The sequence below is a fragment of the Ranitomeya variabilis genome, chromosome 8, assembly GCF_051348905.1.
Source record: "Ranitomeya variabilis isolate aRanVar5 chromosome 8, aRanVar5.hap1, whole genome shotgun sequence".
Lineage (NCBI taxonomy): Eukaryota > Metazoa > Chordata > Amphibia > Anura > Dendrobatidae > Ranitomeya > Ranitomeya variabilis.
Window position 1 is genome coordinate 222,188,535 of NC_135239.1, and position 72,089 is coordinate 222,260,623.

Consider the following 72,089-nt stretch of genomic DNA (forward strand, 5'->3'; position numbering starts at 1 on the left):
GATGAAGCAATGAGGTATGTGGATCACTATGTGGCAGATGAGGCACTGAGGTGTACGGATCATTATGTGGCAGATGAGGCACTGAGGTGTATGGATCATTATGTGGCAGATGAGGCACTGAGGTGTATGGATCACTATGTGGCAGATGAGGGTTAGGGTTAGGGTTAGGGATAGGGTTAGGGGTTAGGGTTAGGGTTAGGGCAGGGGTTAGGGGTTAGGGTTAGGGATTAGGGTTAGGGTTAGGGTCACTATGTGTCAGATGAGGCACTGAGGTGTACGGATCACTATGTGGCAGATGAGGCACTGAGGTGTATGGATCACTATGTGGCAGATGAGGCACTGAGGTGTACGGATCATTATGTGGCAGATGAGGCACTGAGGTGTATGGATCATTATGTGGCAGATGAGGCACTGAGGTGTATGGATCACTATGTGGCAGCTGAGGCACTGAGGTGTACGGATCATTATGTGGCAGATGAGGCACTGAGGTGTATGGATCATTATGTGGCAGATGAGGCACTGAGGTGTATGGATCACTATGTGGCAGATGAGGCACTGAGGTGTATGGATCATTATGTGGCAGATGAGGCACTGAGGTGTATGGATCACTATGTGGCAGATGAGGGTTAGGGTTAGGGTTAGGGATAGGGTTAGGGGTTAGGGTTAGGGTTAGGGCAGGGGTTAGGGGTTAGGGGTTAGGGTTAGGGTTAGGGTCACTATGTGTCAGATGAGGCACTGAGGTGTACGGATCATTATGTGGCAGATGAGGCACTGAGGTGTATGAATCATTATGTGGCAGATGAGGCACTGAGGTGTATGGATCACTATGTGGCAGATGAGGGTTAGGGTTACGGTTAGGGTTAGGGTTAGGGTTAGGGTTAGGGGTTAGGGTTAGGGTTAGGGTATAGGGTTAGGTGTATGGATCACTATGTGGCAGATGAGGCACTGAGGTGTATGGATCACTATGTGGCAGATGAGGCACTGAGGTGTATGGATCACTATGTGGCAGATGAGGCACTGAGGTGTATGGATCACTATGAGGCAGATGAGGCACTGAGGTGTATGGATCACTATGTGGCAGATGAGGGTTAGGGTTCGGGTTAGGGATAGGGTTAGGGGTTAGGGTTAGGGCAGGGGTTAGGGGTTAGGGTTAGGGGTTAGGGTTAGGGTTAGGGTCACTATGTGTCAGATGAGGCACTGAGGTGTACGGATCACTATGTTGCAGATGAGGCACTGAGGTGTATGGATCACTATGTGGCAGATGAGGCACTGAGGTGTATGGATCATTATGTGGCAGATGAGGCACTGAGGTGTATGGATCACTATGTGGCAGCTGAGGCACTGAGGTGTACGGATCATTATGTGGCAGATGAGGCACTGAGGTGTATGGATCATTATGTGGCAGATGAGGCACTGAGGTGTATGGATCACTATGTGGCAGCTGAGGCACTGAGGTGTACGGATCATTATGTGGCAGATGAGGCACTGAGGTGTATGGATCATTATGTGGCAGATGAGGCACTGAGGTGTATGGATCACTATGTGGCAGATGAGGCACTGAGGTGTATGGATCATTATGTGGCAGATGAGGCACTGAGGTGTATGGATCACTATGTGGCAGATGAGTGTTAGGGTTAGGGTTAGGGATAGGGTTAGGGGTTAGGGTTAGGGTTAGGGCAGGGGTTAGGGGTTAGGGGTTAGGGTTAGGGTTAGGGTCACTATGTGTCAGATGAGGCACTGAGGTGTACGGATCATTATGTGGCAGATGAGGCACTGAGGTGTATGAATCATTATGTGGCAGATGAGGCACTGAGGTGTATGGATCACTATGTGGCAGATGAGGGTTAGGGTTACGGTTAGGGTTAGGGTTAGGGTTAGGGGTTAGGGTTAGGGTTAGGGTATAGGGTTAGGTGTATGGATCACTATGTGGCAGATGAGGCACTGAGGTGTATGGATCACTATGTGGCAGATGAGGCACTGAGGTGTATGGATCACTATGTGGCAGATGAGGCACTGAGGTGTATGGATCACTATGTGGCAGATGAGGCACTGAGGTGTATGGATCACTATGTGGCAGATGAGGGTTAGGGTTCGGGTTAGGGATAGGGTTAGGGGTTAGGGTTAGGGCAGGGGTTAGGGGTTAGGGTTAGGGGTTAGGGTTAGGGTTAGGGTCACTATGTGTCAGATGAGGCACTGAGGTGTACGGATCACTATGTGGCAGATGAGGCACTGAGGTGTATGGATCACTATGTGGCAGATGAGGCACTGAGGTGTATGGATCATTATGTGGCAGATGAGGCACTGAGGTGTATGGATCATTATGTGGCAGATGAGGCACTGAGGTGTATGGATCACTATGTGGCAGCTGAGGCACTGAGGTGTACGGATCATTATGTGACAGATGAGGCACTGAGGTGTATGGATCATTATGTGGCAGATGAGGCACTGAGGTGTATGGATCACTATGTGGCAGATGAGGCACTGAGGTGTATGGATCACTATGTGGCAGATGAGGGTTAGGGTTAGGCTTAGGGATAGGGTTAGGGGTTAGGGTTAGGGTTAGGGCAGGGGTTAGGGGTTAGGGGTTAGGGTTAGGGTCATTATGTGGCAGATGAGGGTTAGGGTTAGGGTTAGGGATAGGGTTAGGGGTTAGGGTTAGGGTTAGGGCAGGGGTTAGGGGTTAGGGTTAGGGGTTAGGGTTAGAGTTAGGGTCACTATGTGTCAGATGAGGCACTGAGGTGTACGGATCACTATGTGGCAGATGAGGCACTGAGGTGTATGGATCACTATGTGGCAGATGAGGGTTAGGGTTACGGTTAGGGTTAGGGTTAGGGGTTAGGGTTAGGGTTAATGTATAGGGTTAGGTGTATGGATCACTATTTGGCAGATGAGGCACTGAGGTGTATGGATCACTATGTGGCAGATGAGGCACTGAGGTGTATGGGTCACTATGTGGCAGATGAGGCACTGAGGTGTATGGATCACTATGTGGCAGATGAGGCACTGAGGTGTATGGATCACTATGTGGCAGATGAGGCACTGAGGTGTATGGATCACTGTGGCAGATGAGGCACTGAGGTGTAGGGATCATTATGTGGCAGATGAGGCACTGAGGTGTATGGATCATTATGTGGCAGATGAGGCACTGAGGTGTATGGATCACTATGTGGCAGATGAGGGTTAGGGTTAGGGTTAGGGGTTAGGGTTAGTGTCATTATGTGTCAGATGAGGCACTGAGGTGTACGGATCACTATGTGGCAGATAAGGCACTGAGGTGTATGGATCACTATGTGGCAGATGAGGCACTGAGGTGTATGGATCACTGTGGCAGATGAGGCACTGAGGTGTACGGATCACTACGTGGCAGATGAGGCACTGAGGTGTATGGATCACTATGTGGCAGATAAGGGTTAGGGTTAGGGTGAGGGGTTAGGGTTAGGGTTAGGGTCACTATGTGTCCCTATGAGGTTAGGTGTATGGATCACTATGTGGCAGATGAGGCACTGAGGTGTATGGATCACTATGTGGCAGATGAGGCACTGAGGTGTACGGATCATTATGTGGCAGATGAGGCACTGAGGTGTATGGATCACTATGTGGCAGCTGAGGCACTGAGGTGTACGGATCATTATGTGGCAGATGAGGCACTGAGGTGTATGGATCATTATGTGGCAGATGAGGCACTGAGGTGTATGGATCACTATGTGGCAGATGAGGGTTAGGGGTTAGGCTTAGGGTTAGGGTTAGGGGTTAGGCTTAGGGTTAGGGTTAGGGTATAGGGTTAGGTGTATGGATCACTATGTGGCAGATGAGGCACTGAGGTGTATGGATCACTGTGGCAGATGAGGCACTGAGGTGTACGGATCACTACGTGGCAGATGAGGCACTGAGGTGTATGGATCACTATGTGGCAGATAAGGGTTAGGGTTAGGGTGAGGGGTTAGGGTTAGGGTCACTATGTGTCAAATGAGGCACTGAGGTGTACGGATCACTATGTGGCAGATGAAGCAATGAGGTATGTGGATCACTATGTGGCAGATGAGGCACTGAGGTGTACGGATCATTATGTGGCAGATGAGGCACTGAGGTGTATGGATCATTATGTGGCAGATGAGGCACTGAGGTGTATGGATCACTATGTGGCAGATGAGGGTTAGGGTTAGGGTTAGGGATAGGGTTAGGGGTTAGGGTTAGGGTTAGGGCAGGGGTTAGGGGTTAGGGTTAGGGATTAGGGTTAGGGTTAGGGTCACTATGTGTCAGATGAGGCACTGAGGTGTACGGATCACTATGTGGCAGATGAGGCACTGAGGTGTATGGATCACTATGTGGCAGATGAGGCACTGAGGTGTACGGATCATTATGTGGCAGATGAGGCACTGAGGTGTATGGATCATTATGTGGCAGATGAGGCACTGAGGTGTATGGATCACTATGTGGCAGCTGAGGCACTGAGGTGTACGGATCATTATGTGGCAGATGAGGCACTGAGGTGTATGGATCATTATGTGGCAGATGAGGCACTGAGGTGTATGGATCACTATGTGGCAGATGAGGCACTGAGGTGTATGGATCATTATGTGGCAGATGAGGCACTGAGGTGTATGGATCACTATGTGGCAGATGAGGGTTAGGGTTAGGGTTAGGGATAGGGTTAGGGGTTAGGGTTAGGGTTAGGGCAGGGGTTAGGGGTTAGGGGTTAGGGTTAGGGTTAGGGTCACTATGTGTCAGATGAGGCACTGAGGTGTACGGATCATTATGTGGCAGATGAGGCACTGAGGTGTATGAATCATTATGTGGCAGATGAGGCACTGAGGTGTATGGATCACTATGTGGCAGATGAGGGTTAGGGTTACGGTTAGGGTTAGGGTTAGGGTTAGGGTTAGGGGTTAGGGTTAGGGTTAGGGTATAGGGTTAGGTGTATGGATCACTATGTGGCAGATGAGGCACTGAGGTGTATGGATCACTATGTGGCAGATGAGGCACTGAGGTGTATGGATCACTATGTGGCAGATGAGGCACTGAGGTGTATGGATCACTATGAGGCAGATGAGGCACTGAGGTGTATGGATCACTATGTGGCAGATGAGGGTTAGGGTTCGGGTTAGGGATAGGGTTAGGGGTTAGGGTTAGGGCAGGGGTTAGGGGTTAGGGTTAGGGGTTAGGGTTAGGGTTAGGGTCACTATGTGTCAGATGAGGCACTGAGGTGTACGGATCACTATGTGGCAGATGAGGCACTGAGGTGTATGGATCACTATGTGGCAGATGAGGCACTGAGGTGTATGGATCATTATGTGGCAGATGAGGCACTGAGGTGTATGGATCATTATGTGGCAGATGAGGCACTGAGGTGTATGGATCACTATGTGGCAGCTGAGGCACTGAGGTGTACGGATCATTATGTGGCAGATGAGGCACTGAGGTGTATGGATCATTATGTGGCAGATGAGGCACTGAGGTGTATGGATCACTATGTGGCAGCTGAGGCACTGAGGTGTACGGATCATTATGTGGCAGATGAGGCACTGAGGTGTATGGATCATTATGTGGCAGATGAGGCACTGAGGTGTATGGATCACTATGTGGCAGATGAGGCACTGAGGTGTATGGATCATTATGTGGCAGATGAGGCACTGAGGTGTATGGATCACTATGTGGCAGATGAGTGTTAGGGTTAGGGTTAGGGATAGGGTTAGGGGTTAGGGTTAGGGTTAGGGCAGGGGTTAGGGGTTAGGGGTTAGGGTTAGGGTTAGGGTCACTATGTGTCAGATGAGGCACTGAGGTGTACGGATCATTATGTGGCAGATGAGGCACTGAGGTGTATGAATCATTATGTGGCAGATGAGGCACTGAGGTGTATGGATCACTATGTGGCAGATGAGGGTTAGGGTTACGGTTAGGGTTAGGGTTAGGGTTAGGGGTTAGGGTTAGGGTTAGGGTATAGGGTTAGGTGTATGGATCACTATGTGGCAGATGAGGCACTGAGGTGTATGGATCACTATGTGGCAGATGAGGCACTGAGGTGTATGGATCACTATGTGGCAGATGAGGCACTGAGGTGTATGGATCACTATGTGGCAGATGAGGCACTGAGGTGTATGGATCACTATGTGGCAGATGAGGGTTAGGGTTCGGGTTAGGGATAGGGTTAGGGGTTAGGGTTAGGGCAGGGGTTAGGGGTTAGGGTTAGGGGTTAGGGTTAGGGTTAGGGTCACTATGTGTCAGATGAGGCACTGAGGTGTACGGATCACTATGTGGCAGATGAGGCACTGAGGTGTATGGATCACTATGTGGCAGATGAGGCACTGAGGTGTATGGATCATTATGTGGCAGATGAGGCACTGAGGTGTATGGATCATTATGTGGCAGATGAGGCACTGAGGTGTATGGATCACTATGTGGCAGCTGAGGCACTGAGGTGTACGGATCATTATGTGACAGATGAGGCACTGAGGTGTATGGATCATTATGTGGCAGATGAGGCACTGAGGTGTATGGATCACTATGTGGCAGATGAGGCACTGAGGTGTATGGATCACTATGTGGCAGATGAGGGTTAGGGTTAGGCTTAGGGATAGGGTTAGGGGTTAGGGTTAGGGTTAGGGCAGGGGTTAGGGGTTAGGGGTTAGGGTTAGGGTCATTATGTGGCAGATGAGGGTTAGGGTTAGGGTTAGGGATAGGGTTAGGGGTTAGGGTTAGGGTTAGGGCAGGGGTTAGGGGTTAGGGTTAGGGGTTAGGGTTAGAGTTAGGGTCACTATGTGTCAGATGAGGCACTGAGGTGTACGGATCACTATGTGGCAGATGAGGCACTGAGGTGTATGGATCACTATGTGGCAGATGAGGCACTGAGGTGTATGGATCACTATGTGGCAGATGAGGGTTAGGGTTACGGTTAGGGTTAGGGTTAGGGGTTAGGGTTAGGGTTAATGTATAGGGTTAGGTGTATGGATCACTATTTGGCAGATGAGGCACTGAGGTGTATGGATCACTATGTGGCAGATGAGGCACTGAGGTGTATGGGTCACTATGTGGCAGATGAGGCACTGAGGTGTATGGATCACTATGTGGCAGATGAGGCACTGAGGTGTATGGATCACTATGTGGCAGATGAGGCACTGAGGTGTATGGATCACTGTGGCAGATGAGGCACTGAGGTGTAGGGATCATTATGTGGCAGATGAGGCACTGAGGTGTATGGATCATTATGTGGCAGATGAGGCACTGAGGTGTATGGATCACTATGTGGCAGATGAGGGTTAGGGTTAGGGTTAGGGGTTAGGGTTAGTGTCATTATGTGTCAGATGAGGCACTGAGGTGTACGGATCACTATGTGGCAGATAAGGCACTGAGGTGTATGGATCACTATGTGGCAGATGAGGCACTGAGGTGTATGGATCACTGTGGCAGATGAGGCACTGAGGTGTACGGATCACTACGTGGCAGATGAGGCACTGAGGTGTATGGATCACTATGTGGCAGATAAGGGTTAGGGTTAGGGTGAGGGGTTAGGGTTAGGGTTAGGGTCACTATGTGTCCCTATGAGGTTAGGTGTATGGATCACTATGTGGCAGATGAGGCACTGAGGTGTATGGATCACTATGTGGCAGATGAGGCACTGAGGTGTACGGATCATTATGTGGCAGATGAGGCACTGAGGTGTATGGATCACTATGTGGCAGCTGAGGCACTGAGGTGTACGGATCATTATGTGGCAGATGAGGCACTGAGGTGTATGGATCATTATGTGGCAGATGAGGCACTGAGGTGTATGGATCACTATGTGGCAGATGAGGGTTAGGGGTTAGGCTTAGGGTTAGGGTTAGGGGTTAGGCTTAGGGTTAGGGTTAGGGTATAGGGTTAGGTGTATGGATCACTATGTGGCAGATGAGGCACTGAGGTGTATGGATCACTATGTGTCAGATGAGGCACTGAGGTGTACGGATCACTATGTGGCAGATGAGGCACTGAGGTGTATGGATCACTATGTGGCAGATGAGGCACTGAGGTGTATGGATCATTATGTGGCAGATGAGGCACTGAGGTGTATGGATCACTATGTGGCAGATGAGGGTTAGGGGTTAGGCTTAGGGTTAGGGGTTAGGCTTAGGGTTAGGTATAGGGTTAGGTGTATGGATCACTATGTGGCAGATGAGTTACTGAGGTGTATGGATCACTATGTGGCAGATGAGGCACTGAGGTGTACGGATCATTATGTGGCAGATGAGGCACTGAGGTGTATGGATCATTATGTGGCAGATGAGGCACTGAGGTGTATGGATCACTATGTGGCAGCTGAGGCACTGAGGTGTACGGATCATTATGTGGCAGATGAGGCACTGAGGTGTATGGATCATTATGTGGCAGATGAGGCACTGAGGTGTATGGATCACTATGTGGCAGATGAGGCACTGAGGTGTATGGATCATTATGTGGCAGATGAGGCACTGAGGTGTATGGATCACTATGTGGCAGATGAGGGTTAGGGTTAGGGTTAGGGATAGGGTTAGGGGTTAGGGTTAGGGTTAGGGCAGGGGTTAGGGGTTAGGGGTTAGGGTTAGGGTTAGGGTTAGGGTCACTATGTGTCAGATGAGGCACTGAGGTGTACGGATCATTATGTGGCAGATGAGGCACTGAGGTGTATGGATCATTATGTGGCAGATGAGGCACTGAGGTGTATGGATCACTATGTGGCAGATAAGGGTTAGGGTTACGGTTAGGGTTAGGGTTAGGGTTAGGGTATAGGGTTAGGTGTATGGATCACTATGTGGCAGATGAGGCACTGAGGTGTATGGATCACTATGTGGCAGATGAGGCACTGAGGTGTATGGATCACTATGTGGCAGATGAGGCACTGAGGTGTATGGATCACTATGTGGCAGATGAGGCACTGAGGTGTATGGATCACTATGTGGCAGATGAGGGTTAGGGTTAGGGATAGGGTTAGGGGTTAGGGTTAGGGTTAGGGCAGGGGTTAGGGGTTAGGGTTAGGGGTTAGGGTTAGGGTCACTATGTGTCAGATGAGGCACTGAGGTGTACGGATCACTATGTGGCAGATGAGGCACTGAGGTGTATGGATCACTATGTGGCAGATGAGGCACTGAGGTGTACGGATCATTATGTGGCAGATGAGGCACTGAGGTGTATGGATCATTATGTGGCAGATGAGGCACTGAGGTGTATGGATCACTATGTGGCAGCTGAGGCACTGAGGTGTACGGATCATTATGTGGCAGATGAGGCACTGAGGTGTATGGATCATTATGTGGCAGATGAGGCACTGAGGTGTATGGATCACTATGTGGCAGATGAGGCACTGAGGTGTATGGATCACTATGTGGCAGATGAGGGTTAGGGTTAGGCTTAGGGATAGGGTTAGGGGTTAGGGTTAGGGTTAGGGCAGGGGTTAGGGGTTAGGGTTAGGAGTTAGGGTTAGGGTTAGGGTCACTATGTGTCAGATGAGGCACTGAGGTGTACGGATCACTATGTGGCAGATGAGGCACTGAGGTTTATGGATCACTATGTGGCAGATGAGGCACTGAGGTGTACGGATCATTATGTGGCAGATGAGGCACTGAGGTGTATGGATCATTATGTGGCAGATGAGGCACTGAGGTGTATGGATCACTATGTGGCAGCTGAGGCACTGAGGTGTACGGATCATTATGTTGCAGATGAGGCACTGAGGTGTATGGATCATTATGTGGCAGATGAGGCACTGAGGTGTATGGATCACTATGTGGCAGATGAGGCACTGAGGTGTATGGATCATTATGTGGCAGATGAGGCACTGAGGTGTATGGATCACTATGTGGCAGATGAGGGTTAGGGTTAGGGATAGGGTTAGGGGTTAGGGTTAGGGTTAGGGTTAGGGCAGGGGTTAGGGGTTAGGGTTAGGGTTAGGGTCACTATGTGTCAGATGAGGCACTGAGATGTACGGATCACTATGTGGCAGATGAGGCACTGAGGTGCATGGATCACTATGTGGCAGATGAGGCACTGAGGTGTACGGATCATTATGTGGCAGATGAGGCACTGAGGTGTATGGATCATTATGTGGCAGATGAGGCACTGAGGTGTATGGATCACTATGTGGCAGATGAGGGTTAGGGTTACGGTTAGGGTTAGGGTTAGGGTTAGGGGTTAGGGTTAGGGTATAGGGTTAGGTGTATGGATCACTATGTGGCAGATGAGGCACTGAGGTGTATGGAGCACTATGTGGCAGATGAGGCATTGAGGTGTATGGATCACTATGTGGCAGATGAGGCACTGAGGTGTATGAATCACTATGTGGCAGATGAGGCACTGAGGTGTATGGATCACTATGTGGCAGATGAGGCACTGAGGTGTATGGATCACTGTGGCAAATGAGGCACTGAGGTGTACGGATCACTACGTGGCAGATGAGGCACTGAGGTGTATGGATCACTATGTGGCAGATGAGGCACTGAGGTGTATGGATCACTATGTGGCAGATGAGGCACTGAGGTGTATGGATCACTATGTGGCAGATGAGGCACTGAGGTGTATGGATCACTATGTGGCAGATGAGGCACTGAGGTGTATGGATCACTGTGGCAGATGAGGCACTGAGGTATGTGGATCACTATGTGGTAGATGAGGCACTAAGGTGTACGGATCATTATGTGGCAGATGAGGCACTGAGGTGTATGGATCATTATGTGGCAGATGAGGCACTGAGGTGTATGGATCACTATGTGGCAGATGAGGGTTAGGGGTTAGGCTTAGGGTTAGGGTTAGGGGTTAGGCTTAGGGTTAGGGCTAGGGTATAGGGTTAGGGTTAGGGTTAGGGTTAGGGTTAGGGTTAGGGTTAGGGTTAGGGTCACTATGTGTCAGATGAGGCACTGAGGTGTATGGATCACTATGTGGCAGATGAAGCAATGAGGTATGTGGATCACTATGTGGTAGATGAGGCACTAAGGTGTACGGATCATTATGTGGCAGATGAGGCACTGAGGTGTATGGATCATTATGTGGCAGATGAGGCACTGAGGTGTATGGATCACTATGTGGCAGATGAGGGTTAGGGGTTAGGCTTAGGGTTAGGGTTAGGGGTTAGGCTTAGGGTTAGGGCTAGGGTATAGGGTTAGTTTTATGGATCACTATGTGGCAGATGAGGCACTGAGGTGTATGGATCACTATGTGGCAGATGAGGCACTGAGGTGTACGGATCATTATGTGGCAGATGAGGCACTTAGGTGTATGGATCATTATGTGGCAGATGAGGCACTGAGGTGTATGGATCACTATGTGGCAGCTGAGGCACTGAGGTTTACGGATCATTATGTGGCAGATGAGGCACTGAGGTGTATGGATCATTATGTGGCAGATGAGGCACTGAGGTGAATGGATCATTATGTGGCAGATGAGGCACTGAGGTGTATGGATCACTATGTGGCAGATGAGGGTTAGGGTTAGGGGTTAGGGTTAGGGTTAGGGCAGGGGTTAGGGGTTAGGGTTAGGGGTTAGGGTTAGGGTCACTATGTGTCAGATGATGCACTGAGGTGTACGGATCACTATGTGGCAGATGAGGCACTGAGGTGTATGGATCACTATGTGGCAGATGAGGCACTGAGGTGTACGGATCATTATGTGGCAGATGAGGCACTGAGGTGTATGGATCATTATGTGGCAGATGAGGCACTGAGGTGTATGGATCACTATGTGGCAGCTGAGGCACTGAGGTGTACGGATCATTATGTGGCAGATGAGGCACTGAGGTGTATGGATCATTATGTGGCAGATGAGGCACTGAGGTGTATGGATCACTATGTGGCAGATGAGGCACTGAGGTGAATGGATCATTATGTGGCAGATGAGGCACTGAGGTGTATGGATCACTATGTGGCAGATGAGGGTTAGGATTAGTGTTAGGGATAGGGTTAGGGGTTAGGGTTAGGGTTAGGGCAGGGGTTAGGGGTTAGGGTTAGGGTTAGGGTTAGGGTCACTATGTGTCAGATGAGGCACTGAGGTGTACGGATCACTATGTGGCAGATGAGGCACTGAGGTGTATGGATCACTATGTGGCAGATGAGGCACTGAGGTGTACGGATCATTATGTGGCAGATGAGGCACTGAGGTGTATGGATCATTATGTGGCAGATGAGGCACTGAGGTGTATGGATCACTATGTGGCAGCTGAGGCACTGAGGTGTACGGATCATTATGTGGCAGATGAGGCACTGAGGTGTATGGATCATTATGTTGCAGATGAGTCACTGAGGTGTATGGATCACTATGTGGCAGCTGAGGCACTGAGGTGTACGGATCATTATGTGGCAGATGAGGCACTGAGGTGTATGGATCATTATGTGGCAGATGAGGCACTGAGGTGTATGGATCACTATGTGGCAGATGAGGCACTGAGGTGAATGGATCATTATGTGGCAGATGAGGCACTGAGGTGTATGGATCACTATGTGGCAGATGAGGCACTGAGGTGTATGGATCACTATGTGGCAGATGAGGCACTGAGGTGTATGGATCACTATGTGGCAGATGAGGCACTGAGGTGTATGGATCACTATGAGGCAGATGAGGCACTGAGGTGTATGGATCACTATGTGGCAGATGAGGGTTAGGGTTCGGGTTAGGGATAGGGTTAGGGGTTAGGGTTAGGGCAGGGGTTAGGGGTTAGGGTTAGGGGTTAGGGTTAGGGTTAGGGTCACTATGTGTCAGATGAGGCACTGAGGTGTACGGATCACTATGTGGCAGATGAGGCACTGAGGTGTATGGATCACTATGTGGCAGATGAGGCACTGAGGTGTATGGATCATTATGTGGCAGATGAGGCACTGAGGTGTATGGATCATTATGTGGCAGATGAGGCACTGAGGTGTATGGATCACTATGTGGCAGCTGAGGCACTGAGGTGTACGGATCATTATGTGGCAGATGAGGCACTGAGGTGTATGGATCATTATGTGGCAGATGAGGCACTGAGGTGTATGGATCACTATGTGGCAGCTGAGGCACTGAGGTGTACGGATCATTATGTGGCAGATGAGGCACTGAGGTGTATGGATCATTATGTGGCAGATGAGGCACTGAGGTGTATGGATCACTATGTGGCAGATGAGGCACTGAGGTGTATGGATCATTATGTGGCAGATGAGGCACTGAGGTGTATGGATCACTATGTGGCAGATGAGTGTTAGGGTTAGGGTTAGGGATAGGGTTAGGGGTTAGGGTTAGGGTTAGGGCAGGGGTTAGGGGTTAGGGGTTAGGGTTAGGGTTAGGGTCACTATGTGTCAGATGAGGCACTGAGGTGTACGGATCATTATGTGGCAGATGAGGCACTGAGGTGTATGAATCATTATGTGGCAGATGAGGCACTGAGGTGTATGGATCACTATGTGGCAGATGAGGGTTAGGGTTACGGTTAGGGTTAGGGTTAGGGTTAGGGGTTAGGGTTAGGGTTAGGGTATAGGGTTAGGTGTATGGATCACTATGTGGCAGATGAGGCACTGAGGTGTATGGATCACTATGTGGCAGATGAGGCACTGAGGTGTATGGATCACTATGTGGCAGATGAGGCACTGAGGTGTATGGATCACTATGTGGCAGATGAGGCACTGAGGTGTATGGATCACTATGTGGCAGATGAGGGTTAGGGTTCGGGTTAGGGATAGGGTTAGGGGTTAGGGTTAGGGCAGGGGTTAGGGGTTAGGGTTAGGGGTTAGGGTTAGGGTTAGGGTCACTATGTGTCAGATGAGGCACTGAGGTGTACGGATCACTATGTGGCAGATGAGGCACTGAGGTGTATGGATCACTATGTGGCAGATGAGGCACTGAGGTGTATGGATCACTATGTGGCAGATGAGTGTTAGGGTTAGGGTTAGGGATAGGGTTAGGGGTTAGGGTTAGGGTTAGGGCAGGGGTTAGGGGTTAGGGGTTAGGGTTAGGGTTAGGGTCACTATGTGTCAGATGAGGCACTGAGGTGTACGGATCATTATGTGGCAGATGAGGCACTGAGGTGTATGAATCATTATGTGGCAGATGAGGCACTGAGGTGTATGGATCACTATGTGGCAGCTGAGGCACTGAGGTGTACGGATCATTATGTGGCAGATGAGGCACTGAGGTGTATGGATCATTATGTGGCAGATGAGGCACTGAGGTGTATGGATCACTATGTGGCAGATGAGGCACTGAGGTGAATGGATCATTATGTGGCAGATGAGGCACTGAGGTGTATGGATCACTATGTGGCAGATGAGGCACTGAGGTGTATGGATCACTATGTGGCAGATGAGGCACTGAGGTGTATGGATCACTATGTGGCAGATGAGGCACTGAGGTGTATGGATCACTATGAGGCAGATGAGGCACTGAGGTGTATGGATCACTATGTGGCAGATGAGGGTTAGGGTTCGGGTTAGGGATAGGGTTAGGGGTTAGGGTTAGGGCAGGGGTTAGGGGTTAGGGTTAGGGGTTAGGGTTAGGGTTAGGGTCACTATGTGTCAGATGAGGCACTGAGGTGTACGGATCACTATGTGGCAGATGAGGCACTGAGGTGTATGGATCACTATGTGGCAGATGAGGCACTGAGGTGTATGGATCATTATGTGGCAGATGAGGCACTGAGGTGTATGGATCATTATGTGGCAGATGAGGCACTGAGGTGTATGGATCACTATGTGGCAGCTGAGGCACTGAGGTGTACGGATCATTATGTGGCAGATGAGGCACTGAGGTGTATGGATCATTATGTGGCAGATGAGGCACTGAGGTGTATGGATCACTATGTGGCAGCTGAGGCACTGAGGTGTACGGATCATTATGTGGCAGATGAGGCACTGAGGTGTATGGATCATTATGTGGCAGATGAGGCACTGAGGTGTATGGATCACTATGTGGCAGATGAGGCACTGAGGTGTATGGATCATTATGTGGCAGATGAGGCACTGAGGTGTATGGATCACTATGTGGCAGATGAGTGTTAGGGTTAGGGTTAGGGATAGGGTTAGGTGTTAGGGTTAGGGTTAGGGCAGGGGTTAGGGGTTAGGGGTTAGGGTTAGGGTTAGGGTCACTATGTGTCAGATGAGGCACTGAGGTGTACGGATCATTATGTGGCAGATGAGGCACTGAGGTGTATGAATCATTATGTGGCAGATGAGGCACTGAGGTGTATGGATCACTATGTGGCAGATGAGGGTTAGGGTTACGGTTAGGGTTAGGGTTAGGGTTAGGGGTTAGGGTTAGGGTTAGGGTATAGGGTTAGGTGTATGGATCACTATGTGGCAGATGAGGCACTGAGGTGTATGGATCACTATGTGGCAGATGAGGCACTGAGGTGTATGGATCACTATGTGGCAGATGAGGCACTGAGGTGTATGGATCACTATGTGGCAGATGAGGCACTGAGGTGTATGGATCACTATGTGGCAGATGAGGGTTAGGGTTCGGGTTAGGGATAGGGTTAGGGGTTAGGGTTAGGGCAGGGGTTAGGGGTTAGGGTTAGGGGTTAGGGTTAGGGTTAGGGTCACTATGTGTCAGATGAGGCACTGAGGTGTACGGATCACTATGTGGCAGATGAGGCACTGAGGTGTATGGATCACTATGTGGCAGATGAGGCACTGAGGTGTATGGATCATTATGTGGCAGATGAGGCACTGAGGTGTATGGATCATTATGTGGCAGATGAGGCACTGAGGTGTATGGATCACTATGTGGCAGCTGAGGCACTGAGGTGTACGGATCATTATGTGACAGATGAGGCACTGAGGTGTATGGATCATTATGTGGCAGATGAGGCACTGAGGTGTATGGATCACTATGTGGCAGATGAGGCACTGAGGTGTATGGATCACTATGTGGCAGATGAGGGTTAGGGTTAGGCTTAGGGATAGGGTTAGGGGTTAGGGTTAGGGTTAGGGCAGGGGTTAGGGGTTAGGGGTTAGGGTTAGGGTCATTATGTGGCAGATGAGGGTTATGGTTAGGGTTAGGGATAGGGTTAGGGGTTAGGGTTAGGGTTAGGGCAGGGGTTAGGGGTTAGGGTTAGGGGTTAGGGTTAGAGTTAGGGTCACTATGTGTCAGATGAGGCACTGAGGTGTACGGATCACTATGTGGCAGATGAGGCACTGAGGTGTATGGATCACTATGTGGCAGATGAGGCACTGAGGTGTATGGATCACTATGTGGCAGATGAGGGTTAGGGTTACGGTTAGGGTTAGGGTTAGGGGTTAGGGTTAGGGTTAATGTATAGGGTTAGGTGTATGGATCACTATTTGGCAGATGAGGCACTGAGGTGTATGGATCACTATGTGGCAGATGAGGCACTGAGGTGTATGGGTCACTATGTGGCAGATGAGGCACTGAGGTGTATGGATCACTATGTGGCAGATGAGGCACTGAGGTGTATGGATCACTATGTGGCAGATGAGGCACTGAGGTGTATGGATCACTGTGGCAGATGAGGCACTGAGGTGTAGGGATCATTATGTGGCAGATGAGGCACTGAGGTGTATGGATCATTATGTGGCAGATGAGGCACTGAGGTGTATGGATCACTATGTGGCAGATGAGGGTTAGGGTTAGGGTTAGGGGTTAGGGTTAGTGTCATTATGTGTCAGATGAGGCACTGAGGTGTACGGATCACTATGTGGCAGATAAGGCACTGAGGTGTATGGATCACTATGTGGCAGATGAGGCACTGAGGTGTATGGATCACTGTGGCAGATGAGGCACTGAGGTGTACGGATCACTACGTGGCAGATGAGGCACTGAGGTGTATGGATCACTATGTGGCAGATAAGGGTTAGGGTTAGGGTGAGGGGTTAGGGTTAGGGTTAGGGTCACTATGTGTCCCTATGAGGTTAGGTGTATGGATCACTATGTGGCAGATGAGGCACTGAGGTGTATGGATCACTATGTGGCAGATGAGGCACTGAGGTGTACGGATCATTATGTGGCAGATGAGGCACTGAGGTGTATGGATCACTATGTGGCAGCTGAGGCACTGAGGTGTACGGATCATTATGTGGCAGATGAGGCACTGAGGTGTATGGATCATTATGTGGCAGATGAGGCACTGAGGTGTATGGATCACTATGTGGCAGATGAGGGTTAGGGGTTAGGCTTAGGGTTAGGGTTAGGGGTTAGGCTTAGGGTTAGGGTTAGGGTATAGGGTTAGGTGTATGGATCACTATGTGGCAGATGAGGCACTGAGGTGTATGGATCACTATGTGTCAGATGAGGCACTGAGGTGTACGGATCACTATGTGGCAGATGAGGCACTGAGGTGTATGGATCACTATGTGGCAGATGAGGCACTGAGGTGTATGGATCATTATGTGGCAGATGAGGCACTGAGGTGTATGGATCACTATGTGGCAGATGAGGGTTAGGGGTTAGGCTTAGGGTTAGGGTTAGGGGTTAGGCTTAGGGTTAGGTATAGGGTTAGGTGTATGGATCACTATGTGGCAGATGAGTTACTGAGGTGTATGGATCACTATGTGGCAGATGAGGCACTGAGGTGTACGGATCATTATGTGGCAGATGAGGCACTGAGGTGTATGGATCATTATGTGGCAGATGAGGCACTGAGGTGTATGGATCACTATGTGGCAGCTGAGGCACTGAGGTGTACGGATCATTATGTGGCAGATGAGGCACTGAGGTGTATGGATCATTATGTGGCAGATGAGGCACTGAGGTGTATGGATCACTATGTGGCAGATGAGGCACTGAGGTGTATGGATCATTATGTGGCAGATGAGGCACTGAGGTGTATGGATCACTATGTGGCAGATGAGGGTTAGGGTTAGGGTTAGGGATAGGGTTAGGGGTTAGGGTTAGGGTTAGGGCAGGGGTTAGGGGTTAGGGGTTAGGGTTAGGGTTAGGGTTAGGGTCACTATGTGTCAGATGAGGCACTGAGGTGTACGGATCATTATGTGGCAGATGAGGCACTGAGGTGTATGGATCATTATGTGGCAGATGAGGCACTGAGGTGTATGGATCACTATGTGGCAGATAAGGGTTAGGGTTACGGTTAGGGTTAGGGTTAGGGTTAGGGTATAGGGTTAGGTGTATGGATCACTATGTGGCAGATGAGGCACTGAGGTGTATGGATCACTATGTGGCAGATGAGGCACTGAGGTGTATGGATCACTATGTGGCAGATGAGGCACTGAGGTGTATGGATCACTATGTGGCAGATGAGGCACTGAGGTGTATGGATCACTATGTGGCAGATGAGGGTTAGGGTTAGGGATAGGGTTAGGGGTTAGGGTTAGGGTTAGGGCAGGGGTTAGGGGTTAGGGTTAGGGGTTAGGGTTAGGGTCACTATGTGTCAGATGAGGCACTGAGGTGTACGGATCACTATGTGGCAGATGAGGCACTGAGGTGTATGGATCACTATGTGGCAGATGAGGCACTGAGGTGTACGGATCATTATGTGGCAGATGAGGCACTGAGGTGTATGGATCATTATGTGGCAGATGAGGCACTGAGGTGTATGGATCACTATGTGGCAGCTGAGGCACTGAGGTGTACGGATCATTATGTGGCAGATGAGGCACTGAGGTGTATGGATCATTATGTGGCAGATGAGGCACTGAGGTGTATGGATCACTATGTGGCAGATGAGGCACTGAGGTGTATGGATCACTATGTGGCAGATGAGGGTTAGGGTTAGGCTTAGGGATAGGGTTAGGGGTTAGGGTTAGGGTTAGGGCAGGGGTTAGGGGTTAGGGTTAGGGGTTAGGGTTAGGGTTAGGGTCACGATGTGTCAGATGAGGCACTGAGGTGTACGGATCACTATGTGGCAGATGAGGCACTGAGGTTTATGGATCACTATGTGGCAGATGAGGCACTGAGGTGTACGGATCATTATGTGGCAGATGAGGCACTGAGGTGTATGGATCATTATGTGGCAGATGAGGCACTGAGGTGTATGGATCACTATGTGGCAGCTGAGGCACTGAGGTGTACGGATCATTATGTTGCAGATGAGGCACTGAGGTGTATGGATCATTATGTGGCAGATGAGGCACTGAGGTGTATGGATCACTATGTGGCAGATGAGGCACTGAGGTGTATGGATCATTATGTGGCAGATGAGGCACTGAGGTGTATGGATCACTATGTGGCAGATGAGGGTTAGGGTTAGGGATAGGGTTAGGGGTTAGGGTTAGGGTTAGGGTTAGGGCAGGGGTTAGGGGTTAGGGTTAGGGTTAGGGTCACTATGTGTCAGATGAGGCACTGAGATGTACGGATCACTATGTGGCAGATGAGGCACTGAGGTGCATGGATCACTATGTGGCAGATGAGGCACTGAGGTGTACGGATCATTATGTGGCAGATGAGGCACTGAGGTGTATGGATCATTATGTGGCAGATGAGGCACTGAGGTGTATGGATCACTATGTGGCAGATGAGGGTTAGGGTTACGGTTAGGGTTAGGGTTAGGGTTAGGGGTTAGGGTTAGGGTATAGGGTTAGGTGTATGGATCACTATGTGGCAGATGAGGCACTGAGGTGTATGGAGCACTATGTGGCAGATGAGGCATTGAGGTGTATGGATCACTATGTGGCAGATGAGGCACTGAGGTGTATGAATCACTATGTGGCAGATGAGGCACTGAGGTGTATGGATCACTATGTGGCTGATGAGGCACTGAGGTGTATGGATCACTGTGGCAAATGAGGCACTGAGGTGTACGGATCACTACGTGGCAGATGAGGCACTGAGGTGTATGGATCACTATGTGGCAGATGAGGCACTGAGGTGTATGGATCACTATGTGGCAGATGAGGCACTGAGGTGTATGGATCACTATGTGGCAGATGAGGCACTGAGGTGTATGGATCACTATGTGGCAGATGAGGCACTGAGGTGTATGGATCACTGTGGCAGATGAGGCACTGAGGTATGTGGATCACTATGTGGTAGATGAGGCACTAAGGTGTACGGATCATTATGTGGCAGATGAGGCACTGAGGTGTATGGATCACTATGTGGCAGATGAGGCACTGAGGTGTACGGATCATTATGTGGCAGATGAGGCACTGAGGTGTATGGATCACTATGTGGCAGCTGAGGCACTGAAGTGTACGGATCATTATGTGGCAGATGAGGCACTGAGGTGTATGGATCATTATGTGGCAGATGAGGCACTGAGGTGTATGGATCACTATGTGGCAGATGAGGGTTAGGGGTTAGGCTTAGGGTTAGGGTTAGGGGTTAGGCTTAGGGTTAGGGTTAGGGTATAGGGTTAGGTGTATGGATCACTATGTGGCAGATGAGGCACTGAGGTGTATGGATCACTATGTGTCAGATGGGGCACTCAGGTGTACGGATCACTATGTGGCAGATGAGGCACTGAGGTGTATGGATCATTATGTGGCAGATGAGGCACTGAGGTGTATGGATCATTATGTGGCAGATGAGGCACTGAGGTGTATGGATCACTATGTGGCAGATGAGGGTTAGGGGTTAGGCTTAGGGTTAGGGTTAGGGGATAGGCTTAGGGTTAGGGTTAGGGTATAGGGTTAGGTGTATGGATCACTATGTGGCAGATGAGTTACTGAGGTGTATGGATCACTATGTGGCAGATGAGGCACTGAGGTGTACGGATCATTATGTGGCAGATGAGGCACTGAGGTGTATGGATCATTATGTGGCAGATGAGGCACTGAGGTGTATGGATCACTATGTGGCAGCTGAGGCACTGAGGTGTACGGATCATTATGTGGCAGATGAGGCACTGAGGTGTATGGATCATTATGTTGCAGATGAGGCACTGAGGTGTATGGATCACTACGTGGCAGATGAGGCACTGAGGTGCATGGATCATTATGTGGCAGATGAGGCACTGAGGTGTATGGATCACTATGTGGCAGATGAGGGTTAGGGTTAGGGTTAGGGATAGGGTTAGTGGTTAGGGTTAGGGTTAGGGTAGGGGTTAGGGGTTAGGGTTAGGGGTTAGGGTTAGGGTTAGGGTTAGGGTCACTATGTGTCAGATGAGGCACTGAGGTGTACGGATCACTATGTGGCAGATGAAGCAATGAGGTATGTGGATCACTATGTGGCAGATGAGGCACTGAGGTGTACGGATCATTATGTGGCAGATGAGGCACTGAGGTGTATGGATCATTATGTGGCAGATGAGGCACTGAGGTGTATGGATCACTATGTGGCAGATGAGGGTTAGGGGTTAGGCTTAGGGTTAGGGTTAGGGGTTAGTCTTAGGGTTAGGGTTAGGGTATAGGGTTAGGTGTATGGATCACTATGTGGCAAATGAGGCACTGAGGTGTATGGATCACTATGTGGCAGATGAGGCACTGAGGTGTATGGATCACTGTGGCAGATGAGGCACTGAGGTGTACGGATCATTATGTGGCAGATGAGGCACTGAGGTGTATGGATCATTATGTGGCAGATGAGGCACTGAGGTGTATGGATCACTATGTGGCAGATGAGGGTTAGGGTTACGGTTAGGGTTAGGGTTAGGGGTTAGGGTTAGGGTTAGGGTATAGGGTTAGGTGTATGGATCACTATGTGGCAGATGAGGCACTGAGGTGTATGGATCACTATGTGGCAGATGAGGCACTGAGGTGTACGGATCATTATGTGGCAGATGAGGCACTGAGGTGTATGGATCATTATGTGGCAGATGAGGCACTGAGGTGTATGGATCACTATGTGGCAGATGAGGGTTAGGGTTACGGTTAGGGTTAGGGTTAGGGTTAAGGGTTAGGGTATAGGGTTAGGTGTATGGATCACTATGTGGCAGATGAGGCACTGAGGTGTATGGATCACTATGTGGCAGATGAGGCACTGAGGTGTATGGATCACTATGTGGCAGATGAGGCACTGAGGTGTATGGATCACTATGTGGCAGATGAGGCACTGAGGTGTATGGATCACTGTGGCAGATGAGGCACTGAGGTGTACGGATCACTACGTGGCAGATGAGGCACTGAGGTGTATGGATCACTATGTGGCAGATAAGGGTTAGGGTTAGGGTGAGGGGTTAGGGTTAGGGTCACTATGTGTCAGATGAGGCACTGAGGTGTACGGATCACTATGTGGCAGATGAAGCAATGAGGTATGTGGATCACTATGTGGCAGATGAGGCACTAAGGTGTACGGATCATTATGTGGCAGATGAGGCACTGAGGTGTATGGATCATTATGTTGCAGATGAGGCACTGAGGTGTATGGATCACTATGTGGCAGATGAGGGTTAGGGGTTAGGCTTAGGGTTAGGGTTAGGGGTTAGGCTTAGGGTTAGGGTTAGGGTATAGGGTTAGGTTTATGGATCACTATGTGGCAGATGAGGCACTGAGGTGTATGGATCACTATGTGGCAGATGAGGCACTGAGGTGTACGGATCATTATGTGGCAGATGAGGCACTGAGGTGTATGGATCACTATGTGGCAGCTGAGGCACTGAGGTGTACGGATCATTATGTGGCAGATGAGGCACTGAGGTGTATGGATCACTGTGGCAGATGAGGCACTGAGGTGTACGGATCACTACGTGGCAGATGAGGCACTGAGGTGTATGGATCACTATGTGGCAGATAAGGGTTAGGGTTAGGGTGAGGGGTTAGGGTTAGGGTCACTATGTGTCAGATGAGGCACTGAGGTGTACGGATCACTATGTGGCAGATGAAGCAATGAGGTATGTGGATCACTATGTGGCAGCTGAGGCACTGAGGTGTACGGATCATTATGTGGCAGATGAGGCACTGAGGTGTATGGATCATTATGTGGCAGATGAGGCACTGAGGTGTATGGATCACTATGTGGCAGATGAGGGTTAGGGGTTAGGCTTAGGGTTAGGGTTAGGGGTTAGGCTTAGGGTTAGGGTTAGGGTATAGGGTTAGGTGTATGGATCACTATGTGGCAGATGAGGCACTGAGGTGTATGGATCACTATGTGTCAGATGAGGCACTGAGGTGTACGGATCACTATGTGGCAGATGAGGCACTGAGGTGTATGGATCATTATGTGGCAGATGAGGCACTGAGGTGTATGGATCATTATGTGGCAGATGAGGCACTGAGGTGTATGGATCACTATGTGGCAGATGAGGGTTAGGGGTTAGGCTTAGGGTTAGGGTTAGGGGTTAGGCTTAGGGTTAGGGTTAGGGTATAGGGTTAGGTGTATGGATCACTATGTGGCAGATGAGTTACTGAGGTGTATGGATCACTATGTGTCAGATGAGGCACTGAGGTGTACGGATCACTATGTGGCAGATGAGGCACTGAGGTGTATGGATCACTATGTGGCAGATGAGGCACTGAGGTGTACGGATCATTATGTGGCAGATGAGGCACTGAGGTGTATGGATCATTATGTGGCAGATGAGGCACTGAGGTGTATGGATCACTATGTGGCAGCTGAGGCACTGAGGTGTACGGATCATTATGTGGCAGATGAGGCACTGAGGTGTATGGATCATTATGTTGCAGATGAGGCACTGAGGTGTATGGATCACTACGTGGCAGATGAGGCACTGAGGTGTACGGATCATTATGTGGCAGATGAGGCACTGAGGTGTATGGATCATTATGTTGCAGATGAGGCACTGAGGTGTATGGATCACTACGTGGCAGATGAGGCACTGAGGTGCATGGATCATTATGTGGCAGATGAGGCACTGAGGTGTATGGATCACTATGTGGCAGATGAGGGTTAGGGTTAGGGTTAGGGATAGGGTTAGTGGTTAGGGTTAGGGTTAGGGTAGGGGTTAGGGGTTAGGGTTAGGGGTTAGGGTTAGGGTTAGGGTTAGGGTCACTATGTGTCAGATGAGGCACTGAGGTGTACGGATCACTATGTGGCAGATGAGGCACTGAGGTGTATGGATCACTATGTGGCAGATGAGGCACTGAGGTGTACGGATCATTATGTGGCAGATGAGGCACTGAGGTGTATGGATCATTATGTGGCAGATGAGGCACTGAGGTGTATGGATCACTATGTGGCAGATGAGGGTTAGGGTTACGGTTAGGGTTAGGGTTAGGGTTAGGGGTTAGGGTTAGGGTTAGGTGTATGGATCACTATGTGGCAGATGAAGCACTGAGGTGTATGGATCACTATGTGGCAGATGAGGCACTGAGGTGTATGGATCACTATGTGGCAGATGAGGCACTGAGGTGTATGGATCACTATGTGGCAGATGAGGGTTAGGGTTACGGTTAGGTTTCGGGTTAGGGTTAGGGGTTAGGTGTATGGATCACTATGTGGCAGATGAGGCACTGAGGTGTATGGATCACTATGTGGCAGATGAGACACTGAGGAGTATGGATCACTATGTGGCAGATGAGGCACTGAGGTGTATGGATCACTATGTGGCAGATGAGGCACTGAGGTGTATGGATCACTATGTGGCAGAGGAGGCACTGAGGTGTATGGATCACTGTGGCAGATGAGGCACTGAGGTGTACGGATCATTATGTGGCAGATGAGGCACTGAGGTGTATGGATCATTATGTGGCAGATGAGGCACTGAGGTGTATGGATCACTATGTGGCAGATGAGGCACTGAGGTGTATGGATCACTATGTGGCAGATGAGGCACTGAGGTGTATGGATCACTATGTGGCAGATGAGGCACTGAGGTGTATGGATCACTGTGGCAGATGAGGCACTGAGGTGTACGGATCACTACGTGGCAGATGAGGCACTGAGGTGTATGGATCACTATGTGGCAGATAAGGGTTAGGGTTAGGGTGAGGGGTTAGGGTTAGGGTCACTATGTGTCAGATGAGGCACTGAGGTGTACGGATCACTATGTGGCAGATGAAGCAATGAGGTATGTGGATCACTATGTGGCAGATGAGGCACTGAGGTGTACGGATCATTATGTGGCAGATGAGGCACTGAGGTGTATGGATCATTATGTGGCAGATGAGGCACTGAGGTGTATGGATCACTATGTGGCAGATGAGGGTTAGGGGTTAGGCTTAGGGTTAGGGTTAGGGGTTAGGCTTAGGGTTAGGGTTAGGGTATAAGGTTAGGTGTATGGATCACTATGTGGCAGATGAGGCACTGAGGTGTATGGATCACTATGTGGCAGATGAGGCACTGAGGTGTACGGATCATTATGTGGCAGATGAGGCACTGAGGTGTATGGATCATTATGTGGCAGATGAGGCACTGAGGTGTATGGATCACTATGTGGCAGCTGAGGCACTGAGGTGTACGGATCATTATGTGGCAGATGAGGCACTGAGGTGTATGGATCATTATGTGGCAGATGAGGCACTGAGGTGTATGGATCACTATGTGGCAGATGAGGCACTGAGGTGAATGGACCATTATGTGGCAGATGAGGCACTGAGGTGTATGGATCACTATGTGGCAGATGAGGGTTAGGGTTAGGGTTAGGGATAGGGTTAAGGGTTAGGGTTAGGGCAGGGGTTAGGGGTTAGGGTTAGGGTTAGGGGTTAGGTTTAGGGTTAGGGTCACTATGTGTCAGATGAGGCACTGAGGTGTACGGATCACTATGTGGCAGATGAGGCACTGAGGTGTATGGATCACTATGTGGCAGATGAGGCACTGAGGTGTACGGATCATTATGTGGCAGATGAGGCACTGAGGTGTATGGATCATTATGTGGCAGAAGAGGCACTGAGGTGTATGGATCACTATGTGGCAGCTGAGGCACTGAGGTGTACGGATCATTATGTGGCAGATGAGGCACTGAGGTGTATGGATCACTATGTGGCAGATGAGGGTTAGGGTTACGGTTAGGGTTAGGGTTAGGGGTTAGGGTTAGGGTTAGGGTCACTATGTGTCAGATGAGGCACTGAGGTGTACGGATCACTATGTGGCAGATGAGGCACTGAGGTGTATGGATCACTATGTGGCAGATGAGGCACTGAGGTGTACGGATCATTATGTGGCAGATGAGGCACTGAGGTGTATGGATCATTATGTGGCAGATGAGGCACTGAGGTGTATGGATCACTATGTGGCAGATGAGGGTTAGGGTTACGGTTAGGGTTAGGGTTAGGGGTTAGGGTTAGGGTATAGGGTTAGGTGTATGGATCACTATGTGGCAGATGAGGCACTGAGGTGTATGGATCACTATGTGGCAGATGAGGCACTGAGGTGTATGGATCACTATGTGGCAGATGAGGCACTGAGGTGTATGGATCACTATGTGGCAGATGAGGCACTGAGGTGTATGGATCACTATGTGGCAGATGAGGCACTGAGGTGTATGGATCACTGTGGCAGATGAGGCACTGAGGTGTACGGATCACTACGTGGCAGATGAGGCACTGAGGTGTATGGATCACTATGTGGCAGATGAGGCACTGAGGTGTATGGATCACTATGTGGCAGATAAGGGTTAGGGTTAGGGTGAGGGGTTAGGGTTAGGGTTAGGGTCACTATGTGTCAGATGAGGCACTGAGGTGTACGGATCACTATGTGGCAGATGAAGCAATGAGGTATGTGGATCACTATGTGGCAGATGAGGCACTGAGGTGTACGGATCATTATGTGGCAGATGAGGCACTGAGGTGTATGGATCATTATGTGGCAGATGAGGCACTGAGGTGTATGGATCACTATGTGGCAGATGAGGCACTGAGGTGTATGGATCACTATGTGGCAGCTGAGGCACTGAGGTGTACGGATCATTATGTGGCAGATGAGGCACTGAGGTGTATGGATCATTATGTGGCAGATGAGGCACTGAGGTGTATGGATCACTATGTGGCAGATGAGGCACTGAGGTGAAGGGATCATTATGTGGCACATGAGGCACTGAGGTGTATGGATCACTATGTGGCAGATGAGGGTTAGGGTTAGGGTTAGGGATAGGGTTAGGGGTTAGGGTTAGGGTTAGGGCAGGGGTTAGGGGTTAGGGTTAGGGGTTAGGGTTAGGGTCACTATGTGTCAGATGAGGCACTGAGGTGTACGGATCACTATGTGGCAGATGAGGCACTGAGGTGTATGGATCACTATGTGGCAGATGAGGCACTGAGGTGTACGGATCATTATGTGGCAGATGAGGCACTGAGGTGTATGGATCATTATGTGGCAGATGAGGCACTGAGGTGTATGGATCACTATGTGGCAGCTGAGGCACTGAGGTGTACGGATCATTATGTGGCAGATGAGGCACTGAGGTGTATGGATCATTATGTGGCAGATGAGGCACTGAGGTGTATGGATCACTATGTGGCAGATGAGGCACTGAGGTGTATGGATCATTATGTGGCAGATGAGGCACTGAGATGTATGGATCACTATGTGGCAGATGAGGGTTAGGGTTAGGGTTAGGGATAGGGTTAGGGGTTAGGGTTAGGGTTAGGGCAGGGGTTAGGGGTTAGGGTTAGGGTTAGGGTCACTATGTGTCAGATGAGGCACTGAGGTGTACGGATCATTATGTGGCAGATGAGGCACTGAGGTGTATGAATCATTATGTGGCAGATGAGGCACTGAGGTGTATGGATCACTATGTGGCAGATGAGGGTTAGGGTTACGGTTAGGGTTAGGGTTAGGGTTAGGGTTAGGGGTTAGGGTTAGGGTTAGGGTATAGGGTTAGGTGTATGGATCACTATGTGGCAGATGAGGCACTGAGGTGTATGGATCACTATGTGGCAGATGAGGCACTGAGGTGTATGGATCACTATGTGGCAGATGAGGCACTGAGGTGTATGGATCATTATGTGGCAGATGAGGCACTGAGGTGTATGGATCACTATGTGGCAGATGAGGGTTAGGGTTAGGGATAGGGTTAGGGGTTAGGGTTAGGGTTAGGGTTAGGGCAGGGGTTAGGGGTTAGGGTTAGGGGTTAGGGTTAGGGTTAGGGTCACTATGTGTCAGATGAGGCACTGAGGTGTACGGATCACTATGTGGCAGATGAGGCACTGAGGTGCATGGATCACTATGTGGCAGATGAGGCACTGAGGTGTACGGATCATTATGTGGCAGATGAGGCACTGAGGTGTATGGATCATTATGTGGCAGATGAGGCACTGAGGTGTATGGATCACTATGTGGCAGATGAGGGTTAGGGTTACGGTTAGGGTTAGGGTTAGGGTTAGGGTTAGGAGTTAGGGTTAGGGTTAGGGTATAGGGTTAGGTGTATGGATCACTATGTGGCAGATGAGGCACTGAGGTGTATGGAGCACTATGTGGCAGATGAGGCACTGAGGTGTATGGATCACTATGTGGCAGATGAGGCACTGAGGTGTATGAATCACTATGTGGCAGATGAGGCACTGAGGTGTATGGATCACTATGTGGCAGATGAGGCACTGAGGTGTATGGATCACTATGTGGCAGATGAGGCACTGAGGTGTATGGATCACTATGTGGCAGATGAGGCACTGAGGTGTATGGATCACTGTGGCAGATGAGGCACTGAGGTGTACGGATCACTACGTGGCAGATGAGGCACTGAGGTGTATGGATCACTATGTGGCAGATAAGGGTTAGGGTTAGGGTGAGGGGTTAGGGTTAGGGTTAGGGTCACTATGTGTCAGATGAGGCACTGAGGTGTACGGATCACTATGTGGCAGATGAAGCAATGAGGTATGTGGATCACTATGTGGCAGATGAGGCACTAAGGTGTACGGATCATTATGTGGCAGATGAGGCATTGAGGTGTATGGATCATTATGTGGCAGATGAAGCACTGAGGTGTATGGATCACTATGTGGCAGATGGGGGTTAGGGGTTAGGCTTAGGGTTAGGGTTAGGGGTTAGGCTTAGGGTTAGGGCTAGGGTATAGGGTTAGTTGTATGGATCACTATGTGGCAGATGAGGCACTGAGGTGTATGGATCACTATGTGGCAGATGAGGCACTGAGGTGTACGGATCATTATGTGGCAGATGAGGCACTGAGGTGTATGGATCATTATGTGGCAGATGAGGCACTGAGGTGTATGGATCACTATGTGGCAGCTGAGGCACTGAGGTGTACGGATCATTATGTGGCAGATGAGGCACTGAGGTGTATGGATCATTATGTGGCAGATGAGGCACTGAGGTGTATGGATCACTATGTGGCAGATGAGGCACTGAGGTGAATGGATCATTATGTGGCACATGAGGCACTGAGGTGTATGGATCACTATGTGGCAGATGAGGGTTAGGGTTAGGGTTAGGGATAGGGTTAGGGGTTAGGGTTAGGGTTAGGGCAGGGGTTAGGGGTTAGGGTTAGGGGTTAGGGTTAGGGTTAGGGTCACTATGTGTCAGATGAGGCACTGAGGTGTACGGATCACTATGTGGCAGATGAGGCACTGAGGTGTATGGATCACTATGTGGCAGATGAGGCACTGAGGTGTACGGATCATTATGTGGCAGATGAGGCACTGAGGTGTATGGATCATTATGTGGCAGATGAGGCACTGAGGTGTATGGATCACTATGTGGCAGCTGAGGCACTGAGGTGTACGGATCATTATGTGGCAGATGAGGCACTGAGGTGTATGGATCATTATGTGGCAGATGAGGCACTGAGGTGTATGGATCACTATGTGGCAGATGAGGCACTGAGGTGTATGGATCATTATGTGGCAGATGAGGCACTGAGATGTATGGATCACTATGTGGCAGATGAGGGTTAGGGTTAGGGTTAGGGATAGGGTTAGGGGTTAGGGTTAGGGTTAGGGCAGGGGTTAGGGGTTAGGGGTTAGGGTTAGGGTTAGGGTCACTATGTGTCAGATGAGGCACTGAGGTGTACGGATCATTATGTGGCAGATGAGGCACTGAGGTGTATGAATCATTATGTGGCAGATGAGGCACTGAGGTGTATGGATCACTATGTGGCAGATGAGGGTTAGGGTTACGGTTAGGGTTAGGGTTAGGGTTAGGGTTAGGGGTTAGGGTTAGGGTTAGGGTATAGGGTTAGGTGTATGGATCACTATGTGGCAGATGAGGCACTGAGGTGTATGGATCACTATGTGGCAGATGAGGCACTGAGGTGTATGGATCACTATGTGGCAGATGAGGCACTGAGGTGTATGGATCACTATGTGGCAGATGAGGCACTGAGGTGTATGGATCACTATGTGGCAGATGAGGGTTAGGGTTCGGGTTAGGGATAGGTTTAGGGGTTAGGGTTAGGGCAGGGGTTAGGGGTTAGAGTTAGGGGTTAGGGTTAGGGTTAGGGTCACTATGTGTCAGATGAGGCACTGAGGTGTACGGATCACTATGTGGCAGATGAGGCACTGAGGTGTATGGATCACTATGTGGCAGATGAGGCACTGAGGTGTATGGATCACTATGTGGCAGATGAGGCACTGAGGTGTATGGATCATTATGTGGCAGATGAGGCACTGAGGTGTATGGATCACTATGTGGCAGATGAGGGTTAGGGTTAGGGATAGGGTTAGGGGTTAGGGTTAGGGTTAGGGTTAGGGCAGGGGTTAGGGGTTAGGGTTAGGGGTTAGGGTTAGGGTTAGGATCACTATGTGTCAGATGAGGCACTGAGGTGTACGGATCACTATGTGGCAGATGAGGCACTGAGGTGCATGGATCACTATGTGGCAGATGAGGCACTGAGGTGTACGGATCATTATGTGGCAGATGAGGCACTGAGGTGTATGGATCATTATGTGGCAGATGAGGCACTGAGGTGTATGGATCACTATGTGGCAGATGAGGGTTAGGGTTACGGTTAGGGTTAGGGTTAGGGTTAGGGGTTAGGGTTAGGGTTAGGGTATAGGGTTAGGTGTATGGATCACTATGTGGCAGATGAGGCACTGAGGTGTATGGAGCACTATGTGGCAGATGAGGCACTGAGGTGTATGGATCACTATGTGGCAGATGAGGCACTGAGGTGTATGAATCACTATGTGGCAGATGAGGCACTGAGGTGTATGGATCACTATGTGGCAGATGAGGCACTGAGGTGTATGGATCACTGTGGCAGATGAGGCACTGAAGTGTACGGATCACTACGTGGCAGATGAGGCACTGAGGTGTATGGATAACTATGTGGCAGATGAGGCACTGAGGTGTATGGATCACTATGTGGCAGATGAGGCACTGAGGTGTATGGATCACTATGTGGCAGATGAGGCACTGAGGTGTATGGATCACTATGTGGCAGATGAGGCACTGAGGTGTATGGATCACTATGTGGCAGATGAGGGTTAGGGTTACGGTTAGGGTTAGGGTTAGGGTTAGGGGTTAGGGTTAGGGTTAGGGTATAGGGTTAGGTGTATGGATCACTATGTGGCAGATGAGGCACTGAGGTGTATGGATCACTATGTGGCAGATGAGGCACTGAGGTGTATGGATCACTATGTGGCAGATGAGGCACTGAGGTGTATGGATCACTATGTGGCAGATGAGGCACTGAGGTGTATGGATCACTATGTGGCAGAGGAGGCACTGAGGTGTATGAAACACTATGTGGCAGCTGAGGCACTGAGGTGTACGGATCATCATGTGGCAGAGGAGGCACTGAGGTGTATGAAACACTATGTGGCAGCTGAGGCACTGAGGTGTACGGATCACTATGTGGCAGATGAGGCACTGAGGTGTATGGATCACTATGTGGCAGATGAGGCACTGAGGTGTACGGATCATTATGTGGCAGATGAGGCACTGAGGTGTATGGATCATTATGTGGCAGATGAGGCACTGAGGTGTATGGATCACTATGTGGCAGCTGAGGCACTGAGGTGTACGGATCATTATGTGGCAGATGAGGCACTGAGGTGTATGGATCATTATGTGGCAGATGAGGCACTGAGGTGTATGGATCACTATGTGGCAGATGAGGCACTGAGGTGTATGGATCACTATGTGGCAGATGAGGCACTGAGGTGTATGGATCATTATGTGGCAGATGAGGCACTGAGGTGTATGGATCACTATGTGGCAGATGAGGGTTAGGGTTAGGGATAGGGTTAGGGGTTAGGGTTAGGGTTAGGGTTAGGGCAGGGGTTAGGGGTTAGGGTTAGGGGTTAGGGTTAGGGTTACGGTCACTATGTGTCAGATGAGGCACTGAGGTGTACGGATCACTATGTGGCAGATGAGGCACTGAGGTGCATGGATCACTATGTGGCAGATGAGGCACTGAGGTGTACGGATCATTATGTGGCAGATGAGGCACTGAGGTGTATGGATCATTATGTGGCAGATGAGGCACTGAGGTGTATGGATCACTATGTGGCAGATGAGGGTTAGGGTTACGGTTAGGGTTAGGGTTAGGGTTAGGGGTTAGGGTTAGGGTTAGGGTATAGGGTTAGGTGTATGGATCACTATGTGGCAGATGAGGCACTGAGGTGTATGGAGCACTATGTGGCAGATGAGGCACTGAGGTGTATGGATCACTATGTGGCAGATGAGGCACTGAGGTGTATGAATCACTATGTGGCAGATGAGGCACTGAGGTGTATGGATCACTATGTGGCAGATGAGGCACTGAGGTGTATGGATCACTGTGGCAGATGAGGCACTGAAGTGTACGGATCACTACGTGGCAGATGAGGCACTGAGGTGTATGGATAACTATGTGGCAGATGAGGCACTGAGGTGTATGGATCACTATGTGGCAGATGAGGCACTGAGGTGTATGGATCACTATGTGGCAGATGAGGCACTGAGGTGTATGGATCACTATGTGGCAGATGAGGCACTGAGGTGTATGGATCACTGTGGCAGATGAGGCACTGAGGTGTACAGATCACTACGTGGCAGATGAGGCACTGAGGTGTATGGATCACTATGTGGCAGATAAGGGTTAGGGTTAGGGTGAGGGGTTAGGGTTAGGGTTAGGGTCACTATGTGTCAGATGAGGCACTGAGGTGTACGGATCACTATGTGGCAGATGAAGCAATGAGGTATGTGGATCACTATGTGGCAGATGAGGCACTAAGGTGTACGGATCATTATGTGGCAGATGAGGCACTGAGGTGTATGGATCATTATGTGGCAGATGAGGCACTGAGGTGTATGGATCACTATGTGGCAGATGGGGGTTAGGGGTTAGGCTTAGGGTTAGGGTTAGGGGTTAGGCTTAGGGTTAGGGCTAGGGTATAGGGTTAGTTGTATGGATCACTATGTGGCAGATGAGGCACTGAGGTGTATGGATCACTATGTGGCAGAAGAGGCACTGAGGTGTACGGATCACTATGTGGCAGATGAGGCACTGAGGTGTATGGATCATTATGTGGCAGATGAGGCACTGAGGTGTATGGATCACTATGTGGCAGCTGAGGCACTGAGGTGTACGGATCATTATGTGGCAGATGAGGCACTGAGGTGTATGGATCATTATGTGGCAGATGAGGCACTGAGGTGTATGGATCACTATGTGGCAGATGAGGCACTGAGGTGAATGGATCATTATGTGGCACATGAGGCACTGAGGTGTATGGATCACTATGTGGCAGATGAGGGTTAGGGTTAGGGTTAGGGATAGGGTTAGGGGTTAGGGTTAGGGTTAGGGCAGGGGTTAGGGGTTAGGGTTAGGGGTTAGGGTTAGGGTCACTATGTGTCAGATGAGGCACTGAGGTGTACGGATCACTATGTGGCAGATGAGGCACTGAGGTGTATGGATCACTATGTGGCAGATGAGGCACTGAGGTGTACGGATCATTATGTGGCAGATGAGGCACTGAGGTGTATGGATCATTATGTGGCAGATGAGGCACTGAGGTGTATGGATCACTATGTGGCAGCTGAGGCACTGAGGTGTACGGATCATTATGTGGCAGATGAGGCACTGAGGTGTATGGATCATTATGTGGCAGATGAGGCACTGAGGTGTATGGATCACTATGTGGCAGATGAGGCACTGAGGTGTATGGATCATTATGTGGCAGATGAGGCACTGAGATGTATGGATCACTATGTGGCAGATGAGGGTTAGGGTTAGGGTTAGGGATAGGGTTAGGGGTTAGGGTTAGGGTTAGGGCAGGGGTTAGGGGTTAGGGGTTAGGGTTAGGGTTAGGGTCACTATGTGTCAGATGAGGCACTGAGGTGTACGGATCATTATGTGGCAGATGAGGCACTGAGGTGTATGAATCATTATGTGGCAGATGAGGCACTGAGGTGTATGGATCACTATGTGGCAGATGAGGGTTAGGGTTACGGTTAGGGTTAGGGTTAGGGTTAGGGTTAGGGGTTAGGGTTAGGGTTAGGGTATAGGGTTAGGTGTATGGATCACTATGTGGCAGATGAGGCACTGAGGTGTATGGATCACTATGTGGCAGATGAGGCACTGAGGTGTATGGATCACTATGTGGCAGATGAGGCACTGAGGTGTATGGATCACTATGTGGCAGATGAGGCACTGAGGTGTATGGATCACTATGTGGCAGATGAGGGTTAGGGTTCGGGTTAGGGATAGGGTTAGGGGTTAGGGTTAGGGCAGGGGTTAGGGGTTAGAGTTAGGGGTTAGGGTTAGGGTCACTATGTGTCAGATGAGGCACTGAGGTGTACGGATCACTATGTGGCAGATGAGGCACTGAGGTGTATGGATCACTATGTGGCAGATGAGGCACTGAGGTGTACGGATCATTATGTGGCAGATGAGGCACTGAGGTGTATGGATCATTATGTGGCAGATGAGGCACTGAGGTGTATGGATCACTATGTGGCAGCTGAGGCACTGAGGTGTACGGATCATTTTGTGGCAGATGAGGCACTGAGGTGTATGGATCATTATGTGGCAGATGAGGCACTGAGGTGTATGGATCACTATGTGGCAGATGAGGCACTGAGGTGTATGGATCACTATGTGGCAGATGAGGGTTAGGGTTAGGCTTAGGGATAGGGTTAGGGGTTAGGGTTAGGGTTAGGGCAGGGGTTAGGGGTTAGGGTTAGGGGTTAGGGTTAGGGTTAGGGTCATTATGTGGCAGATGAGGGTTAGGGTTAGGGTTAGGGATAGGGTTAGGGGTTAGGGTTAGGGTTAGGGCAGGGGTTAGGGGTTAGGGTTAGGGGTTAGGGTTAGGGTTAGGGTCACTATGTGTCAGATGAGGCACTGAGGTGTATGGATCACTATGTGGCAGATGAGGCACTGAGGTGTACGGATCATTATGTGGCAGATGAGGCACTGAGGTGTATGGATCATTATGTGGCAGATGAGGCACTGAGGTGTATGGATCACTATGTGGCAGCTGAGGCACTGAGGTGTACGGATCATTATGTGGCAGATGAGGCACTGAGGTGTATGGATCATTATGTGGCAGATGAGGCACTGAGGTGTATGGATCACTATGTGGCAGATGAGGCACTGAGGTGAATGGATCATTATGTGGCACATGAGGCACTGAGGTGTATGGATCACTATGTGGCAGATGAGGGTTAGGGTTAGGGTTAGGGATAGGGTTAGGGGTTAGGGTTAGGGTTAGGGCAGGGGTTAGGGGTTAGGGTTAGGGGTTAGGGTTAGGGTCACTATGTGTCAGATGAGGCACTGAGGTGTACGGTTCACTATGTGGCAGATGAGGCACTGAGGTGTATGGATCACTATGTGGCAGATGAGGCACTGAGGTGTACGGATCATTATGTGGCAGATGAGGCACTGAGGTGTATGGATCATTATGTGGCAGATGAGGCACTGAGGTGTATGGATCACTATGTGGCAGCTGAGGCACTGAGGTGTACGGATCATTATGTGGCAGATGAGGCACTGAGGTGTATGGATCATTATGTGGCAGATGAGGCACTGAGGTGTATGGATCACTATGTGGCAGATGAGGCACTGAGGTGTATGGATCATTATGTGGCAGATGAGGCACTGAGATGTATGGATCACTATGTGGCAGATGAGGGTTAGGGTTAGGGTTAGGGATAGGGTTAGGGGTTAGGGTTAGGGTTAGGGCAGGGGTTAGGGGTTAGGGGTTAGGGTTAGGGTTAGGGTCACTATGTGTCAGATGAGGCACTGAGGTGTACGGATCATTATGTGGCAGATGAGGCACTGAGGTGTATGAATCATTATGTGGCAGATGAGGCACTGAGGTGTATGGATCACTATGTGGCAGATGAGGGTTAGGGTTACGGTTAGGGTTAGGGTTAGGGTTAGGGTTAGGGGTTAGGGTTAGGGTTAGGGTATAGGGTTAGGTGTATGGATCACTATGTGGCAGATGAGGCACTGAGGTGTATGGATCACTATGTGGCAGATGAGGCACTGAGGTGTATGGATCACTATGTGGCAGATGAGGCACTGAGGTGTATGGATCACTATGTGGCAGATGAGGCACTGAGGTGTATGGATCACTATGTGGCAGATGAGGGTTAGGGTTCGGGTTAGGGATAGGGTTAGGGGTTAGGGTTAGGGCAGGGGTTAGGGGTTAGAGTTAGGGGTTAGGGTTAGGGTTAGGGTCACTATGTGTCAGATGAGGCACTGAGGTGTACGGATCACTATGTGGCAGATGAGGCACTGAGGTGTATGGATCACTATGTGGCAGATGAGGCACTGAGGTGTACGGATCATTATGTGGCAGATGAGGCACTGAGGTGTATGGATCATTATGTGGCAGATGAGGCACTGAGGTGTATGGATCACTATGTGGCAGCTGAGGCACTGAGGAGTACGGATCATTATGTGGCAGATGAGGCACTGAGGTGTATGGATCATTATGTGGCAGATGAGGCACTGAGGTGTATGGATCACTATGTGGCAGATGAGGCACTGAGGTGTATGGATCACTATGTGGCAGATGAGGGTTAGGGTTAGGCTTAGGGATAGGGTTAGGGGTTAGGGTTAGGGTTAGGGCAGGGGTTAGGGGTTAGGGTTAGGGGTTAGGGTTAGGGTTAGGGTCATTATGTGGCAGATGAGGGTTAGGGTTAGGGTTAGGGATAGGGTTAGGGGTTAGGGTTAGGGTTAGGGCAGGGGTTAGGGGTTAGGGTTAGGGGTTAGGGTTAGGGTTAGGGTCACTATGTGTCAGATGAGGCACTGAGGTGTACGGATCACTATGTGGCAGATGAGGCACTGAGGTGTATGGATCACTATGTGGCAGATGAGGCACTGAGGTGTATGGATCACTATGTGGCAGATGAGGGTTAGGGTTACGGTTAGGGTTAGGGTTAGGGGTTAGGGTTAGGGTTAGGGTATAGGGTTAGGTGTATGGATCACTATTTGGCAGATGAGGCACTGAGGTGTATGGATCACTATGTGGCAGATGAGGCACTGAGGTGTATGGGTCACTATGTGGCAGATGAGGCACTGAGGTGTATGGATCACTATGTGGCAGATGAGGCACTGAGGTGTATGGATCACTGTGTGGCAGATGAGGCACTGAGGTGTATGGATCACTGTGGCAGATGAGGCACTGAGGTGTAGGGATCATTATGTGGCAGATGAGGCACTGAGGTGTATGGATCATTATGTGGCAGATGAGGCACTGAGGTGTATGGATCACTATGTGGCAAATGAGGGTTAGGGTTAGGGTTAGGGGTTAGGGTTAGTGTCATTATGTGTCAGATGAGGCACTGAGGTGTACGGATCACTATGTGGCAGATGAGGCACTGAGGTGTATGGATCACTATGTGGCAGATGAGGCACTGAGGTGTACGGATCATTATGTGGCAGATGAGGCACTGAGGTGTATGGATCATTATGTGGCAGATGAGGCACTGAGGTGTATGGATCACTATGTGGCAGATGAGGGTTAGGGTTACGGTTAGGGTTAGGGTTAGGGGTTAGGGTTAGGGTTAGGGTATAGGGTTAGGTGTATGGATCACTATGTGGCAGATGAGGCACTGAGGTGTATGGATCACTATGTGGCAGATGAGGTACTGAGGTGTACGGATCATTATGTGGCAGATGAGGCACTGAGGTGTATGGATCATTATGTGGCAGAGGAGGCACTGAGGTGTATGAAACACTATGTGGCAGCTGAGGCACTGAGGTGTACGGATCATCATGTGGCAGATGAGGCACTGCGGTGTATGGATCATTATGTTGCAGATGAGGCACTGAGGTGTATGGATCTCTATGTGGCAGATGAGGCACTGAGGTGTATGGATCATTATGTGGCAGATGAGGGTTAGGGTTAGGGATAGGGTTAGAGGTTAGGGTTAGGGTTAGGGTTAGGGCAGGAGTTAGGGGTTAGGGTTAGGGGTTAGGGTTAGGGTCACTATGTGTCAGATGAGGCACTGAGGTGTACGGATCACTATGTGGCAGATGAGGCACTAAGGTGTATGGATCACTATGTGGCAGATGAGGCACTGAGGTGTACGGATCATTATGTGGCAGATGAGGCACTGAGGTGTATGGATCATTATGTGGCAGATGAGGCACTGAGGTGTATGGATCACTATGTGGCAGATGAGGGTTAGGGTTACGGTTAGGGTTAGGGTTAGGGTATAGGGTTAGGTGTATGGATCACTATGTGGCAGATGAGGCACTGAGGTGTATGGATCACTATGTGGCAGATGAGGCACTGAGGTGTATGGATCACTATGTGGCAGATGAGGCACTGAGGTGTATGGATCACTATGTGGCAGATGAGGCACTGAGGTGTATGGATCACTATGTGGCAGATGAGGCACTGAGGTGTATGGATCACTGTGGCAGATGAGGCACTGAGGTGTACGGATCACTACGTGGCAGATGAGGCACTGAGGTGTATGGATCACTATGTGGCAGATAAGGGTTAGGGTTAGGGTGAGGGGTTAGGGTTAGGGTCACTATGTGTCAGATGAGGCACTGAGGTGTACGGATCACTATGTGGCAGATGAAGCAATGAGGTATGTGGATCACTATGTGGCAGATGAGGCAATAAGGTGTACGGATCATTATGTGGCAGATGAGGCACTGAGGTGTATGGATCATTATGTGGCAGATGAGGCACTGAGGTGTATGGATCACTATGTGGCAGATGAGGGTTAGGGGTAAGGCTTAGGGTTAGGGTTAGGGGTTAGGCTTAGGGTTAGGGCTAGGGTATAGGGTTAGGTGTATGGATCACTATGTGGCAGATGAGGCACTGAGGTGTATGGATCACTATGTGGCAGATGAGGCACTGAGGTGTACGGATCATTATGTGGCAGATGAGGCACTGAGGTGTATGGATCATTATGTGGCAGATGAGGCACTGAGGTGTATGGATCACTATGTGGCAGCTGAGGCACTGAGGTGTACGGATCATTATGTGGCAGATGAGGCACTGAGGTGTATGGATCATTATGTGGCAGATGAGGCACTGAGGTGTATGGATCACTATGTGGCAGATGAGGCACTGAGGTGAATGGATCATTATGTGGCAGATGAGGCACTGAGGTGTATGGATCACTATGTGGCAGATGAGGGTTAGGGTTAGGGTTAGGGATAGGGTTAGGGGTTAGGGTTAGGGTTAGGGCAGGGGTTAGGGGTTAGGGTTAGGGGTTAGGGTTAGGGTTAGGGTCACTATGTGTCAGATGAGGCACTGAGGTGTACGGATCACTATGTGGCAGATGAGGCACTGAGGTGTATGGATCACTATGTGGCAGATGAGGCACTGAGGTGTACGGATCATTATGTGGCAGATGAGGCACTGAGGTGTATGGATCATTATGTGGCAGATGAGGCACTGAGGTGTATGGATCACTATGTGGCAGCTGAGGCACTGAGGTGTACGGATCATTATGTGGCAGATGAGGCACTGAGGTGTATGGATCACTATGTGGCAGATGAGGCACTGAGGTGTATGGATCATTATGTGGCAGATGAGGCACTGAGGTGTATGGATCACTATGTGGCAGATGAGGGTTAGGGTTAGGGTTAGGGATAGGGTTAGGGGTTAGGGTTAGGGCAGGGGTTAGGGGTTAGGGGTTAGGGTTAGGGTTTGGGTCACTATGTGTCAGATGAGGCACTGAGGTGTACGGATCATTATGTGGCAGATGAGGCACTGAGGTGTATGGATCATTATGTGGCAGATGAGGCACTGAGGTGTATGGATCACTATGTGGCAGAAAAGGGTTAGGGTTACGTTTAGGGTTAGGGTTAGGGTTAGGGTATAGGGTATAGGGTTAGGTGTATGGATCACTATGTGGCAGATGAGGCACTGAGGTGTATGGATCACTATGTGGCAGATGAGGCACTGAGGTGTATGGATCACTATGTGGCAGATGAGGCACTGAGGTGTATGGATCACTATGTGGCAGATGAGGCACTGAGGTGTATGGATCACTATGTGGCAGATGAGGGTTAGGGTTAGGGTTAGGGATAGGGTTAGGGGTTAGGGTTAGGGTTAGGGCAGGGGTTAGGGGTTAGGGTTAGGGGTTAGGGTTAGGGTCACTATGTGTCAGATGAGGCACTGAGGTGTACGGATCACTATGTGGCAGATGAGGCACTGAGGTGTATGGATCACTATGTGGCAGATGAGGCACTGAGGTGTACGGATCATTATGTGGCAGATGAGGCACTGAGGTGTATGGATCATTATGTGGCAGATGAGGCACTGAGGTGTATGGATCACTATGTGGCAGCTGAGGCACTGAGGTGTACGGATCATTATGTGGCAGATGAGGCACTGAGGTGTATGGATCATTATGTGGCAGATGAGGCACTGAGGTGTATGGATCACTATGTGGCAGATGAGGCACTGAGGTGTATGGATCACTATGTGGCAGATGAGGGTTAGGGTTAGGCTTAGGGATAGGGTTAGGGGTTAGGGTTAGGGTTAGGGTTAGGGCAGGGGTTAGGGGTTAGGGTTAGGGGTTAGGGTTAGGGTTAGGGTCACTATGTGTCAGATGAGGCACTGAGGTGTACGGATCACTATGTGGCAGATGAGGCACTGAGGTTTATGGATCACTATGTGGCAGATGAGGCACTGAGGTGTACGGATCATTATGTGGCAGAAGAGGCACTGAGGTGTATGGATCATTATGTGGCAGATGAGGCACTGAGGTGTATGGATCACTATGTGGCAGCTGAGGCACTGAGGTGTACGGATCATTATGTGGCAGATGAGGCACTGAGGTGTATGGATCATTATGTGGCAGATGAGGCACTGAGGTGTATGGATCACTATGTGGCAGATGAGGGTTAGGGTTAGGGTTAGGGGATAGGGGTTAGGGTAAGGGTTAGGGTTAGGGTTAAGGTCACTATGTGTCAGATGAGGCACTGAGGTGTACGGATCACTATGTGGCAGATGAGGCACTGAGGTGTATGGATCACTATGTGGCAGATGAGGCACTGAGGTGTACGGATCATTATATGGCAGATGAGGCACTGAGGTGTATGGATCATTATGTGGCAGATGAGACACTGAGGTGTATGGATCACTATGTGGCAGATGAGGGTTAGGGTTACGGTTAGGGTTAGGGTTAGGGTTAGGGGTTAGGGTTAGGGTTAGGGGTAGGGTATAGGGTTAGGTGTATGGATCACTATGTGGCAGATGAGGCACTGAGGTGTATGGATCACTATGTGGCAGATGAGACACTGAGGTGTATGGATCACTATGTGGCAGATGAGGCACTGAGGTGTATGGATCACTATGTGGCAGATGAGGCACTGAGGTGTATGGATCACTATGTGGCAGATGAGGCACTGAGGTGTATGGATCACTGTGGCAGATGAGGCACTGAGGTGTACGGATCACTACGTGGCAGATGAGGCACTGAGGTGTATGGATCACTATGTGGCAGATAAGGGTTAGGGTTAGGGTGAGGGGTTAGGGTTAGGGTCACTATGTGTCAAATGAGGCACTGAGGTGTACGGATCACTATGTGGCAGATGAAGCAATGAGGTATGTGGATCACTATGTGGCAGATGAGGCACTGAGGTGTACGGATCATTATGTGGCAGATGAGGCACTGAGGTGTATGGATCATTATGTGGCAGATGAGGCACTGAGGTGTATGGATCACTATGTGGCAGATGAGGCACTGAGGTGTACGGATCATTATGTGGCAGATGAGGCACTGAGGTGTATGGATCATTATGTGGCAGATGAGGCACTGAGGTGTATGGATCACTATGTGGCAGATGAGGCACTGAGGTGTATGGATCATTATGTGGCAGATGAGGCACTGAGGTGTATGGATCACTATGTGGCAGATGAGGGTTAGGGTTAGGGTTAGGGATAGGGTTAGGGGTTAGGGTTAGGGTTAGGGCAGGGGTTAGGGGTTAGGGGTTAGGGTTAGGGTTAGGGTCACTATGTGTCAGATGAGGCACTGAGGTGTACGGATCATTATGTGGCAGATGAGGCACTGAGGTGTATGAATCATTATGTGGCAGATGAGGCACTGAGGTGTATGGATCACTATGTGGCAGATGAGGGTTAGGGTTACGGTTAGGGTTAGGGTTAGGGTTAGGGTTAGGGGTTAGGGTTAGGGTTAGGGTATAGGGTTAGGTGTATGGATCACTATGTGGCAGATGAGGCACTGAGGTGTATGGATCACTATGTGGCAGATGAGGCACTGAGGTGTATGGATCACTATGTGGCAGATGAGGCACTGAGGTGTATGGATCACTATGTGGCAGATGAGGCACTGAGGTGTATGGATCACTATGTGGCAGATGAGGGTTAGGGTTCGGGTTAGGGATAGGGTTAGGGGTTAGGGTTAGGGCAGGGGTTAGGGGTTAGGGTTAGGGGTTAGGGTTAGGGTTAGGGTCACTATGTGTCAGATGAGGCACTGAGGTGTACGGATCACTATGTGGCAGATGAGGCACTGAGGTGTATGGATCACTATGTGGCAGATGAGGCACTGAGGTGTATGGATCATTATGTGGCAGATGAGGCACTGAGGTGTATGGATCATTATGTGGCAGATGAGGCACTGAGGTGTATGGATCACTATGTGGCAGCTGAGGCACTGAGGTGTACGGATCATTATGTGGCAGATGAGGCACTGAGGTGTATGGATCATTATGTGGCAGATGAGGCACTGAGGTGTATGGATCACTATGTGGCAGCTGAGGCACTGAGGTGTACGGATCATTATGTGGCAGATGAGGCACTGAGGTGTATGGATCATTATGTGGCAGATGAGGCACTGAGGTGTATGGATCACTATGTGGCAGATGAGGCACTGAGGTGTATGGATCATTATGTGGCAGATGAGGCACTGAGGTGTATGGATCACTATGTGGCAGATGAGGGTTAGGGTTAGGGTTAGGGATAGGGTTAGGGGTTAGGGTTAGGGTTAGGGCAGGGGTTAGGGGTTAGGGGTTAGGGTTAGGGTTAGGGTCACTATGTGTCAGATGAGGCACTGAGGTGTACGGATCATTATGTGGCAGATGAGGCACTGAGGTGTATGAATCATTATGTGGCAGATGAGGCACTGAGGTGTATGGATCACTATGTGGCAGATGAGGGTTAGGGTTACGGTTAGGGTTAGGGTTAGGGTTAGGGTTAGGGGTTAGGGTTAGGGTTAGGGTATAGGGTTAGGTGTATGGATCACTATGTGGCAGATGAGGCACTGAGGTGTATGGATCACTATGTGGCAGATGAGGCACTGAGGTGTATGGATCACTATGTGGCAGATGAGGCACTGAGGTGTATGGATCACTATGTGGCAGATGAGGCACTGAGGTGTATGGATCACTATGTGGCAGATGAGGGTTAGGGTTCGGGTTAGGGATAGGGTTAGGGGTTAGGGTTAGGGCAGGGGTTAGGGGTTAGGGTTAGGGGTTAGGGTTAGGGTTAGGGTCACTATGTGTCAGATGAGGCACTGAGGTGTACGGATCACTATGTGGCAGATGAGGCACTGAGGTGTATGGATCACTATGTGGCAGATGAGGCACTGAGGTGTATGGATCATTATGTGGCAGATGAGGCACTGAGGTGTATGGATCATTATGTGGCAGATGAGGCACTGAGGTGTATGGATCACTATGTGGCAGCTGAGGCACTGAGGTGTACGGATCATTATGTGGCAGATGAGGCACTGAGGTGTATGGATCATTATGTGGCAGATGAGGCACTGAGGTGTATGGATCACTATGTGGCAGATGAGGCACTGAGGTGTATGGATCACTATGTGGCAGATGAGGGTTAGGGTTAGGCTTAGGGATAGGGTTAGGGGTTAGGGTTAGGGTTAGGGCAGGGGTTAGGGGTTAGGGGTTAGGGTTAGGGTTAGGGTCATTATGTGGCAGATGAGGGTTAGGGTTAGGGTTAGGGATAGGGTTAGGGGTTAGGGTTAGGGTTAGGGCAGGGGTTAGGGGTTAGGGTTAGGGGTTAGGGTTAGGGTCACTATGTGTCAGATGAGGCACTGAGGTGTACGGATCACTATGTGGCAGATGAGGCACTGAGGTGTATGGATCACTATGTGGCAGATGAGGCACTGAGGTGTATGGATCACTATGTGGCAGATGAGGGTTAGGGTTACGGTTAGGGTTAGGGTTAGGGGTTAGGGTTAGGGTTAATGTATAGGGTTAGGTGTATGGATCACTATTTGGCAGATGAGGCACTGAGGTGTATGGATCACTATGTGGCAGATGAGGCACTGAGGTGTATGGGTCACTATGTGGCAGATGAGGCACTGAGGTGTATGGATCACTATGTGGCAGATGAGGCACTGAGGTGTATGGATCACTATGTGGCAGATGAGGCACTGAGGTGTATGGATCACTGTGGCAGATGAGGCACTGAGGTGTATGGATCACTATGTGGCAGCTGAGGCACTGAGGTGTACGGATCATTATGTTGCAGATGAGGCACTGAGGTGTATGGATCATTATGTGGCAGATGAGGCACTGAGGTGTATGGATCACTATGTGGCAGATGAGGCACTGAGGTGTATGGATCATTATGTGGCAGATGAGGCACTGAGGTGTATGGATCACTATGTGGCAGATGAGGGTTAGGGTTAGGGATAGGGTTAGGGGTTAGGGTTAGGGTTAGGGTTAGGGCAGGGGTTAGGGGTTAGGGTTAGGGTTAGGGTCACTATGTGTCAGATGAGGCACTGAGGTGTACGGATCACTATGTGGCAGATGAGGCACTGAGGTGCATGGATCACTATGTGGCAGATGAGGCACTGAGGTGTACGGATCATTATGTGGCAGATGAGGCACTGAGGTGTATGGATCATTATGTGGCAGATGAGGCACTGAGGTGTATGGATCACTATGTGGCAGATGAGGGTTAGGGTTACGGTTAGGGTTAGGGTTAGGGTTAGGGGTTAGGGTTAGGGTATAGGGTTAGGTGTATGGATCACTATGTGGCAGATGAGGCACTGAGGTGTATGGAGCACTATGTGGCAGATGAGGCATTGAGGTGTATGGATCACTATGTGGCAGATGAGGCACTGAGGTGTATGAATCACTATGTGGCAGATGAGGCACTGAGGTGTATGGATCACTATGTGGCAGATGAGGCACTGAGGTGTATGGATCACTGTGGCAAATGAGGCACTGAGGTGTACGGATCACTACGTGGCAGATGAGGCACTGAGGTGTATGGATCACTATGTGGCAGATGAGGCACTGAGGTGTATGGATCACTATGTGGCAGATGAGGCACTGAGGTGTATGGATCACTATGTGGCAGATGAGGCACTGAGGTGTATGGATCACTATGTGGCAGATGAGGCACTGAGGTGTATGGATCACTGTGGCAGATGAGGCACTGAGGTGTACGGATCACTACGTGGCAGATGAGGCACTGAGGTGTATGGATCACTATGTGGCAGATAAGGGTTAGGGTTAGGGTGAGGGGTTAGGGTTAGGGTCACTATGTGTCAGATGAGGCACTGAGGTGTACGGATCACTATGTGGCAGATGAAGCAATGAGGTATGTGGATCACTATGTGGCAGATGAGGCAATAAGGTGTACGGATCATTATGTGGCAGATGAGGCACTGAGGTGTATGGATCATTATGTGGCAGATGAGGCACTGAGGTGTATGGATCACTATGTGGCAGATGAGGGTTAGGGGTAAGGCTTAGGGTTAGGGTTAGGGGTTAGGCTTAGGGTTAGGGCTAGGGTATAGGGTTAGGTGTATGGATCACTATGTGGCAGATGAGGCACTGAGGTGTATGGAGCACTATGTGGCAGATGAGGCACTGAGGTGTATGGATCACTATGTGGCAGATGAGGCACTGAGGTGTATGAATCACTATGTGGCAGATGAGGCACTGAGGTGTATGGATCACTATGTGGCAGATGAGGCACTGAGGTGTATGGATCACTGTGGCAGATGAGGCACTGAAGTGTACGGATCACTACGTGGCAGATGAGGCACTGAGGTGTATGGATAACTATGTGGCAGATGAGGCACTGAGGTGTATGGATCACTATGTGGCAGATGAGGCACTGAGGTGTATGGATCACTATGTGGCAGATGAGGCACTGAGGTGTATGGATCACTATGTGGCAGATGAGGCACTGAGGTGTATGGATCACTGTGGCAGATGAGGCACTGAGGTGTACGGATCACTACGTGGCAGATGAGGCACTGAGGTGTATGGATCACTATGTGGCAGATAAGGGTTAGGGTTAGGGTGAGGGGTTAGGGTTAGGGTTAGGGTCACTATGTGTCAGATGAGGCACTGAGGTGTACGGATCACTATGTGGCAGATGAAGCAATGAGGTATGTGGATCACTATGTGGCAGATGAGGCACTAAGGTGTACGGATCATTATGTGGCAGATGAGGCACTGAGGTGTATGGATCATTATGTGGCAGATGAGGCACTGAGGTGTATGGATCACTATGTGGCAGATGGGGGTTAGGGGTTAGGCTTAGGGTTAGGGTTAGGGGTTAGGCTTAGGGTTAGGGCTAGGGTATAGGGTTAGTTGTATGGATCACTATGTGGCAGATGAGGCACTGAGGTGTATGGATCACTATGTGGCAGATGAGGCACTGAGGTGTACGGATCATTATGTGGCAGATGAGGCACTGAGGTGTATGGATCATTATGTGGCAGATGAGGCACTGAGGTGTATGGATCACTATGTGGCAGCTGAGGCACTGAGGTGTACGGATCATTATGTGGCAGATGAGGCACTGAGGTGTATGGATCATTATGTGGCAGATGAGGCACTGAGGTGTATGGATCACTATGTGGCAGATGAGGCACTGAGGTGAATGGATCATTATGTGGCACATGAGGCACTGAGGTGTATGGATCACTATGTGGCAGATGAGGGTTAGGGTTAGGGTTAGGGATAGGGTTAGGGGTTAGGGTTAGGGTTAGGGCAGGGGTTAGGGGTTAGGGTTAGGGGTTAGGGTTAGGGTCACTATGTGTCAGATGAGGCACTGAGGTGTACGGATCACTATGTGGCAGATGAGGCACTGCGGTGTATGGATCACTATGTGGCAGATGAGGCACTGAGGTGTACGGATCATTATGTGGCAGATGAGGCACTGAGGTGTATGGATCATTATGTGGCAGATGAGGCACTGAGGTGTATGGATCACTATGTGGCAGCTGAGGCACTGAGGTGTACGGATCATTATGTGGCAGATGAGGCACTGAGGTGTATGGATCATTATGTGGCAGATGAGGCACTGAGGTGTATGGATCACTATGTGGCAGATGAGGCACTGAGGTGTATGGATCATTATGTGGCAGATGAGGCACTGAGATGTATGGATCACTATGTGGCAGATGAGGGTTAGGGTTAGGGTTAGGGATAGGGTTAGGGGTTAGGGTTAGGGTTAGGGCAGGGGTTAGGGGTTAGGGGTTAGGGTTAGGGTTAGGGTCACTATGTGTCAGATGAGGCACTGAGGTGTACGGATCATTATGTGGCAGATGAGGCACTGAGGTGTATGAATCATTATGTGGCAGATGAGGCACTGAGGTGTATGGATCACTATGTGGCAGATGAGGGTTAGGGTTACGGTAAGGGTTAGGGTTAGGGTTAGGGTTAGGGGTTAGGGTTAGGGTTAGGGTATAGGGTTAGGTGTATGGATCACTATGTGGCAGATGAGGCACTGAGGTGTATGGATCACTATGTGGCAGATGAGGCACTGAGGTGTATGGATCACTATGTGGCAGATGAGGCACTGAGGTGTATGGATCACTATGTGGCAGATGAGGCACTGAGGTGTATGGATCACTATGTGGCAGATGAGGGTTAGGGTTCGGGTTAGGGATAGGGTTAGGGGTTAGGGTTAGGGCAGGGGTTAGGGGTTAGAGTTAGGGGTTAGGGTTAGGGTCACTATGTGTCAGATGAGGCACTGAGGTGTACGGATCACTATGTGGCAGATGAGGCACTGAGGTGTATGGATCACTATGTGGCAGATGAGGCACTGAGGTGTACGGATCATTATGTGGCAGATGAGGCACTGAGGTGTATGGATCATTATGTGGCAGATGAGGCACTGAGGTGTATGGATCACTATGTGGCAGCTGAGGCACTGAGGTGTACGGATCATTATGTGGCAGATGAGGCACTGAGGTGTATGGATCATTATGTGGCAGATGAGGCACTGAGGTGTATGGATCACTATGTGGCAGATGAGGCACTGAGGTGTATGGATCACTATGTGGCAGATGAGGGTTAGGGTTAGGCTTAGGGATAGGGTTAGGGGTTAGGGTTAGGGTTAGGGCAGGGGTTAGGGGTTAGGGTTAGGGGTTAGGGTTAGGGTTAGGGTCATTATGTGGCAGATGAGGGTTAGGGTTAGGGTTAGGGATAGGGTTAGGGGTTAGGGTTAGGGTTAGGGCAGGGGTTAGGGGTTAGGGTTAGGGGTTAGGGTTAGGGTTAGGGTCACTATGTGTCAGATGAGGCACTGAGGTGTATGGATCACTATGTGGCAGATGAGGCACTGAGGTGTACGGATCATTATGTGGCAGATGAGGCACTGAGGTGTATGGATCATTATGTGGCAGATGAGGCACTGAGGTGTATGGATCACTATGTGGCAGCTGAGGCACTGAGGTGTACGGATCATTATGTGGCAGATGAGGCACTGAGGTGTATGGATCATTATGTGGCAGATGAGGCACTGAGGTGTATGGATCACTATGTGGCAGATGAGGCACTGAGGTGAATGGATCATTATGTGGCACATGAGGCACTGAGGTGTATGGATCACTATGTGGCAGATGAGGGTTAGGGTTAGGGTTAGGGATAGGGTTAGGGGTTAGGGTTAGGGTTAGGGCAGGGGTTAGGGGTTAGGGTTAGGGGTTAGGGTTAGGGTCACTATGTGTCAGATGAGGCACTGAGGTGTACGGTTCACTATGTGGCAGATGAGGCACTGAGGTGTATGGATCACTATGTGGCAGATGAGGCACTGAGGTGTACGGATCATTATGTGGCAGATGAGGCACTGAGGTGTATGGATCATTATGTGGCAGATGAGGCACTGAGGTGTATGGATCACTATGTGGCAGCTGAGGCACTGAGGTGTACGGATCATTATGTGGCAGATGAGGCACTGAGGTGTATGGATCATTATGTGGCAGATGAGGCACTGAGGTGTATGGATCACTATGTGGCAGATGAGGCACTGAGGTGTATGGATCATTATGTGGCAGATGAGGCACTGAGATGTATGGATCACTATGTGGCAGATGAGGGTTAGGGTTAGGGTTAGGGATAGGGTTAGGGGTTAGGGTTAGGGTTAGGGCAGGGGTTAGGGGTTAGGGGTTAGGGTTAGGGTTAGGGTCACTATGTGTCAGATGAGGCACTGAGGTGTACGGATCATTATGTGGCAGATGAGGCACTGAGGTGTATGAATCATTATGTGGCAGATGAGGCACTGAGGTGTATGGATCACTATGTGGCAGATGAGGGTTAGGGTTACGGTTAGGGTTAGGGTTAGGGTTAGGGTTAGGGGTTAGGGTTAGGGTATAGGGTTAGGTGTATGGATCACTATGTGGCAGATGAGGCACTGAGGTGTATGGATCACTATGTGGCAGATGAGGCACTGAGGTGTATGGATCACTATGTGGCAGATGAGGCACTGAGGTGTATGGATCACTATGTGGCAGATGAGGCACTGAGGTGTATGGATCACTATGTGGCAGATGAGGGTTAGGGTTCGGGTTAGGGATAGGGTTAGGGGTTAGGGTTAGGGCAGGGGTTAGGGGTTAGAGTTAGGGGTTAGGGTTAGGGTTAGGGTCACTATGTGTCAGATGAGGCACTGAGGTGTACGGATCACTATGTGGCAGATGAGGCACTGAGGTGTATGGATCACTATGTGGCAGATGAGGCACTGAGGTGTACGGATCATTATGTGGCAGATGAGGCACTGAGGTGTATGGATCATTATGTGGCAGATGAGGCACTGAGGTGTATGGATCACTATGTGGCAGCTGAGGCACTGAGGAGTACGGATCATTATGTGGCAGATGAGGCACTGAGGTGTATGGATCATTATGTGGCAGATGAGGCACTGAGGTGTATGGATCACTATGTGGCAGATGAGGCACTGAGGTGTATGGATCACTATGTGGCAGATGAGGGTTAGGGTTAGGCTTAGGGATAGGGTTAGGGGTTAGGGTTAGGGTTAGGGCAGGGGTTAGGGGTTAGGGTTAGGGGTTAGGGTTAGGGTTAGGGTCATTATGTGGCAGATGAGGGTTAGGGTTAGGGTTAGGGATAGGGTTAGGGGTTAGGGTTAGGGTTAGGGCAGGGGTTAGGGGTTAGGGTTAGGGGTTAGGGTTAGGGTTAGGGTCACTATGTGTCAGATGAGGCACTGAGGTGTACGGATCACTATGTGGCAGATGAGGCACTGAGGTGTATGGATCACTATGTGGCAGATGAGGCACTGAGGTGTATGGATCACTATGTGGCAGATGAGGCACTGAGGTGTATGGATCACTATGTGGCAGATGAGGGTTAGGGTTAGGCTTAGGGATAGGGTTAGGGGTTAGGGTTAGGGTTAGGGCAGGGGTTAGGGGTTAGGGTTAGGGGTTAGGGTTAGGGTTAGGGTCATTATGTGGCAGATGAGGGTTAGGGTTAGGGTTAGGGATAGGGTTAGGGGTTAGGGTTAGGGTTAGGGCAGGGGTTAGGGGTTAGGGTTAGGGGTTAGGGTTAGGGTTAGGGTCACTATGTGTCAGATGAGGCACTGAGGTGTACGGATCACTATGTGGCAGATGAGGCACTGAGGTGTATGGATCACTATGTGGCAGATGAGGCACTGAGGTGTATGGATCACTATGTGGCAGATGAGGGTTAGGGTTACGGTTAGGGTTAGGGTTAGGGGTTAGGGTTAGGGTTAGGGTATAGGGTTAGGTGTATGGATCACTATTTGGCAGATGAGGCACTGAGGTGTATGGATCACTATGTGGCAGATGAGGCACTGAGGTGTATGGGTCACTATGTGGCAGATGAGGCACTGAGGTGTATGGATCACTATGTGGCAGATGAGGCACTGAGGTGTATGGATCACTGTGTGGCAGATGAGGCACTGAGGTGTATGGATCACTGTGGCAGATGAGGCACTGAGGTGTAGGGATCATTATGTGGCAGATGAGGCACTGAGGTGTATGGATCATTATGTGGCAGATGAGGCACTGAGGTGTATGGATCACTATGTGGCAAATGAGGGTTAGGGTTAGGGTTAGGGGTTAGGGTTAGTGTCATTATGTGTCAGATGAGGCACTGAGGTGTACGGATCACTATGTGGCAGATGAGGCACTGAGGTGTATGGATCACTATGTGGCAGATGAGGCACTGAGGTGTACGGATCATTATGTGGCAGATGAGGCACTGAGGTGTATGGATCATTATGTGGCAGATGAGGCACTGAGGTGTATGGATCACTATGTGGCAGATGAGGGTTAGGGTTACGGTTAGGGTTAGGGTTAGGGGTTAGGGTTAGGGTTAGGGTATAGGGTTAGGTGTATGGATCACTATGTGGCAGATGAGGCACTGAGGTGTATGGATCACTATGTGGCAGATGAGGTACTGAGGTGTACGGATCATTATGTGGAAGATGAGGCACTGAGGTGTATGGATCATTATGTGGCAGAGGAGGCACTGAGGTGTATGAAACACTATGTGGCAGCTGAGGCACTGAGGTGTACGGATCATCATGTGGCAGATGAGGCACTGCGGTGTATGGATCATTATGTTGCAGATGAGGCACTGAGGTGTATGGATCTCTACGTGGCAGATGAGGCACTGAGGTGTATGGATCATTATGTGGCAGATGAGGGTTAGGGTTAGGGATAGGGTTAGAGGTTAGGGTTAGGGTTAGGGTTAGGGCAGGAGTTAGGGGTTAGGGTTAGGGGTTAGGGTTAGGGTCACTATGTGTCAGATGAGGCACTGAGGTGTACGGATCACTATGTGGCAGATGAGGCACTAAGGTGTATGGATCACTATGTGGCAGATGAGGCACTGAGGTGTACGGATCATTATGTGGCAGATGAGGCACTGAGGTGTATGGATCATTATGTGGCAGATGAGGCACTGAGGTGTATGGATCACTATGTGGCAGATGAGGGTTAGGGTTACGGTTAGGGTTAGGGTTAGGGTATAGGGTTAGGTGTATGGATCACTATGTGGCAGATGAGGCACTGAGGTGTATGGATCACTATGTGGCAGATGAGGCACTGAGGTGTATGGATCACTATGTGGCAGATGAGGCACTGAGGTGTATGGATCACTATGTGGCAGATGAGGCACTGAGGTGTATGGATCACTATGTGGCAGATGAGGCACTGAGGTGTATGGATCACTGTGGCAGATGAGGCACTGAGGTGTACGGATCACTACGTGGCAGATGAGGCACTGAGGTGTATGGATCACTATGTGGCAGATAAGGGTTAGGGTTAGGGTGAGGGGTTAGGGTTAGGGTCACTATGTGTCAGATGAGGCACTGAGGTGTACGGATCACTATGTGGCAGATGAAGCAATGAGGTATGTGGATCACTATGTGGCAGATGAGGCAATAAGGTGTACGGATCATTATGTGGCAGATGAGGCACTGAGGTGTATGGATCATTATGTGGCAGATGAGGCACTGAGGTGTATGGATCACTATGTGGCAGATGAGGGTTAGGGGTAAGGCTTAGGGTTAGGGTTAGGGGTTAGGCTTAGGGTTAGGGCTAGGGTATAGGGTTAGGTGTATGGATCACTATGTGGCAGATGAGGCACTGAGGTGTATGGATCACTATGTGGCAGATGAGGCACTGAGGTGTACGGATCATTATGTGGCAGATGAGGCACTGAGGTGTATGGATCATTATGTGGCAGATGAGGCACTGAGGTGTATGGATCACTATGTGGCAGCTGAGGCACTGAGGTGTACGGATCATTATGTGGCAGATGAGGCACTGAGGTGTATGGATCATTATGTGGCAGATGAGGCACTGAGGTGTATGGATCACTATGTGGCAGATGAGGCACTGAGGTGAATGGATCATTATGTGGCAGATGAGGCACTGAGGTGTATGGATCACTATGTGGCAGATGAGGGTTAGGGTTAGGGTTAGGGATAGGGTTAGGGGTTAGGGTTAGGGTTAGGGCAGGGGTTAGGGGTTAGGGTTAGGGGTTAGGGTTAGGGTTAGGGTCACTATGTGTCAGATGAGGCACTGAGGTGTATGGATCACTATGTGGCAGATGAGGCACTGAGGTGTACGGATCATTATGTGGCAGATGAGGCACTGAGGTGTATGGATCATTATGTGGCAGATGAGGCACTGAGGTGTATGGATCACTATGTGGCAGCTGAGGCACTGAGGTGTACGGATCATTATGTGGCAGATGAGGCACTGAGGTGTATGGATCATTATGTGGCAGATGAGGCACTGAGGTGTATGGATCACTATGTGGCAGATGAGGCACTGAGGTGAATGGATCATTATGTGGCACATGAGGCACTGAGGTGTATGGATCACTATGTGGCAGATGAGGGTTAGGGTTAGGGTTAGGGATAGGGTTAGGGGTTAGGGTTAGGGTTAGGGCAGGGGTTAGGGGTTAGGGTTAGGGGTTAGGGTTAGGGTCACTATGTGTCAGATGAGGCACTGAGGTGTACGGTTCACTATGTGGCAGATGAGGCACTGAGGTGTATGGATCACTATGTGGCAGATGAGGCACTGAGGTGTACGGATCATTATGTGGCAGATGAGGCACTGAGGTGTATGGATCATTATGTGGCAGATGAGGCACTGAGGTGTATGGATCACTATGTGGCAGCTGAGGCACTGAGGTGTACGGATCATTATGTGGCAGATGAGGCACTGAGGTGTATGGATCATTATGTGGCAGATGAGGCACTGAGGTGTATGGATCACTATGTGGCAGATGAGGCACTGAGGTGTATGGATCATTATGTGGCAGATGAGGCACTGAGATGTATGGATCACTATGTGGCAGATGAGGGTTAGGGTTAGGGTTAGGGATAGGGTTAGGGGTTAGGGTTAGGGTTAGGGCAGGGGTTAGGGGTTAGGGGTTAGGGTTAGGGTTAGGGTCACTATGTGTCAGATGAGGCACTGAGGTGTACGGATCATTATGTGGCAGATGAGGCACTGAGGTGTATGAATCATTATGTGGCAGATGAGGCACTGAGGTGTATGGATCACTATGTGGCAGATGAGGGTTAGGGTTACGGTTAGGGTTAGGGTTAGGGTTAGGGTTAGGGGTTAGGGTTAGGGTATAGGGTTAGGTGTATGGATCACTATGTGGCAGATGAGGCACTGAGGTGTATGGATCACTATGTGGCAGATGAGGCACTGAGGTGTATGGATCACTATGTGGCAGATGAGGCACTGAGGTGTATGGATCACTATGTGGCAGATGAGGCACTGAGGTGTATGGATCACTATGTGGCAGATGAGGGTTAGGGTTCGGGTTAGGGATAGGGTTAGGGGTTAGGGTTAGGGCAGGGGTTAGGGGTTAGAGTTAGGGGTTAGGGTTAGGGTTAGGGTCACTATGTGTCAGATGAGGCACTGAGGTGTACGGATCACTATGTGGCAGATGAGGCACTGAGGTGTATGGATCACTATGTGGCAGATGAGGCACTGAGGTGTACGGATCATTATGTGGCAGATGAGGCACTGAGGTGTATGGATCATTATGTGGCAGATGAGGCACTGAGGTGTATGGATCACTATGTGGCAGCTGAGGCACTGAGGAGTACGGATCATTATGTGGCAGATGAGGCACTGAGGTGTATGGATCATTATGTGGCAGATGAGGCACTGAGGTGTATGGATCACTATGTGGCAGATGAGGCACTGAGGTGTATGGATCACTATGTGGCAGATGAGGGTTAGGGTTAGGCTTAGGGATAGGGTTAGGGGTTAGGGTTAGGGTTAGGGCAGGGGTTAGGGGTTAGGGTTAGGGGTTAGGGTTAGGGTTAGGGTCATTATGTGGCAGATGAGGGTTAGGGTTAGGGTTAGGGATAGGGTTAGGGGTTAGGGTTAGGGTTAGGGCAGGGGTTAGGGGTTAGGGTTAGGGGTTAGGGTTAGGGTTAGTGTCACTATGTGTCAGATGAGGCACTGAGGTGTACGGATCACTATGTGGCAGATGAGGCACTGAGGTGTATGGATCACTATGTGGCAGATGAGGCACTGAGGTGTATGGATCACTATGTGGCAGATGAGGGTTAGGGTTACGGTTAGGGTTAGGGTTAGGGGTTAGGGTTAGGGTTAGGGTATAGGGTTAGGTGTATGGATCACTATTTGGCAGATGAGGCACTGAGGTGTATGGATCACTATGTGGCAGATGAGGCACTGAGGTGTATGGGTCACTATGTGGCAGATGAGGCACTGAGGTGTATGGATCACTATGTGGCAGATGAGGCACTGAGGTGTATGGATCACTGTGTGGCAGATGAGGCACTGAGGTGTATGGATCACTGTGGCAGATGAGGCACTGAGGTGTAGGGATCATTATGTGGCAGATGAGGCACTGAGGTGTATGGATCATTATGTGGCAGATGAGGCACTGAGGTGTATGGATCACTATGTGGCAAATGAGGGTTAGGGTTAGGGTTAGGGGTTAGGGTTAGTGTCATTATGTGTCAGATGAGGCACTGAGGTGTACGGATCACTATGTGGCAGATGAGGCACTGAGGTGTATGGATCACTATGTGGCAGATGAGGCACTGAGGTGTACGGATCATTATGTGGCAGATGAGGCACTGAGGTGTATGGATCATTATGTGGCAGATGAGGCACTGAGGTGTATGGATCACTATGTGGCAGATGAGGGTTAGGGTTACGGTTAGGGTTAGGGTTAGGGGTTAGGGTTAGGGTTAGGGTATAGGGTTAGGTGTATGGATCACTATGTGGCAGATGAGGCACTGAGGTGTATGGATCACTATGTGGCAGATGAGGTACTGAGGTGTACGGATCATTATGTGGCAGATGAGGCACTGAGGTGTATGGATCATTATGTGGCAGAGGAGGCACTGAGGTGTATGAAACACTATGTGGCAGCTGAGGCACTGAGGTGTACGGATCATCATGTGGCAGATGAGGCACTGCGGTGTATGGATCATTATGTTGCAGATGAGGCACTGAGGTGTATGGATCTCTACGTGGCAGATGAGGCACTGAGGTGTATGGATCATTATGTGGCAGATGAGGGTTAGGGTTAGGGATAGGGTTAGAGGTTAGGGTTAGGGTTAGGGTTAGGGCAGGAGTTAGGGGTTAGGGTTAGGGGTTAGGGTTAGGGTCACTATGTGTCAGATGAGGCACTGAGGTGTACGGATCACTATGTGGCAGATGAGGCACTAAGGTGTATGGATCACTATGTGGCAGATGAGGCACTGAGGTGTACGGATCATTATGTGGCAGATGAGGCACTGAGGTGTATGGATCATTATGTGGCAGATGAGGCACTGAGGTGTATGGATCACTATGTGGCAGATGAGGGTTAGGGTTACGGTTAGGGTTAGGGTTAGGGTATAGGGTTAGGTGTATGGATCACTATGTGGCAGATGAGGCACTGAGGTGTATGGATCACTATGTGGCAGATGAGGCACTGAGGTGTATGGATCACTATGTGGCAGATGAGGCACTGAGGTGTATGGATCACTATGTGGCAGATGAGGCACTGAGGTGTATGGATCACTATGTGGCAGATGAGGCACTGAGGTGTATGGATCACTGTGGCAGATGAGGCACTGAGGTGTACGGATCACTACGTGGCAGATGAGGCACTGAGGTGTATGGATCACTATGTGGCAGATAAGGGTTAGGGTTAGGGTGAGGGGTTAGGGTTAGGGTCACTATGTGTCAGATGAGGCACTGAGGTGTACGGATCACTATGTGGCAGATGAAGCAATGAGGTATGTGGATCACTATGTGGCAGATGAGGCAATAAGGTGTACGGATCATTATGTGGCAGATGAGGCACTGAGGTGTATGGATCATTATGTGGCAGATGAGGCACTGAGGTGTATGGATCACTATGTGGCAGATGAGGGTTAGGGGTAAGGCTTAGGGTTAGGGTTAGGGGTTAGGCTTAGGGTTAGGGCTAGGGTATAGGGTTAGGTGTATGGATCACTATGTGGCAGATGAGGCACTGAGGTGTATGGATCACTATGTGGCAGATGAGGCACTGAGGTGTACGGATCATTATGTGGCAGATGAGGCACTGAGGTGTATGGATCATTATGTGGCAGATGAGGCACTGAGGTGTATGGATCACTATGTGGCAGCTGAGGCACTGAGGTGTACGGATCATTATGTGGCAGATGAGGCACTGAGGTGTATGGATCATTATGTGGCAGATGAGGCACTGAGGTGTATGGATCACTATGTGGCAGATGAGGCACTGAGGTGAATGGATCATTATGTGGCAGATGAGGCACTGAGGTGTATGGATCACTATGTGGCAGATGAGGGTTAGGGTTAGGGTTAGGGATAGGGTTAGGGGTTAGGGTTAGGGTTAGGGCAGGGGTTAGGGGTTAGGGTTAGGGGTTAGGGTTAGGGTTAGGGTCACTATGTGTCAGATGAGGCACTGAGGTGTACGGATCACTACGTGGCAGATGAGGCACTGAGGTGTATGGATCACTATGTGGCAGATAAGGGTTAGGGTTAGGGTGAGGGGTTAGGGTTAGGGTCACTATGTGTCAGATGAGGCACTGAGGTGTACGGATCACTATGTGGCAGATGAAGCAATGAGGTATGTGGATCACTATGTGGCAGATGAGGCAATAAGGTGTACGGATCATTATGTGGCAGATGAGGCACTGAGGTGTATGGATCATTATGTGGCAGATGAGGCACTGAGGTGTATGGATCACTATGTGGCAGATGAGGGTTAGGGGTAAGGCTTAGGGTTAGGGTTAGGGGTTAGGCTTAGGGTTAGGGCTAGGGTATAGGGTTAGGTGTATGGATCACTATGTGGCAGATGAGGCACTGAGGTGTATGGATCACTATGTGGCAGATGAGGCACTGAGGTGTACGGATCATTATGTGGCAGATGAGGCACTGAGGTGTATGGATCATTATGTGGCAGATGAGGCACTGAGGTGTATGGATCACTATGTGGCAGCTGAGGCACTGAGGTGTACGGATCATTATGTGGCAGATGAGGCACTGAGGTGTATGGATCATTATGTGGCAGATGAGGCACTGAGGTGTATGGATCACTATGTGGCAGATGAGGCACTGAGGTGAATGGATCATTATGTGGCAGATGAGGCACTGAGGTGTATGGATCACTATGTGGCAGATGAGGGTTAGGGTTAGGGTTAGGGATAGGGTTAGGGGTTAGGGTTAGGGTTAGGGCAGGGGTTAGGGGTTAGGGTTAGGGGTTAGGGTTAGGGTTAGGGTCACTATGTGTCAGATGAGGCACTGAGGTGTACGGATCACTATGTGGCAGATGAGGCACTGAGGTGTATGGATCACTATGTGGCAGATGAGGCACTGAGGTGTACGGATCATTATGTGGCAGATGAGGCACTGAGGTGTATGGATCATTATGTGGCAGATGAGGCACTGAGGTGTATGGATCACTATGTGGCAGCTGAGGCACTGAGGTGTACGGATCATTATGTGGCAGATGAGGCACTGAGGTGTATGGATCACTATGTGGCAGATGAGGCACTGAGGTGTATGGATCATTATGTGGCAGATGAGGCACTGAGGTGTATGGATCACTATGTGGCAGATGAGGGTTAGGGTTAGGGTTAGGGATAGGGTTAGGGGTTAGGGTTAGGGCAGGGGTTAGGGGTTAGGGGTTAGGGTTAGGGTTTGGGTCACTATGTGTCAGATGAGGCACTGAGGTGTACGGATCATTATGTGGCAGATGAGGCACTGAGGTGTATGGATCATTATGTGGCAGATGAGGCACTGAGGTGTATGGATCACTATGTGGCAGAAAAGGGTTAGGGTTACGTTTAGGGTTAGGGTTAGGGTTAGGGTATAGGGTATAGGGTTAGGTGTATGGATCACTATGTGGCAGATGAGGCACTGAGGTGTATGGATCACTATGTGGCAGATGAGGCACTGAGGTGTATGGATCACTATGTGGCAGATGAGGCACTGAGGTGTATGGATCACTATGTGGCAGATGAGGCACTGAGGTGTATGGATCACTATGTGGCAGATGAGGGTTAGGGTTAGGGTTAGGGATAGGGTTAGGGGTTAGGGTTAGGGTTAGGGCAGGGGTTAGGGGTTAGGGTTAGGGGTTAGGGTTAGGGTCACTATGTGTCAGATGAGGCACTGAGGTGTACGGATCACTATGTGGCAGATGAGGCACTGAGGTGTATGGATCACTATGTGGCAGATGAGGCACTGAGGTGTACGGATCATTATGTGGCAGATGAGGCACTGAGGTGTATGGATCATTATGTGGCAGATGAGGCACTGAGGTGTATGGATCACTATGTGGCAGCTGAGGCACTGAGGTGTACGGATCATTATGTGGCAGATGAGGCACTGAGGTGTATGGATCATTATGTGGCAGATGAGGCACTGAGGTGTATGGATCACTATGTGGCAGATGAGGCACTGAGGTGTATGGATCACTATGTGGCAGATGAGGGTTAGGGTTAGGCTTAGGGATAGGGTTAGGGGTTAGGGTTAGGGTTAGGGTTAGGGCAGGGGTTAGGGGTTAGGGTTAGGGGTTAGGGTTAGGGTTAGGGTCACTATGTGTCAGATGAGGCACTGAGGTGTACGGATCACTATGTGGCAGATGAGGCACTGAGGTTTATGGATCACTATGTGGCAGATGAGGCACTGAGGTGTACGGATCATTATGTGGCAGAAGAGGCACTGAGGTGTATGGATCATTATGTGGCAGATGAGGCACTGAGGTGTATGGATCACTATGTGGCAGCTGAGGCACTGAGGTGTACGGATCATTATGTGGCAGATGAGGCACTGAGGTGTATGGATCATTATGTGGCAGATGAGGCACTGAGGTGTATGGATCACTATGTGGCAGATGAGGGTTAGGGTTAGGGTTAGGGGATAGGGGTTAGGGTAAGGGTTAGGGTTAGGGTTAAGGTCACTATGTGCCAGATGAGGCACTGAGGTGTACGGATCACTATGTGGCAGATGAGGCACTGAGGTGTATGGATCACTATGTGGCAGATGAGGCACTGAGGTGTACGGATCATTATATGGCAGATGAGGCACTGAGGTGTATGGATCATTATGTGGCAGATGAGACACTGAGGTGTATGGATCACTATGTGGCAGATGAGGGTTAGGGTTACGGTTAGGGTTAGGGTTAGGGTTAGGGGTTAGGGTTAGGGTTAGGGGTAGGGTATAGGGTTAGGTGTATGGATCACTATGTGGCAGATGAGGCACTGAGGTGTATGGATCACTATGTGGCAGATGAGACACTGAGGTGTATGGATCACTATGTGGCAGATGAGGCACTGAGGTGTATGGATCACTATGTGGCAGATGAGGCACTGAGGTGTATGGATCACTATGTGGCAGATGAGGCACTGAGGTGTATGGATCACTGTGGCAGATGAGGCACTGAGGTGTACGGATCACTACGTGGCAGATGAGGCACTGAGGTGTATGGATCACTATGTGGCAGATAAGGGTTAGGGTTAGGGTGAGGGGTTAGGGTTAGGGTCACTATGTGTCAAATGAGGCACTGAGGTGTACGGATCACTATGTGGCAGATGAAGCAATGAGGTATGTGGATCACTATGTGGCAGATGAGGCACTGAGGTGTACGGATCATTATGTGGCAGATGAGGCACTGAGGTGTATGGATCATTATGTGGCAGATGAGGCACTGAGGTGTATGGATCACTATGTGGCAGATGAGGGTTAGGGTTAGGGTTAGGGATAGGGTTAGGGGTTAGGGTTAGGGTTAGGGCAGGGGTTAGGGGTTAGGGTTAGGGATTAGGGTTAGGGTTAGGGTCACTATGTGTCAGATGAGGCACTGAGGTGTACGGATCACTATGTGGCAGATGAGGCACTGAGGTGTATGGATCACTATGTGGCAGATGAGGCACTGAGGTGTACGGATCATTATGTGGCAGATGAGGCACTGAGGTGTATGGATCATTATGTGGCAGATGAGGCACTGAGGTGTATGGATCACTATGTGGCAGCTGAGGCACTGAGGTGTACGGATCATTATGTGGCAGATGAGGCACTGAGGTGTATGGATCATTATGTGGCAGATGAGGCACTGAGGTGTATGGATCACTATGTGGCAGATGAGGCACTGAGGTGTATGGATCATTATGTGGCAGATGAGGCACTGAGGTGTATGGATCACTATGTGGCAGATGAGGGTTAGGGTTAGGGTTAGGGATAGGGTTAGGGGTTAGGGTTAGGGTTAGGGCAGGGGTTAGGGGTTAGGGGTTAGGGTTAGGGTTAGGGTCACTATGTGTCAGATGAGGCACTGAGGTGTACGGATCATTATGTGGCAGATGAGGCACTGAGGTGTATGAATCATTATGTGGCAGATGAGGCACTGAGGTGTATGGATCACTATGTGGCAGATGAGGGTTAGGGTTACGGTTAGGGTTAGGGTTAGGGTTAGGGTTAGGGGTTAGGGTTAGGGTTAGGGTATAGGGTTAGGTGTATGGATCACTATGTGGCAGATGAGGCACTGAGGTGTATGGATCACTATGTGGCAGATGAGGCACTGAGGTGTATGGATCACTATGTGGCAGATGAGGCACTGAGGTGTATGGATCACTATGTGGCAGATGAGGCACTGAGGTGTATGGATCACTATGTGGCAGATGAGGGTTAGGGTTCGGGTTAGGGATAGGGTTAGGGGTTAGGGTTAGGGCAGGGGTTAGGGGTTAGGGTTAGGGGTTAGGGTTAGGGTTAGGGTCACTATGTGTCAGATGAGGCACTGAGGTGTACGGATCACTATGTGGCAGATGAGGCACTGAGGTGTATGGATCACTATGTGGCAGATGAGGCACTGAGGTGTATGGATCATTATGTGGCAGATGAGGCACTGAGGTGTATGGATCATTATGTGGCAGATGAGGCACTGAGGTGTATGGATCACTATGTGGCAGCTGAGGCACTGAGGTGTACGGATCATTATGTGGCAGATGAGGCACTGAGGTGTATGGATCACTATGTGGCAGCTGAGGCACTGAGGTGTACGGATCATTATGTGGCAGATGAGGCACTGAGGTGTATGGATCATTATGTGGCAGATGAGGCACTGAGGTGTATGGATCACTATGTGGCAGATGAGGCACTGAGGTGTATGGATCATTATGTGGCAGATGAGGCACTGAGGTGTATGGATCACTATGTGGCAGATGAGGGTTAGGGTTAGGGTTAGGGATAGGGTTAGGGGTTAGGGTTAGGGTTAGGGCAGGGGTTAGGGGTTAGGGGTTAGGGTTAGGGTTAGGGTCACTATGTGTCAGATGAGGCACTGAGGTGTACGGATCATTATGTGGCAGATGAGGCACTGAGGTGTATGAATCATTATGTGGCAGATGAGGCACTGAGGTGTATGGATCACTATGTGGCAGATGAGGGTTAGGGTTACGGTTAGGGTTAGGGTTAGGGTTAGGGTTAGGGGTTAGGGTTAGGGTTAGGGTATAGGGTTAGGTGTATGGATCACTATGTGGCAGATGAGGCACTGAGGTGTATGGATCACTATGTGGCAGATGAGGCACTGAGGTGTATGGATCACTATGTGGCAGATGAGGCACTGAGGTGTATGGATCACTATGTGGCAGATGAGGCACTGAGGTGTATGGATCACTATGTGGCAGATGAGGGTTAGGGTTCGGGTTAGGGATAGGGTTAGGGGTTAGGGTTAGGGCAGGGGTTAGGGGTTAGGGTTAGGGGTTAGGGTTAGGGTTAGGGTCACTATGTGTCAGATGAGGCACTGAGGTGTACGGATCACTATGTGGCAGATGAGGCACTGAGGTGTATGGATCACTATGTGGCAGATGAGGCACTGAGGTGTATGGATCATTATGTGGCAGATGAGGCACTGAGGTGTATGGATCACTATGTGGCAGCTGAGGCACTGAGGTGTACGGATCATTATGTGGCAGATGAGGCACTGAGGTGTATGGATCATTATGTGGCAGATGAGGCACTGAGGTGTATGGATCACTATGTGGCAGATGAGGCACTGAGGTGTATGGATCACTATGTGGCAGATGAGGGTTAGGGTTAGGCTTAGGGATAGGGTTAGGGGTTAGGGTTAGGGTTAGGGCAGGGGTTAGGGGTTAGGGGTTAGGGTTAGGGTTAGGGTCATTATGTGGCAGATGAGGGTTAGGGTTAGGGTTAGGGATAGGGTTAGGGGTTAGGGTTAGGGTTAGGGCAGGGGTTAGGGGTTAGGGGTTAGGGTTAGGGTTAGGGTCACTATGTGTCAGATGAGGCACTGAGGTGTACGGATCACTATGTGGCAGATGAGGCACTGAGGTGTATGGATCACTATGTGGCAGATGAGGCACTGAGGTGTATGGATCACTATGTGGCAGATGAGGGTTAGGGTTACGGTTAGGGTTAGGGTTAGGGGTTAGGGTTAGGGTTAATGTATAGGGTTAGGTGTATGGATCACTATTTGGCAGATGAGGCACTGAGGTGTATGGATCACTATGTGGCAGATGAGGCACTGAGGTGTATGGGTCACTATGTGGCAGATGAGGCACTGAGGTGTATGGATCACTATGTGGCAGATGAGGCACTGAGGTGTATGGATCACTATGTGGCAGATGAGGCACTGAGGTGTATGGATCACTGTGGCAGATGAGGCACTGAGGTGTATGGATCACTATGTGGCAGCTGAGGCACTGAGGTGTACGGATCATTATGTTGCAGATGAGGCACTGAGGTGTATGGATCATTATGTGGCAGATGAGGCACTGAGGTGTATGGATCACTATGTGGCAGATGAGGCACTGAGGTGTATGGATCATTATGTGGCAGATGAGGCACTGAGGTGTATGGATCACTATGTGGCAGATGAGGGTTAGGGTTAGGGATAGGGTTAGGGGTTAGGGTTAGGGTTAGGGTTAGGGCAGGGGTTAGGGGTTAGGGTTAGGGTTAGGGTCACTATGTGTCAGATGAGGCACTGAGGTGTACGGATCACTATGTGGCAGATGAGGCACTGAGGTGCATGGATCACTATGTGGCAGATGAGGCACTGAGGTGTACGGATCATTATGTGGCAGATGAGGCACTGAGGTGTATGGATCATTATGTGGCAGATGAGGCACTGAGGTGTATGGATCACTATGTGGCAGATGAGGGTTAGGGTTACGGTTAGGGTTAGGGTTAGGGTTAGGGGTTAGGGTTAGGGTATAGGGTTAGGTGTATGGATCACTATGTGGCAGATGAGGCACTGAGGTGTATGGAGCACTATGTGGCAGATGAGGCATTGAGGTGTATGGATCACTATGTGGCAGATGAGGCACTGAGGTGTATGAATCACTATGTGGCAGATGAGGCACTGAGGTGTATGGATCACTATGTGGCAGATGAGGCACTGAGGTGTATGGATCACTGTGGCAAATGAGGCACTGAGGTGTACGGATCACTACGTGGCAGATGAGGCACTGAGGTGTATGGATCACTATGTGGCAGATGAGGCACTGAGGTGTATGGATCACTATGTGGCAGGTGAGGCACTGAGGTGTATGGATCACTATGTGGCAGATGAGGCACTGAGGTGTATGGATCACTATGTGGCAGATGAGGCACTGAGGTGTATGGATCACTGTGGCAGATGAGGCACTGAGGTGTACGGATCACTACGTGGCAGATGAGGCACTGAGGTGTATGGATCACTATGTGGCAGATAAGGGTTAGGGTTAGGGTGAGGGGTTAGGGTTAGGGTCACTATGTGTCAGATGAGGCACTGAGGTGTACGGATCACTATGTGGCAGATGAAGCAATGAGGTATGTGGATCACTATGTGGCAGATGAGGCAATAAGGTGTACGGATCATTATGTGGCAGATGAGGCACTGAGGTGTATGGATCATTATGTGGCAGATGAGGCACTGAGGTGTATGGATCACTATGTGGCAGATGAGGGTTAGGGGTAAGGCTTAGGGTTAGGGTTAGGGGTTAGGCTTAGGGTTAGGGCTAGGGTATAGGGTTAGGTGTATGGATCACTATGTGGCAGATGAGGCACTGAGGTGTATGGATCACTATGTGGCAGATGAGGCACTGAGGTGTACGGATCATTATGTGGCAGATGAGGCACTGAGGTGTATGGATCATTATGTGGCAGATGAGGCACTGAGGTGTATGGATCACTATGTGGCAGCTGAGGCACTGAGGTGTACGGATCATTATGTGGCAGATGAGGCACTGAGGTGTATGGATCACTATGTGGCAGATGAGGCACTGAGGTGAATGGATCATTATGTGGCAGATGAGGCACTGAGGTGTATGGATCACTATGTGGCAGATGAGGGTTAGGGTTAGGGTTAGGGATAGGGTTAGGGGTTAGGGTTAGGGTTAGGGCAGGGGTTAGGGGTTAGGGTTAGGGGTTAGGGTTAGGGTTAGGGTCACTATGTGTCAGATGAGGCACTGAGGTGTACGGATCACTATGTGGCAGATGAGGCACTGAGGTGTATGGATCACTATGTGGCAGATGAGGCACTGAGGTGTATGGATCATTATGTGGCAGATGAGGCACTGAGGTGTATGGATCATTATGTGGCAGATGAGGCACTGAGGTGTATGGATCACTATGTGGCAGCTGAGGCACTGAGGTGTACGGATCATTATGTGGCAGATGAGGCACTGAGGTGTATGGATCATTATGTGGCAGATGAGGCACTGAGGTGTATGGATCACTATGTGGCAGCTGAGGCACTGAGGTGTACGGATCATTATGTGGCAGATGAGGCACTGAGGTGTATGGATCATTATGTGGCAGATGAGGCACTGAGGTGTATGGATCACTATGTGGCAGATGAGGCACTGAGGTGTATGGATCATTATGTGGCAGATGAGGCACTGAGGTGTATGGATCACTATGTGGCAGATGAGGGTTAGGGTTAGGGTTAGGGATAGGGTTAGGGGTTAGGGTTAGGGTTAGGGCAGGGGTTAGGGGTTAGGGGTTAGGGTTAGGGTTAGGGTCACTATGTGTCAGATGAGGCACTGAGGTGTACGGATCATTATGTGGCAGATGAGGCACTGAGGTGTATGAATCATTATGTGGCAGATGAGGCACTGAGGTGTATGGATCACTATGTGGCAGATGAGGGTTAGGGTTACGGTTAGGGTTAGGGTTAGGGTTAGGGGTTAGGGTTAGGGTTAGGGTATAGGGTTAGGTGTATGGATCACTATGTGGCAGATGAGGCACTGAGGTGTATGGATCACTATGTGGCAGATGAGGCACTGAGGTGTATGGATCACTATGTGGCAGATGAGGCACTGAGGTGTATGGATCACTATGTGGCAGATGAGGCACTGAGGTGTATGGATCACTATGTGGCAGATGAGGGTTAGGGTTCGGGTTAGGGATAGGGTTAGGGGTTAGGGTTAGGGCAGGGGTTAGGGGTTAGGGTTAGGGGTTAGGGTTAGGGTTAGGGTCACTATGTGTCAGATGAGGCACTGAGGTGTACGGATCACTATGTGGCAGATGAGGCACTGAGGTGTATGGATCACTATGTGGCAGATGAGGCACTGAGGTGTATGGATCATTATGTGGCAGATGAGGCACTGAGGTGTATGGATCATTATGTGGCAGATGAGGCACTGAGGTGTATGGATCACTATGTGGCAGCTGAGGCACTGAGGTGTACGGATCATTATGTGGCAGATGAGGCACTGAGGTGTATGGATCATTATGTGGCAGATGAGGCACTGAGGTGTATGGATCACTATGTGGCAGATGAGGCACTGAGGTGTATGGATCACTATGTGGCAGATGAGGGTTAGGGTTAGGCTTAGGGATAGGGTTAGGGGTTAGGGTTAGGGTTAGGGCAGGGGTTAGGGGTTAGGGGTTAGGGTTAGGGTTAGGGTCATTATGTGGCAGATGAGGGTTAGGGTTAGGGTTAGGGATAGGGTTAGGGGTTAGGGTTAGGGTTAGGGCAGGGGTTAGGGGTTAGGGTTAGGGGTTAGGGTTAGGGTTAGGGTCACTATGTGTCAGATGAGGCACTGAGGTGTACGGATCACTATGTGGCAGATGAGGCACTGAGGTGTATGGATCACTATGTGGCAGATGAGGCACTGAGGTGTATGGATCACTATGTGGCAGATGAGGGTTAGGGTTACGGTTAGGGTTAGGGTTAGGGGTTAGGGTTAGGGTTAATGTATAGGGTTAGGTGTATGGATCACTATTTGGCAGATGAGGCACTGAGGTGTATGGATCACTATGTGGCAGATGAGGCACTGAGGTGTATGGGTCACTATGTGGCAGATGAGGCACTGAGGTGTATGGATCACTATGTGGCAGATGAGGCACTGAGGTGTATGGATCACTATGTGGCAGATGAGGCACTGAGGTGTATGGATCACTGTGGCAGATGAGGCACTGAGGTGTATGGATCACTATGTGGCAGCTGAGGCACTGAGGTGTACGGATCATTATGTTGCAGATGAGGCACTGAGGTGTATGGATCATTATGTGGCAGATGAGGCACTGAGGTGTATGGATCACTATGTGGCAGATGAGGCACTGAGGTGTATGGATCATTATGTGGCAGATGAGGCACTGAGGTGTATGGATCACTATGTGGCAGATGAGGGTTAGGGTTAGGGATAGGGTTAGGGGTTAGGGTTAGGGTTAGGGTTAGGGCAGGGGTTAGGGGTTAGGGTTAGGGTCACTATGTGTCAGATGAGGCACTGAGGTGTACGGATCACTATGTGGCAGATGAGGCACTGAGGTGCATGGATCACTATGTGGCAGATGAGGCACTGAGGTGTACGGATCATTATGTGGCAGATGAGGCACTGAGGTGTATGGATCATTATGTGGCAGATGAGGCACTGAGGTGTATGGATCACTATGTGGCAGATGAGGGTTAGGGTTACGGTTAGGGTTAGGGTTAGGGTTAGGGGTTAGGGTTAGGGTATAGGGTTAGGTGTATGGATCACTATGTGGCAGATGAGGCACTGAGGTGTATGGAGCACTATGTGGCAGATGAGGCATTGAGGTGTATGGATCACTATGTGGCAGATGAGGCACTGAGGTGTATGAATCACTATGTGGCAGATGAGGCACTGAGGTGTATGGATCACTATGTGGCAGATGAGGCACTGAGGTGTATGGATCACTGTGGCAAATGAGGCACTGAGGTGTACGGATCACTACGTGGCAGATGAGGCACTGAGGTGTATGGATCACTATGTGGCAGATGAGGCACTGAGGTGTATGGATCACTATGTGGCAGGTGAGGCACTGAGGTGTATGGATCACTATGTGGCAGATGAGGCACTGAGGTGTATGGATCACTATGTGGCAGATGAGGCACTGAGGTGTATGGATCACTGTGGCAGATGAGGCACTGAGGTGTACGGATCACTACGTGGCAGATGAGGCACTGAGGTGTATGGATCACTGTGTGGCAGATAAGGGTTAGGGTTAGGGTGAGGGGTTAGGGTTAGGGTCACTATGTGTCAGATGAGGCACTGAGGTGTACGGATCACTATGTGGCAGATGAAGCAATGAGGTATGTGGATCACTATGTGGCAGATGAGGCAATAAGGTGTACGGATCATTATGTGGCAGATGAGGCACTGAGGTGTATGGATCATTATGTGGCAGATGAGGCACTGAGGTGTATGGATCACTATGTGGCAGATGAGGGTTAGGGGTAAGGCTTAGGGTTAGGGTTAGGGGTTAGGCTTAGGGTTAGGGCTAGGGTATAGGGTTAGGTGTATGGATCACTATGTGGCAGATGAGGCACTGAGGTGTATGGATCACTATGTGGCAGATGAGGCACTGAGGTGTACGGATCATTATGTGGCAGATGAGGCACTGAGGTGTATGGATCATTATGTGGCAGATGAGGCACTGAGGTGTATGGATCACTATGTGGCAGCTGAGGCACTGAGGTGTACGGATCATTATGTGGCAGATGAGGCACTGAGGTGTATGGATCATTATGTGGCAGATGAGGCACTGAGGTGTATGGATCACTATGTGGCAGATGAGGCACTGAGGTGAATGGATCATTATGTGGCAGATGAGGCACTGAGGTGTATGGATCACTATGTGGCAGATGAGGGTTAGGGTTAGGGTTAGGGATAGGGTTAGGGGTTAGGGTTAGGGTTAGGGCAGGGGTTAGGGGTTAGGGTTAGGGGTTAGGGTTAGGGTTAGGGTCACTATGTGTCAGATGAGGCACTGAGGTGTACGGATCACTATGTGGCAGATGAGGCACTGAGGTGTATGGATCACTATGTGGCAGATGAGGCACTGAGGTGTATGGATCACTATGTGGCAGATGAGGGTTAGGGTTACGGTTAGGGTTAGGGTTAGGGGTTAGGGTTAGGGTTAATGTATAGGGTTAGGTGTATGGATCACTATTTGGCAGATGAGGCACTGAGGTGTATGGATCACTATGTGGCAGATGAGGCACTGAGGTGTATGGGTCACTATGTGGCAGATGAGGCACTGAGGTGTATGGATCACTATGTGGCAGATGAGGCACTGAGGTGTATGGATCACTATGTGGCAGATGAGGCACTGAGGTGTATGGATCACTGTGGCAGATGAGGCACTGAGGTGTATGGATCACTATGTGGCAGCTGAGGCACTGAGGTGTACGGATCATTATGTTGCAGATGAGGCACTGAGGTGTATGGATCATTATGTGGCAGATGAGGCACTGAGGTGTATGGATCACTATGTGGCAGATGAGGCACTGAGGTGTATGGATCATTATGTGGCAGATGAGGCACTGAGGTGTATGGATCACTATGTGGCAGATGAGGGTTAGGGTTAGGGATAGGGTTAGGGGTTAGGGTTAGGGTTAGGGTTAGGGCAGGGGTTAGGGGTTAGGGTTAGGGTTAGGGTCACTATGTGTCAGATGAGGCACTGAGGTGTACGGATCACTATGTGGCAGATGAGGCACTGAGGTGCATGGATCACTATGTGGCAGATGAGGCACTGAGGTGTACGGATCATTATGTGGCAGATGAGGCACTGAGGTGTATGGATCATTATGTGGCAGATGAGGCACTGAGGTGTATGGATCACTATGTGGCAGATGAGGGTTAGGGTTACGGTTAGGGTTAGGGTTAGGGTTAGGGGTTAGGGTTAGGGTATAGGGTTAGGTGTATGGATCACTATGTGGCAGATGAGGCACTGAGGTGTATGGAGCACTATGTGGCAGATGAGGCATTGAGGTGTATGGATCACTATGTGGCAGATGAGGCACTGAGGTGTATGAATCACTATGTGGCAGATGAGGCACTGAGGTGTATGGATCACTATGTGGCAGATGAGGCACTGAGGTGTATGGATCACTGTGGCAAATGAGGCACTGAGGTGTACGGATCACTACGTGGCAGATGAGGCACTGAGGTGTATGGATCACTATGTGGCAGATGAGGCACTGAGGTGTATGGATCACTATGTGGCAGGTGAGGCACTGAGGTGTATGGATCACTATGTGGCAGATGAGGCACTGAGGTGTATGGATCACTATGTGGCAGATGAGGCACTGAGGTGTATGGATCACTGTGGCAGATGAGGCACTGAGGTGTACGGATCACTACGTGGCAGATGAGGCACTGAGGTGTATGGATCACTATGTGGCAGATAAGGGTTAGGGTTAGGGTGAGGGGTTAGGGTTAGGGTCACTATGTGTCAGATGAGGCACTGAGGTGTACGGATCACTATGTGGCAGATGAAGCAATGAGGTATGTGGATCACTATGTGGCAGATGAGGCAATAAGGTGTACGGATCATTATGTGGCAGATGAGGCACTGAGGTGTATGGATCATTATGTGGCAGATGAGGCACTGAGGTGTATGGATCACTATGTGGCAGATGAGGGTTAGGGGTAAGGCTTAGGGTTAGGGTTAGGGGTTAGGCTTAGGGTTAGGGCTAGGGTATAGGGTTAGGTGTATGGATCACTATGTGGCAGATGAGGCACTGAGGTGTATGGATCATTATGTGGCAGATGAGGCACTGAGGTGTATGGATCACTATGTGGCAGCTGAGGCACTGAGGTGTACGGATCATTATGTGGCAGATGAGGCACTGAGGTGTATGGATCATTATGTGGCAGATGAGGCACTGAGGTGTATGGATCACTATGTGGCAGCTGAGGCACTGAGGTGTACGGATCATTATGTGGCAGATGAGGCACTGAGGTGTATGGATCATTATGTGGCAGATGAGGCACTGAGGTGTATGGATCACTATGTGGCAGATGAGGCACTGAGGTGTATGGATCATTATGTGGCAGATGAGGCACTGAGGTGTATGGATCACTATGTGGCAGATGAGGGTTAGGGTTAGGGTTAGGGATAGGGTTAGGGGTTAGGGTTAGGGTTAGGGCAGGGGTTAGGGGTTAGGGGTTAGGGTTAGGGTTAGGGTCACTATGTGTCAGATGAGGCACTGAGGTGTACGGATCATTATGTGGCAGATGAGGCACTGAGGTGTATGAATCATTATGTGGCAGATGAGGCACTGAGGTGTATGGATCACTATGTGGCAGATGAGGGTTAGGGTTACGGTTAGGGTTAGGGTTAGGGTTAGGGTTAGGGGTTAGGGTTAGGGTTAGGGTATAGGGTTAGGTGTATGGATCACTATGTGGCAGATGAGGCACTGAGGTGTATGGATCACTATGTGGCAGATGAGGCACTGAGGTGTATGGATCACTATGTGGCAGATGAGGCACTGAGGTGTATGGATCACTATGTGGCAGATGAGGCACTGAGGTGTATGGATCACTATGTGGCAGATGAGGGTTAGGGTTCGGGTTAGGGATAGGGTTAGGGGTTAGGGTTAGGGCAGGGGTTAGGGGTTAGGGTTAGGGGTTAGGGTTAGG